Raw genomic sequence first — 72089 nt, 5'->3', positions numbered from 1 at the left:
TTCAGCATATGCATCTTGAATATCTTCAGCAAGCTTGTATAAAAAGATATTTGAAATGCCTCCAGCAGCCACAATAAATGGCCCCCACCAGCAGTCCCTAAAGTAACCAGAGCAATTTGCCAACTGCCAACAAACCCCACGATAAGCCCTCCTAGGAAAGTTGCCATGTTGTGTATATAATTTCCCACCTTCTCACTCAAGGTAAACTATATGAGGACTACATCATTCAAAACTTGACTGACAATATCCCCATTGTCATATCCTGGTTAAACAAGACACGCACATAACTGGAGCGTATCCGTGCTGTCTGTCTTTCTCCCATATAGATCTAGCATGATACCTCAATCCAGCATGATACCTCAATCCAGCCTGCAACTAGGGCACTCACTGCAACGTACAAAATGGAAAGAGAATGCTTGGTGAACTCATGATACAGCTGAGAACTAGTCAAGTCTTGCGAGCTGAACATATTGATAATCTGTCCGAAGAAGTGCAGATAGACTGGCAAAGCGGCTCCATGACCAACCAAACAAGCCCCTGGGCAACATCGGCGGGTGGTTGCAAGATCAGGGTGCCCAGTTTTGTCCACTCAGGCACCCTGTAAACAGCAAAAAAACAGGCATTTGTTTCCCTTAGTGGCTAATCTCTCCTAGTAAATGAAGGAATTTTGTTTCAAGTTCTTTTGTTGGAACATCATATTCAAAGTTGGAAATATAGTTGCATAATTTGATTAAGCATTAGATAGTCAAAAGTCCTCATTTTCTTAGGTACAAAGTCAATGTATACACCCTGTCCCAAATTTGAGCTGATTCCATAAAATGCTAATATCTTTTACATATAAACTCATATGAGATTCCCACTTTGTACCTTAGATCTTCACATAATATGGAGCTTAACTTGATTTTTCAAGAAAATTTTAAGATATTTGCCTATTTTCTTTAAATATTTCAAGGTCTTTAAAGTGTTATAATATACGCCACTTTTTGTACCCACAATAGCTACCACTTAAAATCCTCAATCTTGTAGATCAAAAGAGTGGGTAGATACTGAGACATTAGTAGAATGTGGCGGTTAGTGAAAATTGCAAATCCAATGGTTGGATTTTTAATAATCTCTTTTTTAAAATTCTTCCAGACTATCAGAAGGCCTGTAAATATTAATAATCTAATTAGTAAAATTACATTTTTGATGTGAATCATCTAAAACCTATAGGGACTAGTGTACTTGTAATGGTGCGTCTATGGAAAAATAAATTGGATCACTCTAAGTATGGAAAGATCATTTATTTATCATTTCATCATATTTTTAATTAATTTTGATTAATTAGACTAATTTATATTAATTTAAGTTATATTAGGTTAATTTAAGGTCAAGCATATTTTCTATTATTTTCTTGATCTCATTTTAATTACCTTGCCCCCTAAAATTTGCTCTCCAAGCATTGTCCCAGTCCAGCAGAAACTGGATAAAACTGGACACCCTGATCTTGCAACAACAACCCCATCATCTTTAAGGGCTGGAGCTCATCTATTTGCGTTCTGCTTTCCACACGGCACAAAACATCCTACCCTTTTCTTGTTCATCAATTACATCACCATTGCATCGCCCACATCATCGTCAGCAAATCTGCATCAACACGGCACAAAACATCCTACCCTTTTCCTGTTCATCAATTACATCACCATTGCATCGCCCACACCATCATCAGCAAATCTACATCAACATCAGCGAACCTCGTCATTGATCTTAGCAATCCGTTCACACTCTTCTTAGTCGCAGAATTGTGGGCTGTGCTGCATCACATAAAGCTTTTAGGGTTTCCAAATTCGTCTTCTTTTCTGCTCAGGCGATTCTCTTGTGTTTTCCTGTTTGTTCGAAAGCGCCAATTTGTCTATATCAAGATACGTTAGGGTTTTCTACACTAGTTTAGGGTTCCAGGCTGCCAATTTTGGCGTCTTTGATTTGGGCGCTGCCAAATCAAACCCACACACTGGTGAAAAACACCAGGGAAAAATAGTAGCATACGTGCACACGGTAGTACACAGCCTTGTGTGTGCTTGTATTTACACACACATACACACCGCTCTCTCTGCTTTGCAAAACAAATCTAATCTCTCTATCTCATGGCAGCAATTTCTCTCTCCCTTTCGCTCATCTGCCATCCAATAAGCTCCACACACACACACACGTCCATCCCTTCTCTTGCGTGTGGCCTTGTATGCACACACAAACGATATGAATGCGTGCCATGGAAAAGAAACATGTATGTTGTATGGAAAGAAAAAGAGAAGCGTGTTGAGACTTATCTTGCTTATCGTATGGAAAGAAGAAGAGAACCGTGATCGCCATGAATTACACATGCTCTGATACCATGTTGGAGATGGAGGCGATAGCATGAGAGAGATGAGAGAGAAGCACACGAGACACAAGATTGAATCCCCAAAGTGTGTGGAATACACACAATAGATGAGTATATATAGAGGAGATCCTAGGGCTATATATAGAGACATTCTATATATAGCCAACATAATGACCTTGACTACGTTAGAATAAAATTATCTAGGAGGAATCGCCCGTGCTTTTCGGGCGAGGGAAGTTTTTCCGGTTCGGTTTTAAAAGAACCGAGGGATTAGTCTCTTGTCCGGATATCCGCAGGCAAGGCCCTGAGTGAGGGATCCTGCCTTGCGCAACGAGAGTGCTACTTCCGCTGCTGCTAGCACCTGCGAATCCGTTGCGCGGAGGGAGCAGGGATCTTTCAGTCCTTTAAATGAAAAACAGAGGTTCCAATGCAAGTAAAATTCCCAATTTGAGATTGGTTCCACAAAACCCCCTTTTCCATAATTCGTTTCATAATGAGGATCCTTGATCTCTCATCAGGGTAATCTACCCATCATTTGACTAATTGTCCAACTACATTCTTAGTGATTTCGGTCAAAGGAAAACTAGTTTAGTTCAACGATAGTCTATTCTTTGTATTTAAGAACTGGAATCGGTCACGAAGTTTTTGCTTGATTCAGATCGAGAGATGGACAAGTAGATTTACTGTCTGTCCCGCTCATAGTCTAACCAAGTTCATTCGGTTTAGTTCTAACAAGGATTCCCTTCGGATAAACATCCATTTTTGGGTAAATACCAATTTAGTGATTTAACCAAATAAAATATCTAAAGATATTCTTTCTATCACTTAATTTCTCGACCTTATTTACCTAGGTAGAATTATGGTGGAAAATCATCTTTTGACACTAAAAATTAATTCAAATCCTTCTTTTTCTCATTTAATGAGAGCAATCCAAATATCATGGGAATTCCTCTTTTAACATAAATTAAATCTATCTAAAATTCCTCTTTAAATTAAATAAAAATATTTAATATTCTAATATAGCAAGACTTCTTCTTTTTCCATTTAAACGATTGAATTCCAAATATGATGGGAATTCCTCTTTCATCATTTAAATCTATTCATGGATAAAATAATTTTAACTAAAATTTCTCTTAAAAATTACATACAAATATCCATTAATCCCATTATACTAGAAATTTCACTTTTCTCATTTAAATGATTGAATTCTAAATATGGTGGAAATTTCTCTTTCATCATTTAAAATTATTTATGTATTAATTATTTTTTAACTAAATTTTTTCTTTAATTTTAAATAAAATATCCATTATTTTTAAATTCTAATTTTTCTCTTTCTCCATTGGAATACATAGATTTCCATTGTCATGTGAATGTCTCTTTTATTATCCTCTTTTTTTCTAATTAATTATTTATGCAGGAACATTAAAAATCAAAATTTTTCATGGATATGATGAGAATTATTCCTTTAACCTAGAATGACCAATCTTAGAATATGGTAGGAAGTCCTCTTTTCATTTTATGCATGAAAATGATTTATGTGTTAATTTTTCAAAAATTTTGCCATACCTCCGCTGCTATTAACTGATAATTGTCAATAATTTTGAAAAGCATAAGGTTTTGTAATACAATATGATAGAAAAACTATCATTTGGATCAATATCCAATTTATGGACTTAATCCCTAAGTTATCATAATATAAAAGCATTAAAAAGCCACTTCTTTAGCCTCTCATTTGACTAGCATAGAGTTTACTTTTAGAATTAAGAATTGCTCCATGAGAAGCATCATTTGAATATAGAATTGGTCACAGGAATGACCATTCTTTGGGGGAGAGAGAGATATGCTTTTTTTTTTAAATCATTTAAGCATAAATGTAAACTTTATGTGATTAATCATTTAAATTCATTAGTGAGCTTCATTTGCATTGAAGAACCATTCAATTGAATACTTCTCAAGCTTGAGAAGGGTTGAGAAGTGAAAAACATTTAGAAGTTTAAGAAAAAAGACCATAAGTCCCACTTTACCTCTTGTTTTGCTTGATTCTCTAGTCTTAGGAGAGGCCCCCAACCAATCAATTGGTTAGAATGTTGAGAAAAGCTCCAAAGAAAGTTGAAGAGAGAGAGAGAAGCTCCAATCTCTCCAATTTGTAGAGGATAATAGAAAATATGCTTATTTTAGAGTAATACTAGCATGATCTAGTTCACAGATGAGAATAAAAAAGAATGAGGGTCTATTTATAGATGAGGGAGGCCACTAACTGAGTTAAACTAGGTTCTAGAATTTTCCAGCTTCAGTTTGGCTGAATTTGGATAAGATTTGGATCAGTTTGGCTCTCTTTTTTATTTGGTTTGATCCAAGAGAGAGGAGAGATAAAAATATCTTAATATTTTTGAGTTCAAAACTCCTTCACATGTGTGAAATAGGCGTCTCCTTGAAGGCTCCCCCTTTCCTTACCAAGGTGTTAAAATGGTATCATTACTCCAAAATAGTTTATCTTTTTAGTAATATTTCATAATTTTTAACTAATAAATCTTGTACTCACTCAACTCTTCATCTTATGTGGGAATTTACTCATTTTTGGTATTTTCTTTTATTCATTGGATTTATCTCATCCCAACACTTGGATTAATCTTATTGGTTCATAGGAACCTTAATTGGACAATAATCCAAAATTTTTAAAAAATCTTGACCTTTAGGCTAAGGTCTTTTAAATCATTTTTAATTGATTCCTAATGTACCTTGGAAAATTTATTTTAACTTTGTGTTTCAGAGAAAATATATTTTTGATATTTGTAGAATTTATATATCCAAGAATATCTCAATATTGAATTATCACTCTCTAGAAATTTTTATCTCATTAGGTAAAAACAAGGAAAAATAAATTTTTCTTGTAATCAGAAACAAGGAATGATTATAGGGTATTGAGGTAAAGGCTTATTTATTATTCAGGCTGAGAAGGAATCTTACAATGTTGGAGATGTGCCATTGTCTCTATTGCAAGATTGTAAAGTGAAGTACCTCACAGATGTACTTCATGTTATGAACATTACAAAGAATCTGGTTTCTCTTGGCCAGATGATTTAGCAAGGTTTGTAGGTTTAGTTTAACCCTGATGGCTGTTATTATGTAGAAGACTTCAAAGATAAGTGCAGGTTGGTTGCAAAAGGCAAGAGAGTGGGCATAATGTTTACATTGAGAATGTGAATATACCTGAAGTGAGTGCTGCAATGTTTGCAAATGGTTTAGGAGTTGTTGCAAAATACATACATTTGGCATAAGAGTATTGGGCATGTAAATGTGCAAAGAATGAAGTCTATGCATTCTTTGCATGTAAATGTGCAAAGAATGAAGTCTATGCATACTAAACAAATTTTGACAGGGCTACCTAAGTTTAAAGTTGAAGGTATGTAGAAAGTTTGTGAAGCATGTCAATTTGGAAAGCAAACAAAACATGTATTTCCACATGACAGAAATGTGACTAGGGAATGTACTAGATACTGTGCATTCAGATGTATGGGATCATGCAAAGACTATGTCTATGGGTGGTTGTAGGTACTACGTAACATTCATTGATGACCACACGAGGAAAGTGTGGGTGTACTTCATTAAGGAGAAGAGTGAAGTGTTCACTCATTTTCAGAATTTCAGAGTTATGGGGGCTGAAAAATAAATACAAAAGCATGTGAAGTGCCTAAGGGCAGATGGAGGGGGGAGAATACTTCTCCAATAAGTTGTCTAAATTCTTGTTGCTAAAGAATGGCATTCAGAGAAAATTTACATGTAGATACACTTTGCAGCAAAACGGGGTTGCTAAGCAAAAAAACAGGCACATTATAGAGATAGCACGAGCATTGATGGCAGAGAAGAATATGCTGCATAGCTATTGGGCTAAGGCTATGTCTACAACAGTTTATATCATGAACAAGACTCCTAATGCAGCCATACATGAAGTAACACCAGAGGAGAGGTTTACTGTGGCAGGAAACCTGACTTGTCTCACTTGAAAGTTTTTGGATGTATTGCATATGTGCATGTGCCAGATGAGTTACGTACTAACCTAGATCCCAAAGTAAAAAAATGTGTGTTTATTGGGTATTCCCTTGAGTAAAAGGGATATAGATGTTATAATCCTACTACACATGAATTGAGGGTAAACAGGGATGTTGTATTTGATGAGATGAGTAGCTGGTATACTGCTGAAAAGGATGCTGTTGGGACTGATGTAAGTGGAAATGTGGTTGCATAGAATGCAAGTCAACGACAATCACAATCATTGAGTGGGGACCAGGAGAGTCCTTATCTATCAGTTCTGTTGATAGACTATGAAGTGGCAGGTTGGGTCTCATAATACCAGTCCTGAAAATGTAGTTGGTATATCACATAAAGACAAAGAGAAAGTGACTGAGCCCCTTGGTATGCCTGACATTTCTACAAGGCATTCTCTTGTTGATGGAGATTCTAGTGGCTCGGAGATGAGCCTTGATGAGGAGCTTGGGGTTCCAGCAATGAGGACACCTGGTGTGAAGAAGGCTATGGAATCCATGAATACAAAATTACAAAGATCTAGAAGAGTCAAAAACCGTGTGTAGAGGTTGACTTATGATGGTTATGTGACACATCACTATGCATATATGGCAAAAGTTGTGTAGGTTATAGAACCCACATGTTTTGATGAGGCTATTGGAAATGTATGTTGGGAGAAAGCTATGGATGAGGAGATGGATGCATTGTATGGAAATGAGACTTTGGATTTGGTGCCATTGCTTGAAGGCAAGAAAGCTCATTAGGACATTTTGGAGATCATTTGTAGGGCCTTCTAAAAAATTCATGAATTCCTATTTTCTCTCTCTAGAAAAAATGTATAATATAAAACAACTAAATTTAAAGATGTGTTTATTCTACTCTTGAATTTATGGATAGCTGCAAGCTTTTCATAAATTTGAATCCTAGTATAACCTTATTCTAATATAATTCTTGACAGCTTGTCATAAAGTAGTTATTTTTGTATCTTATACACCAAGATAGGGCTCTTTAATGAAGCATTTCGCGCTTAGAATTGAAATTCTAATAAACCCCTTGATAGTATAAGCAAGATATTATCACCCTATCTTCACCCTTACACGTAGTCCATGGAGAGAAACAATGTAAGCAACCATTCTACTAACGTGCTTAACGAAGTAGATAATAACATAAAATATCATCTCCACATTGATCTTGATAGTGATTATAAGCCCATTCAAAAGCACTAAAAACAATCTGCAACACTCCCATCAAATGATAAGGCAAACATGAGAGGGTCTCGTTTGCAGCACATAGATCTTTGGTGTGATGGATCAATCTATCCTATCAACCCTATAGTCGCTTCCCATCCTCCATTCTCTAATCCCACAACTCTATTATGTTCTATAGGAGATGGAGTCAATGGATTGGTAGGATACTGTCAATCCATTGCTACCTATGCAAATAGTGAAAGGCAATACTCTCAACACCAAGCAGCTCAACTTCTTTGTTCAACAAAAGAATGCAAGGGACTGAAATTGAGAATGGAGAAAAATGATATTGAACTTGCAAGACTATGGAAACAATTGAGGCAAAAGGAAACAAGCATTGGACTACGACAAAGGAAGAGAAAGCTCAAGAACTTTGAGAACTTGAAGCCTGGATTGGGTGGGCTAAAGAAAATAATCCAAGCAATAAGGTAAGAGATGTATTTGAATATCTGTTTATTTTGTGTTCTTGATGTTAGAACTTATCATTAGGTGGCTTAAGGAAAAGAATCAAAGCAATAAGGTATGATAGTGTTACAAATTATCATTGACTGTGTTCTTAATGTCAGATATTATCATTGTTGTAACTACAGGATTGTATTGCATCCTGACAAGGAAAATATCTTCTTTGTTCAACAGAAGAATGCAAGGCATTGAAATTGAGAATGGAGAAAAATAATATTGAACTTGCAAGACTATGGAAACAATTGAGGCAAAAGGAAACAAGCATTGAACTACGACAAAGAAAGAGAAAGCTCAAGAACTTTGAGAACTTGAAGCCTGGATTGGGTGGGCTAAAGAAAAGAATCCAAGCAATAAGGTAAGAGATGTATTTGAAGATATGTTTATTTTGTGTTCTTGATGTTAGAACTTCTCATTAGGTGGCTTAAGGAAAAGAATCCAAGCAATAAGGTATGGAAACAATTGAGGCAAAAGGAAACAAGCATTGGACTACGACAAAGGAAGAGAAAGCTCAAGAACTTTGAGAACTTGAAGCCTGGATTGGGTGGGCTAAAGAAAAGAATCCAAGCAATAAGGTAAGAGATGTATTTGAAGATATGTTTATTTTGTGTTCTTGATGTTAGAACTTTTCATTAGGTGGCTTAAGGAAAAGAATCCAAGCAATAAGGTATGACAGTGTTACAAATTATCATTGACTGTGTTCTTAATGTCAGATATTATCATTGTTGTAACTACATGGTTGTACTACATCCTGACAAGGAAAATATTAATCCGAATATGCATCCAGCAAAGCAACTTAAACCTCTTCTTACATCAAGAATGGCAAAGGAAATGTTGCAGAGGAAAAGAAGTTCAAGGTGGTTAAAAGAGATATAATAGAACAATTTGTCAGTAGTAGTAATGCAGTCTCCACAACAAACATACAGGATGCTATGGATAGTAATGGAGTCAGTCGAAGAGGTTACAATGCTATTCAAAAGTCACTATCTTCAGTTCTTGACACCAAGGGAATCAAAGGGAAACTACTTCCAACTCCTATAGATGTATGGAGATTTCAGGACAAGCTGAATGCAGAGGTATTGCAATACATAGGTAAACCCTACCACATTGAAGAGGAGTTCAATGGAGAAAGTGGCTGCATTCAATTCAATCACTTCAACAATATATTCCTAGATATGGAGCTTTTGCAAAAGAGAATGCTAGAGTTCTATGACATCACGAGGAGACAAGGGGTGTGCTTCAATTTGTCATCAAGCTTGATGAATGTGAGATTATCAAAATGAAAAAGGTAGAAAGAGTGACAATAACACTAATGAATAGAGCACTCAATAAATGAATGAAGGATGATAATCCGTAATATTTCAGCATGCAATTTGAAACAAATATATGGTGGCTAGAATCATTTGAGGTAAATCATATTGCATTTATCTCTTGTTTTTCTCTTGTTTAGGAAGAAAGTTGACATTATCTATTTATCTGTACAGGTCAAGAAAGAAGATCATGAAACATTGTTTTGGGTGTTTCATCATACACCCATTCCTAAATTGATTATTAGCAAATAGATAAAGGAAAATAGAATCATCAGCGTTGACAACAAGGGAGACTTCCAAATTCAGTGGCATCTTGACCTCAAGACACTCAAGTGCTTATTCAATTGCAGCAAGGGAGCTAACGCAAGGTCACCCTATCTTTATTGCATGGATTCTGCAAAAGAGCTACTCTAAGTGGTAGAGAACCAAACCAAAATTTGATTGATGAGAACTTTTGCCCTGTATTTCAGATTCCTCTCATCAATGTACATATTTGTACCCTTCATGCATTGTGCCGTATCATTGAGAAGTTGGTGTTTCTCTACATTGGATTTTGTTGGAAGATAAAGAAGGTGCCAGAGAGAAAAGAAGCCCTTTGCTCATTGGAAAAGGTGTTGTCTGAGTTTGGACTACATGGAGGGAACGTTCGTATTCTAAAAGACACTAAGACACCAATGAGAAGGATGTACCAATGAAACTATCAATTGGAGGTGTTAAAGCAAGAAGATTTCTATCAGAACCTGTCCACATCCAGAAACACAAAAGCACCAAGACAGGAAAAGTATATAAATCATACTACATCAAAAGAATCAAGTACGAATTAACAATGGAAAAATATCCATAATGTAGTGAAAGATCAAGAGAGTGAATCAAGGCATGCAAAGGCAGAGGTTCGGCGATCAATTGATGTTCTTTTTAGAATGTGTGACAAAGTTAACTAGACAGAACAAGATAAAAAGAGATTTGAAGACAACTTGTAAACTTTCAAAAGAGTCATGAAGATAGCTTGGATAGATTCCAACATAACACACTACATGGTAAGGTTCATGATTATGTTCTTTTAGTTGACATGCACAACTGATTGATACACATCTGATTCTCTCTTTGTTGATATGCAGCATATTCTCTACAACCATATGCCATTTTTTATCCAAAAATATGGAAACCCTAGTACTTGGAACACTCAAGGGATAGAAAAGTCACACTATATGGCACGAAATGCATATTTCAGGCATACACAACATGGTGGAGGAAGGAGAAAAGGAAACATCATGCATGAAGTATTCCAATGGTTCTACCGCAAAATACTCCAACAACTACACAGGAAAGAAACCTTAAAGTCGTCTAAGATACTCCAGACACTTAGAGATATATAAAAGAGAAAACATAAAAGATCTGAAGCTTTTAAAAACTCAAGTGCTATCCAAGCACAAAATAAATGAAGAGAAATAAGATTTATGTAAATCACCACTGGATTAATAGAATGTAATGGTACAAGAAATGTTTTAATACAATCTCAGGATTCTCTATCCCCCTAAGTAATTTATTTCTAACACGGTGTGCTGGTTGCTTGAATCTAAGCAGAAAACGTTTTCCATACTCATCTAACTCCTCAGGATTCTCTGTACCTAAGGATAAAGCATTAGCAGTGTATGTAAGAAAGTAAGCTCTCCTAGAAGCTCTTAAGCCAGGGTAGTATCCAAAAATATCTACTGCACTTACTTTCTCTACAAGAATTATCTTATCATATATTTTGGGTATTATTATACCTCCAAGAAAGCGAGAGAGTGTCTTGAACAAGAAATTTGCTAAGACACCCTGTTGGCTCATAGAATTATGGTAGCTCAAAATCTTTGCAGTTGATATTCTCTTCAGGTATAGGTAAGATAATGCAGCATCTCTACCACGTTAGTTTTGATTGTGCCTCTGTAAAAATTGATCTGGCTCCTCCATAAAGGTCTGAAAGAAATTTGAATACCACAAAAATATGCGAGAGAGAGAGAGAGAGAGAGAGAGAGAGAGAGAGAGAGAAAGATTCCAGTACCTGAGTGCTTTCATCTACTAAACGCATTGTTGATCCATAGATCTATTAAGCTCTCTTTTGCCGGCATCTTCTTGTTCACCCAGCCTCATGTGTAGAGTCCAGCTTATCAAATCGTGATCCTCTTAAAACTTTTTGAAAGACTGATCGTTCGAGACTAATCCATCATCCCTATACTGCCTTGCCTTATTGAAACACTTCCTTAGACATTCTTTGCCATCAAAATTCACCGCCTCTTCATCACACTAGGGTCCTCTAAAACAAATCCCTCCTCTCCATCATAAAAACTGGCTATGGCAGATAGAGCATAGCCTTCACATATCCTAAATGTATTCTGTACGTCACTCAAATGGAGATACACCTTCCCACCAATTTTAAACTCCGGGAGTACAAGTAGGATCAGCTAGCCGTCTTTAACATTGAACTCTTGTAGATCATCTGTGGCATCTTCTTCAAACCTTGACTCCTGTAAGATTCCTCCCTCCAACTTTTGAGGTGTGCAGGTGTAAGAACCTCCCCTTCTGATCTTATAATTATTCCCCTCTCAAAAATAAAAGAAAGATCTTGTTTTACCCTGCTTTGGCCTGGAGAGAGAAAATGCCTAGAGGGAGGTAATTCAAAATTGAGATATTTTTGGATATAAAAATCCTCCTAGTGTCTAAAATGGTTTCCCCCAAAACACAAATTCAAAAAGAACTTTCTAATGTGAAATTAGAAATAATTAAAAATAGGTAAAAAGGACCTTAGCCTAAGGGTCCAGATTTTCAGAAATTTTTGGATTATGGTCCAATTAAGGTTCCTATGGACCAATACGATTAATCCAAATGTAGGTAGGAGATAAATTGAAGAATAAAAGAAAACCCCCTAAAAATGAGTAAATGCTCACATAAGATGAAGAGTTGACTGAGTACAAGGTTTATTAGTCAAAAATTAAGAGATATTTAGAGGAAATGATGCATTTTGACACCTCAGTGTGGGGATCTCCCCTCATGAAGGAGGTGCCTATTTCACATGTGTGGAGGAGTTTTAAACTTAAAAAAATGAGATATTTTCATCTCTCCTCTCTCTTGTTTCAACTAGATCCAAAAAGTAAGCTAAACTGACCAAAAAATGGTCAAAAATTGACCAAATTGATCTAGAAAATTCTAGAATTAGTTTGCTTGGTTAGAGGCTCACATTTCCTATAAATAAAAGCTTCCCCCTTCGAAAAAGCTTAATGGTGTTTATGCACTATTACTCTACTCCTACCCAGAGCCATTTACATTGCATTTTCTTGATAATTCAATTGTTTTTGGCTTAATCCTCTCTAAAGCAATTGTGGTGACCACTCTTGCTCAAACAAAAGTAGAACCCTCAGTCCCTCAAGCCAAAGGAAAACTTACAACTCCATGTAAGCTAAATTTTTCTTACTTTTTAATTTTAAATCTATGGTTTTCTTGATTTTCTTGTTTTATAGATGATTGAAGTAAATTATGCCTTGATGAAAAGGCCACCCCCCTCTCTTCTTTACATTTCAGCCTTTCTTTATCCTAGAATGATTAACAAATATATTAATTAAACTTTTCTTATTGTTTACTCTCTTGGAAATTGAAAATTGTGTAGATTAGAGTCCTATACATCTAATTGGGGTATATTTAAGTGGAAATTAGAATGAAAAAAATGAGAAATGGTCAGCCATATAAAGGAGGTTATGGTAAAATTTTCCAGAATTTTGTGGAAAAGAAAGTTTATTTTTATGTTATTCTAAAAGAGTAATTCCCACCGTTTGTGCATTCTAAAAGAAATATTCTAATTTATTCCATGTACATATTCACCTATGAATATGCATGGATATTAGTGATATTAGTTATTAAATTTAATTTTTATGCATAGAAAGATGCATAAAGGAATATTTTTAATTCAAAAGTGTTACTCATTAAAATTGATTTTATGCATAAAAAGATGCATAAGGAATTATTTTTATTTCAAAAGTATTATTCTCATTAAAATTAATTTTATGAATAGAAAGATGCATAAAGTAATTATTTTTATTTCAAAAGTGTTATTCTCATTAAAATTGATTTTATGCATAGAAAGATGCAATAAGGAATTATTTTTATTTCAAAAGTGTTCTTCTCATTAAAGTTGATTTTTATGCATAATTAGATGCATAAAGAATTTTTATATTAATTCTCCTAAAATCTATGTTTAAATTCTATGAATAGATGTGAATGAATGGATGGATGGCATGTGATGTGAATAGATGTGATGAGATGTGATGTGAATCAGATAGATGTGAATGAATGGATGGATGGATGTAATGTGACTGAATGGATGGATGGATGTGTGTAATGTGAATAGAGGTGATGAGAATGTGAGGTGAATAGATGTGATGAGATGTGATGTGAATCAAATAGATGTGAATGAATGGATGGATGGATGTGGTGAATAAAGGTGATGAAAATGTAAGGTGAATAGATGTGATGTGAATCAGATAGATGTGAATGAATGGATGAGATGTGGTCATTTGAATCAGGATGTAAATGAATGATATGGAATGTGAGTGAATGTGTATGTGAAGAATGGATGTGAATGAGTATGTGAAAGATGGATATGGATGTGTATGTGAATATGTGAAAGAATATATGTGGATGTATGTGAAAGAATGGATGTGGATGTATGTGAAAGAATGGATATAGATGTGTATGTGAAAGAATTTGATGTGAATATATGTGGATGTGAAGTGATAGATATGAGTGTATGGATAGATGTGAGTAGTCGTACATGTGAATCGGGATAGATGTGAATGAATGACATGTGAGGTAAAATGAATGAGATGTGATGTGAGTGAATGTGATGTGGTATGAATGGATGAGATGTGAATGAATGTGATGTGGATATGGGTAGATACGAGTGGATGAGATCTAATGGGTAGATGCGAGTGGATATGGGTAGATGCGAGTGGATATGGGTAGATGCGAGTGGATGAGATCTGATGCAGATAAATGAGAAAAGATGTGATGAGATGGAAAATGATGTGATGAGAATGGGAATACACATGAAATAAATGAGGATTAATGTGGAACAATATGGAAAGACGAGAGTTTGTTATAGAAACTATATTTATGTCATGTTTTTAAATGACCTTTTTATGTCAAGAATGCTGGGGAAGCATTTTGATTGTCTTGTGAATGAGGCCATGGAGATCTAATCTAATAAAGTTACAACAGCTGACGGAGAGTCAATGGAGGATGTCTCGCATAGCAAGGTCGACCGAGGTCTTGACCAACCTCGATTCAATTAAAATGGTGAGCTTCCAGTACGGTGGAATAGGGACCAAGGAAGCGTCCTATGAGTGAAGCGCTAGGTCACCTGAGAAGGATCCTAGAGGGTGCTGACCATACAATGCTCGAGCTCTAGGTCGCTGACGATACCCACGCATGCATCGTGGAAGATAATGGAACAAGGAGTAAGAGTTGTTTTCTGAATTCAGGCATGGATCTGGTTGATTGACCTTGCTGGTCCTCAACAACGGATGAGTCCATGGCTCTTCTATATTGATCTATTGGTTGATCTTACTGATCTTTAACGGAGAGTCCATCTAGATTTTTATAAGTGAATATATTGCCGGGTACTATGAGCTAGGAACTATCGAAAAGGCCCTTGAGTGGACAAGTGAAGCGTTCTGGTTGCCAATGATGCCATAGGTACACCGATAAAGGAATGATTGGAAATTAGGATTCAACCGAAGATTTTGAGAATTATGATCAGTGACACTATGATTTCATTAAATGATTGTTTTAAAGATAGCTGAATCCGTGAAAAAGGCAATTTCATATTGGGTGTGTAAGTGGTGTGACTAGTTTTAAGTTTGCATGAATATCCAGCTAGGGGGCCTGGGAACTCTTTTCCCTGGTATCCATGATAAAACCTAATCAAATTCTTAATTGGAACCCATCACTATAGTGGTTGGGCGGTTGGCTAACCCACAGTACTGGATGGGGTTAGGCTAGACTGATGGATCCTAAAATGAGCCTCAATTCTATTATGGTACTATAGATGAAGTAAATCTCGGATAAAAATTGTTCTATCGGTTGTGCCTCTCAATGAGGAAAAAAGCGTTGGTCTCTATGATCCAAGTGCAAGTCTTTTCCTTGATCTGGCTATGATACTTACGGGTTTGGTCAGATCAATTCAGTTAGTTGAGGCTCTTGACTACGTTAGAGAAAGAAATATCCTCGAGGAATCACCCGTGCTTTACGAGAGCGAGGGAAGTTTTTTCGGGTTCGGTTTTGGAAGAACTGAGGGATTAGTCTCTTGTACGGATATCCATGGGTGAGGCCTCGAGTGAGGGATCCTGCCTCGTGCAAGAAGTGCTACTTCCGCTGCTAGCACCCCTGAATTCGTTGCGTGGTGGGGACAGGGATCTTTCAGCTCCTGAGAAGGACCAAGTCTAGGGTCTTCGCTTCTTCTACCTCCTGTTCAAGTTGGACCTCATTAACAACTTCTATGTCTTAGTTATTAGGCCAGCTGGTCTAATATGCAGGTACATCCTTATCAACAGTCTCCTCGTAGAACACCTCTTCCCCTAATGAAGGGAGAATAGTGTATAGACAATGAAGGAAGCATAGGAATCCGATCGATTCCTCCAGCAGCCTTCTACAGTGCCTGGGGTGTACGGAGCATGTCGCTTTGCGGTCATAAGGAAATTGCAGATACCTTTTTTGGAGAGCAATCCATTAAATGTACATAAGCTCTCCCACAAATAGGGACTCTCCCATTCCTGAGAGAAGCTTCAAAATCTGACCTCTCCTTTGATAGAAAATCTGCATATGCTGCTCCTAAATTAACGAAATGTCAAGTGGCTTATTAATAATATCAACCAATATATGATACTGCTCACTAGCCCTAGAAGTATAGAAGAAATCAAACAAATTTTCATCAAATGATAGTAGTGACTGATCTTACAAAATCCTTGTTACAACCTCCTGTTCCTTACGAGTTCCTATAGAGAAATCAACATCCCTTTTTACTGACTTCCTTACCCCACGACAAGAATCAAGGACAAGTGTGGCATTTCCTTATTAGCTTCTACCACAGAATCTTAGCTGTCTGCACTACTATCATAATCCCTGCTGGCCTTAATTTATTCCTTGGAATCGAGATCCTCTACTTTAAAAGCACAAATCTTTGGAACAACACTGGAAGACCTGCTTAATTCTGCAGACTCACTATAAAGTACAAGACCTACAAAACTCTTGACATGCCCGTAATCAAATACGGAAGACATTGCTGCAATTGGTTGAGCAGATTTATGTACTTCACTCTACACTATAAGAGGAGCGTCGCTTGAAGAAACAATGGAACCTGATGAAAAATCGATAAACCTCTTCTTCAAAATCTTTGATTCCCTTGGTTGCTTATCCAATACATCTTTTTATCCTCTAAAGCTATACTCTGCAACCATTTCAGAATACTTTCTTTTAAATTCCCTTAACCTTGCATTATAAGAAATAGATATATGATTAATTTATAAAAATAGATTGCAAAATAGCTATGTGTCGATCTATGTGTGTGTGTGTGTGCGCGTGTATGTGTGTGTGTGTGTGTGTGTGTGTGTGTGTGTGTGTGTGTGTGTGTGTGTGTGTGTGTGTGTGTGAGAGAGAGAGAGAGAGAGAGAGAGAATACAAGTAGCCATTTGACGCAAAGATACAAAAATAAGAGTTTAAAATCAAAATATCGCATCTTTTGACTATCAAAAGCAAACATGAATATAGTTTATGTAAGATTCCTCCCTCCATCTTTTGAGGTGTGCATGTGTAAGAACCTCCCCTTTTGATCTTATGATTATTTCCCTCTCTGAAATAAAAGAAAGCTCCTGTTTTACCCTGTTTTGGCCTAGAGAGAGAAAATGCTTTAGAGAGAGATTATTCAATTTTTAGATATTTTTGGATGGAAAAATATCTCTTCTTATTAAAATAAATTTCCTCGAAATAGAAGTTCAAAAAGATTTCTAGAAGGTGCATTAGAAATAAATTATAATCTATTCAAAAGGCCTTACACTGAGGGTCCGAATTTTTGAAAAGTTTTAGATTAAGGTTTTGAGGGGCCAAATAGATTAATCCAAATGTAGGAAGGAGATAAATAGAAGAAATAAAGAAAATCCCCCCAAAAATGAGTAAATACTCACATAAGATGAAGAGTTCAGGACAAGGATATTAGTTAAAAAAGAAGAGATATTTAGAGAAATGATGCATTTTTGACACCTCAGTGTGGGGAATTTTCCTTCATGATGGAGGCACATATTTCACATGTGTGGTTGAGTTTTAAACTCACGAATAATGAGATATTTTCATCTCTCCTCTCTCATGCTTCAACTAGATCCAAAAAGTGAGCTAAACTGACCTAAAAATGGTCAAAAATTGAGCAAACTGATTTGGAAAATTCTAGAATTAGTTTGCTTGGTTAGAGGCTCACTGTTTCCTAAAAATGAAGCCTCCCCCTTTAATAGTGTTTTATGCACTGTTACTCTACTCAACCCCAGAGTCAAGAACTATGAATTTCTTAATAATTCATTAAGTTTTGACCATTCCCTCTTCTAAAGAATTGGTGGCCACTCTTGTTGCAAACAAGAGTAGATCCCTCAAACCATCAAGCCGAAGGAAAGCTCCCAGAATTTCATGTAAGCTATAAATCTTACTTTTTCTTTATTCTTTTAATAGTTTTCTAATTTTTTTAATCTTAAAATGATAAATAGATGCTATGCCTTGTTGGAAAGTCTTTCCCCCTCTCTTCTTTCTTAAATTTTGCCCTTATTTATCCTAGTTAAGTAATCTAATTGTTGAAATTAAACTTTTCATATTGTTTCTCTTTAAAAGTGAAATTTTATTAGTTTAGAGTGCTTAAAACCATTTGGGGATAGATTTTAAGTAATTTTAAGTTAGAAAAATTTGAAAAATGGTCAACCATACAAAGGAGGTTATGGCAAAATTTTTTAAAATTTGGTGAAATAAGTTTTATCTTTTATTATCCAAAAAGAGTAATCCCTACCAATGGTGTATTCTAAAAGTGTAATTTTGATTTTATGCATAGGAAGATGCGTAAAGAAATATATTTTTATTTCAAGAGAGTTATTTTCATCAATTTTTATTTTATGCATATATAAAGATGCATAAAGAAATTTATTTTTACTTCAAAAGAGTTATTTTTCTCAATTTTGATTTTATGCATAGAAAGATGCATAAAGAAATTTATTTTTATACGTTCAAAAGAGTTATTCTCATCAATTTTGATGTTATGCATAGAAAGATGCATAAATAATTTATTTTTATTCCAAAAGAGTTATTTTCATCAATTTTGATTTTATGCATAGAAAGATGCATAAAGAAATATAGTTTTACTTCAAAAGAGTTATTTTCATCAATTTTGATTTTATGCATAAAGAAATATATTTTTACTTCAAAAGAGTTATTTTCATCAATTTTGATTTTATGCATAGAAAGATGCATAAAGAATTTTTTTTTATAGTACAAAAGAGTTATTCTCCTCAATTTTGAGTTTATGCATAGAAAGATACATAAAGAATTTATTTTTATTTCAAAAGAGTTATTCTCATCAATTTTGATTTTATGCATAGAAAGATGCATAAAGAAATTTATTTTTATTTCAAAAGAGTTATTCTCATCAATTTTGATTTTATGCATAGAAAGATGCATAGAGAAGTTATTTTTATTTCAAAAGAGTTAATCTCATCAATTTGGATTTTATGCATAGAGAGATGCATAGAGAATTTCTTTTTGTTTCAAAAGAGTTAATCTCATCAATTTTGATTTTATGCATAGAAAGATGCATAGAGAATTTTTTTTTATTTCAAAAGAGTTAATCTCATCAATTTTGATTTAGAAAGATGCGTAGAGAATTTATTTTTATTTCAAAAGAGTTATTCTCATCAATTTTGATTTTATGCATAGAAAGATGCATAAAGAATTTATTTTTACTTCAAAAGAGTTATTTTCATTAATTTTGATTTTATGCATAGAAAGATGCATAAAGGAATTTATTTTTATTTTATTTTGAAAGTGTTATTTTTCTTGAAATTGAATTTTTGCATAAATAGATGTATAAAGGGATTTTTATAAAAGTGTTATTCCCACTGAAGTTAATTTTTATAAATGTGAATGAATGGATGGATAGATGTGATGTGAATCTGGTAAATGTGAATCAGTGGATGGATAGATGTGAATGTGAATCAGGTAAATAGATAGATGTGAATTATTTAATGGATAGATGTGATGTGAATCAGATAAATATGAATGAATGGATGGATAGATGTGATGTGAATCAGATAAATGTGAATAAATGGATGGATGGATGTGGATGTATGTGAAAGGATGGATGTGGATGTATGTGAAGAATAGAAGTGGATGTGTGTGAAAGAATGGATGTGGATGTGTGTATGTGAAAGGATGGATGTGGATGTATGTGAAGAATAGAAGTGGATGTATGTGAAGAGTAGAAGCGGATGTATGTGAAAGAATGGATGTGGATGTATGTGAAAGGATAGATGTGGATGTGTATGTGATAAGTATGGATGTGGATGAATATGAAAGGATAGATGTGGATGTGTATGATGTAGATGTGGATGTGTATGTGATAAGTATGGATGTGGATGTATGTGAAAGGATAGATGTGAATGTGTATGTGATAAGTATAGATGTGGAGGGATGTGAAAGGATAGATGTGGATGTATATGTGATAAGTATGGATGTGGATGTAAGTGGGAGAATACATGTGGATGTAAATGTGATGGATATGAACGAGAATCGAGGCGATGAGATGTGATGTAAATTGGATACATATGTAAATGAGGAAATAAGTGATGAGATAGAAAAAGATGTGATTAGATGAGAATGGGAATGCTTATGAAATGAATGTGGATGGATGTGTGGATAATGTGGATTAATGTGGATGGATGTATGAATGATGTGGATTGATGAATGAATGATGTGGATTGATGTATGGATGATGTGGATTGATGTGGATGATGTGGATTGATGAGTGGATGATATAAATTGATGTGGATATATGTGGATGGATGTTTGGATGATGTGGATTGACATGTGAATTGATGTGGATGGATGTATGGAAGATGTGGATGGATGTTTGGATAATGTGGATTGATGTGGATGGATGTATGGATGACATGGATTGATGTGGATGATGTAAATGGATGTATGGATGACGTGGGTTGATGTGTGGATGATGCGACTGGATGTGATTTGATGTGGGAATATTGTGATGTGATAGGGATCGATGAAGAAAGAAAAATTGTGGTAAGATGAGAAAAGATGGGGTCTAATGTGAAATGATACGGAGAAATGAGAAAAGATGGAAATATTGTTGGAACTGTATTTGTATGTGAAATCTATTTTTAAATGACTGTTTTATGTCAAGAATGCTGGGAAAGAATTTTGATCGTCTTGTGAATGAGGTCGTGGAGACCTATCTGTTAAAGTTGCAACTGCTGTGATGGAGAGTCATCGGAGGACGTCTCGCATAGAAAGGTAAGCCAAGGTCTTGACCAGCCTCGGTTTGATTTAAATGGTGATCTTCGGGTATAGTGGATGAGGGACCAAGGAAGCGGCCTATGAGTGAAGCGCTAGGTGACCTGCGAAGGATCCTAGAGGGTGCTGACCATATGGTGCTCGGGCTCTGGGTCACCAAAGATACCCACAAGTACGTCGGCAAAGATATTGGAACAAGGAGTAAGAGTTGTTTTCCGAATTCGGGCATGGATCTAGTTGATTGACGTTGGTCCTCAACGGATGAGTCCATGGCTCTTTTATATGGATCTATTGGTTGATCTTGCTGATTTTAAAGAGAGATTCCATCTGGATATTTTTATGTGATTATATTGTCGTGGAGTACTATGAGCTAGGAACTATTGAAAAGGTCCCTGAGTGAAGAGGTGGTGAGTGTTCTGGTTGCCAATGATGCCATAGGTACATCGATGAAGAAATGAATTGGAAATTAGGATTCAACTAGATAATTAGAGGATTATGATCAGTAATACTATGGTTTCATTAAATGATTGTTTTAAAGATTGTTGAATCTGTGAAAAAGGCACGTTCATATTGGGTGTGTAAGTGGTGTGACTAGTTTTATGTTTGCATGAATATCCGGCTAGGGGGTCTAGGAACTCTTTTCCCTAGTTCCTGAGACAAAACCTAACCAAATTCCTAATTGGATCCCATCACTACAGTGGTTGGGCGGTTGGCTAACCCATGGGACTGGATGGGGTTAGGCTAGACTGATGGATCTGTAAATCGAGACTCAATTTTTGTTTAGTACGATAGATGAGGTAAATCCAGGATAAAATTTGTTCTATGGGAAAGACTCAATGGCTGTGACTCTCAATAAGGGAAAACGCGTTGGTCTCTATAATCCAAGTACAATCTTTTCCCTAATGTGACTATGGGACTTATGGGTTTGGTCAGATCAATTCAGCTAGTTCAGGCTTTTGACTACGTTAGAGAAAAGTTATCCTGGAGGAATCGCCTGTGCTTTCCACGCAAGGGAAGTTTTTTTGAGTTCGGTTTTGGAAGAACCGATGGATTAGTCTCTTGTCTGGATATCCGTGGGCGAGGCCCGGAGTGTGGGACCGTGCCCCACCATGTGAGAAATGTTACTTCCACTACTAGCACCCCAAATTCGTTGTGCAATGGGGTCAGAGATCTCACAGGCTGGTATATCAGAGCAAATTGGCTAATGAGGATTAACCAAGAAGCCAAAACTATCAAAAATTTATGAAGAAGCAGTAAAGGGTTGTAATTGTGTGATAAAATTCATACAAATTGATATTCAAACTGAAATTTGTAAATTGGTAATTGGGTCTTCAAATGGAAGTACCACAATTGTATGGAATCCCTTACTTTCTTGAGGCCTAGATATGATGGAATTTACCTTATAGTTCCAAGGACCCTGAATACCCGTATATACCGACGAGGGTATAACTGCAGCTCTTTTACTGGGAGTATATACAAGTAAATCTAAGACTTAAAATTATAAGCATTAATACTATCTAGATAATGAATTCGAATGTGGTTGATATGATTTTAAATTCTGATTGAGAACTGATGAGCTGATTTGGATTCTGATTGAAAAATAAAGATTCTTGAATTTTGGTTGAAATGTAATAAACTAAGCAAAACCACAATGAGGATGAATGGGACGAGTCCTTGTGATGATGTTCGTAGCTGGAATGATGTTAATGACTTCAGCAAAACCACAATGAGGATGAATGGGACGAGTCCTTGTGATGATGTTCGTAGCTGGAATGATGTTAATGACTTCAGCAAATCACTATGAGATTAGTGGATTGTGCTGGCAGATTGTTGCTATTAACACTTAACCCAGTGGATCAAGTTAAGGGATGTCTGTAATGTCCCTCCCAAGCCATGTATGTATGTGTCTCTTGTAATATAGATTTCAATAAGGAAAGAGAGTGTACTTAGAGAAGAGTGAGACAATAAGGCTAGAAACATTAGAAAAGTGTTAGAATAAAAATATTAGCTCCAAAAATCTTAAAAGAAATAAGAACATAAGAATAGTTTTATTAAGAGATAAGTATCCCCAAAAATAGAATTTCGAATTTAGGTGATAAGAGGTCATATTTAGAGTACTTTTACACATTTAGAGTCCATGCATACTAAAAATGTGAAAAAACAACGCGTTTCCAAAGATGGCGCGTTTGTGGCTATATACACACGTTTTTGCCTATTCAGCCCGCGTTGGCTTGTAGACCAGATGCCTTCCCGTTCTTCTGACTGGTTATATGACCATATTCTGAGTTTTTATCAGAGAGTTATGGCCGAAATAATTTGCTGTTTCTGTCAGGGTCTTTACATAGAGAAAACTGTGAGAAGACAGCAAGTAGCCTCAAGGTAATCCTAGAGTTTGAGATGCATATATCCCTTCATTCTTATCTAATATCTCAGAAAAGAAGCTTAGATTGCTATAGTCTTTCGGAGGAAGAGACCAAAACTCCATAGCATTTCTTTTAGAGAAAGAATAGTATGCCGTAGCCCTGTAAGAGAAGGCTATTTTGCCATAGATCTTAGAAAGAGAGAAGAGTCACAGTATAAGTAAGAGGAGATAAAGCTTGGAGATGATTGGATGATTTCAATCATAAGAGAAGGTATTAGAAGACTCTATTTTCTAAAGCTCTTGTTAATACGAGCAAAGACAACGATAGACGACAAATTTCTATAAAGTATATACATATTTTGTTTTTCATTTACATATCATTCTTAGGGGTTGAGGTATGGCCCCGGCTTCTCTATTAATTGTTAATAGTGATTTATTTTATTGATTTACTATTTAAAGTTTGTATTCTTTTAAACAATAGCATATGCCTTAATAAAGAATGTCTTATCCCAATCTCAAGTTGAAATGCTAAAATCTTTGTGAAAAGGATTGTTTTCTTAAAGAAGGTGATATGGATCCTAGTCCTATGGTTTAGTGAGTAAATGGATTGTTATCTTGGTTAAATTAAGGTACAGGTACAACTTCTCCCTGCCTTGACGCTGCCCTGTTCTTGTGCTTGTGTAGCCGGACGGCGGAGACGTTAGTAAGGCCCGGAGTTGGCCCATGGTATCCCTCATACCATTGGGAGAATGAGGTTTGCCGATTGAGGCAAGTGATTGTGATGATGCTGCCTAGTTCTGAGGGCCCAGGCTAGTGCGGTGAGTTAGCCCACCCTAGTGCGCAGACATCCCTCTGAGGGGCGGGAGGATCGAGCGATGGAGCCTGAGAGGGCGATAGGCCGGCTTGAGTCCTCGCCAGCAGCCGACGATGAGGTGTATGGTCTCATAGGGTTTTGCCCAGCATGTAGAGGCTGGAAGGCCGAATTCTAGATCATCGGCAGAATAAGAATAAGAGAGCCGGATTGGCTTGTATGGAAATGGATTCATGTATAAACTTTTTATATAATTGCATCTTGTCTTTGGTATGATTGTATTGTGTAAGAAGGCTGTTATAACGAACCTTGTGAAGAAGGGCCCTAATTAAGGAATATGCTTATTTATGTCAAACAGTGTGGTAGTATTAATTAGAAAACAAATTGATGCGTGAGTAGGGTGGAAAGTGGGAGGATGGAATGCCCTGACGGCACCATCCTACGGATGGGTGGACCCGATTAGTCGGGTAGCTTTCCAACAAATTAAGTGAAAGCTCTACGTTAGATAGTTAGGTTCTTGGGCAACTCTATTCAAGAAGACTAGGCCAGCGGCTGTGCCTTGCATAAGATGAGGAAAAAAGCGTTGTCCCTAGAAATCAAGTCTAGTAGTTGCCAACATTATGATCAATTATCCTATGGGTGATTTGATTGTTAGAAGACCACGCTCCCCCTGCGGGATAGAACTAGGTCTTACCTATGAATCGTATCCTTGAATCTCTGCATGGTCAAGGTGTCGATGAGTAGGAAATTTTCTCCAAGTTTAGACTTAGTGGACTATCTTAAGTGTTTCCCCTATTTGTGGAAGGGGGGAACCTTACAAGTGGTATTAGAGCCGATCTTAGTTCCTAGGATTTGTTTTTCAAAGGTTAACTGTCAAGGGATTAAAACAAGTGATAGTTTATCATATGAGGACGAATCAATCATCTCTACTGGCCATAGAAGTGATTTGAATATCCTCACATGTTGAGACAATCATCTTATGAAATTGTGCTTGTATCTTGGGGGTGCACACACAAGATATTTGTACAATAAACTTGAGAAATAAGATTGGGGAGAAAACCTTTTGTGAGGAAAAACATAGGGTGATCAAATTAAGAAACTAGTGAGAGACTGAATGACTAGAAGGATAGACCGAAACTTTGTTTAGAGAAATTTTTCAGGATATCTCATTAATTTGCATATTATAAATTATTAAGATTATAACTCCATTAAGATTTGAATAGTTGACGTGTGAATGCCATCCATTGGATGCTTTACACTAGGATGATCATCCAAGATCCAGAACCCATCTCAGACAAACTTCGGATGTGTAATTCCCAGAGGATCATGCTCTTAGATGTGTTAATCCCAAGATACTAGAAAACTAATCATCTCAGATATGTCAATCCTAATAATCTTTGGATGTGTCAATCCCAAGGCACCAGATGTGTAATTATCAAAAAAATGAAGATCTCAGATGTATTAATCCTGATTGCCTTCAAATGTGGTGCTATGATAAGTATTTGATAGTTTTGAACTTTTAATGGATATAATGAAAGAAGCAAGCTCACCCTTGCTCGCGTCAAAAAAATTGTAAGAGATGCCGAATTAGTTGGAAGCACTGTTGTCAATCTAACTACTGGAGCTAGAATCACTTATGAGATGCCATGAAAGTACACCTTCGTGAAAGGTTTTGTCCTCTAGGATTTCAAGAGGATAAAATAAATGAATTTTTGAAGCTAACCCAAGAAAGGAAGACCCTAAAAGAATACCACCAAAAATTTGTTAAACTTCTCCCATTTGCTCCAGAGATGGATGAGGTAACTCTTCTCCATCAATTCATTTGGAAGCTTAATCTACCTTTGAATAACCTCATCAAGAATATAAAACCATCCTCTATTTCAAAAGCCATAATTATAGCCAGAGACTGTGATAAAGTTTTTTTATACAAAGTGTCGAGAAGGACATGAGTCCTTCCATGTTAATCAAGAAGAGGTCTCGTAATGCAAGAGGAACGTCTAGCTCACCCCTAGCTACAAGGAATCATGAGCTAGAGAAAAAAATTAGGTCAAGAAAGAGAGATAGCTGGGTTAAAGATAACCGAATTCAACAAGTATTTCTATGAGTAAATAGAAGAGGATTGGTGCAAGATTCATGTGAAGTAATGTGCATGATGAATAGAGGTATTCTACAAGACGATACTAAAATTATGAAATTGCTATCATAGGTTAGATTGCGTAAAGAATTGATTTCCTTACATTTTTCCATGAAAATTTGTTAAGTACCATATTACATGGGGGTATAGAATAAGGATTTCGAAGGTTCATATCATATGAGAGGTATATGGATGCATGAATTTAGGATAATAAGACCTATTAACTTTAGAATGATAGACATTTTGGAGGCACAACAAAACAAGCCAAACACATGAAATAAAAGACTCTTTAAGAACAATGTTTAGATAAAAGAAGATTTTTACCTAGTGGTGGGGACACCAATTTGAAAGAGACAGGAGGATTTACTTAGATACTACCCCAGCTCGCGAGATGAGGACATCTCGAATCTTTTAAGTGGGGGAGATTGTAATGTCCCTCCCAAGCCATGTATGTATGTGTCTCTTGTAATATAGATTTCAATAAGGAAAGAGAGTGTACTTAGAGAAGAGTGAGACAATAAGGCTAGAAACATTAGGAAAGTGTTAAAATAAAAATATTAGCTCCAAAAATCTTAAAAGAAATAAGAACATAAGAATAGTTTTATTAAGAGATAAGTATCCCCAAAAATAGAATTTCAAATTTAGGTGATAAGAGGTCATATTTAGAGTACTTTTACGCATTTAGAGTCTATGCATACTAAAAATGTGAAAAAACAACGCGTTTCCAAAGATGGCGCGTTTGTGGCTATATACACACGTTTTTGCCTATTCAGCCCGCGTTGGCTTGTAGACCAGATGCCTTCCCGTCCTTTTGACTGGTTATATGACCATATTCTGAGTTTTTATTAGAGAGTTATGGCCGAAACAATTTGCTGTTTCTGTCAGGGTCTTTACATAGAGAAAACTGTGAGAAGACAGCAAGTAGCCTCAAGGTAATCCTAGAGTTTGAGATGCATATATCCCTTCATTCTTATCTAATATCTCAGAAAAGAAGCTTAGATTGCTATAGCCTTTCGGAGGAAGAGACCAAAACTCCATAGCATTTCTTTTAGAGAAAGAATAGTATGCCGTAGCCCTGTAAGAGAAGGCTATTTTGCCATAGATCTTAGTATGCCGTAGCCCTGTAAGAGAAGGCTATTTTGCCATAGATCTTAGAAAGAGAGAAGAGTCACAGTATAAGTAAGAGGAGATAAAGCTTGGAGATGATTGGATGATTTCAATCATAAGAGAAGGTATTAGAAGACTCTATTTTCTAAAGCTCTTGTTAATACGAGCAAAGACAACGATAGACGACAAATTTCTATAAGGTATATACATATTTTGTTTTTCATTTACATATCATTCTTAGGGGTTGAGGTATGGCCCCGGCTTCTCTATTAATTGTTAATAGTGATTTATTTTATTGATTTACTATTTAAAGTTTGTATTCTTTTAAACAATAGCATATGCCTTAATAAAGAATGTCTTATCCCAATCTCAAGTTGAAATGCTAAAATCTTTGTGAAAAGGATTGTTTTCTTAAAGAAGGTGATGTGGATCCTAGTCCTATGGTTTAGTGAGTAAATGGATTGTTATCTTGGTTAAATTAAGGTACAGGTACAACTTCTCCCTGCCTTGACGCTGCCCCGTTCTTGTGCTTGTGTAGCCGGACGGCGGAGACGTTAGTAAGGCCCGGAGTTGGCCCATGGTATCCCTCATACCATTGGGAGAATGAGGTTTGCCGATTGAGGCAAGTGATTGTGATGATGCTGCCTAGTTCTGAGGGCCCAGGCTAGTGCGGTGAATTAGCCCACACTAGTGCGCAGACATCCCTCTGAGGGGCGGGAGGATCGAGCGATGGAGCCTGAGAGGGCGACAGGCCGGCTTGAGTCCTCGCCAGCAGCCGACGATGAGGTGTATGGTCCCGTAGGGTTTTGCCCAGCATGTAGAGGCTGGAAGGCCGAATTCTAGATCATCGGACAGAATAAGAATAAGAGAGCCGGATTGGCTTGTATGGAAATGGATTCATGTATAAACTTTTTATATAATTGCATCTTGTCTTTGGTATGATTGTATTGTGTAAGAAGGCTGTTATAACGAACCTTGTGAAGAAGGGCCCTAATTAAGGAATATGCTTATTTATGTCAAACAGTGTGGTAGTATTAATTAGAAAACAAATTGATGCGTGAGTAGGGTGGAAAGTGGGAGGATGGAATGCCCTGACGGCACCATCCTACAGATGGGTGGACCCGATTAGTCGGGTAGCTTTCCAACAAATTAAGTGAAAGCCCTACGTTAGATAGTTAGGTTCTTGGGCAACTCTATTCAAGAAGACTAGGCCAGCGGCTGTGCCTTGCATAAGATGAGGAAAAAAGCGTTGTCCCTAGAAATCAAGTCTAGTAGTTGCCAACATTATGATCAATTATCCTATGGGTGATTTGATTGTTAGAAGACCACGCTCCCCCTGCGGGATAGAACTAGGTCTTACCTATGAATCGTATCCTTGAATCTCTGCATGGTCAAGGTGTCGATGAGTAGGAAATTTTCTCCAAGTTTAGACTTAGTAGACTATCTTAAGTGTTTCCCCTATTTGTGGAAACACTTAAGATAGTTGGTATCAGAGCCGATTTTAGTTCCTAGGATTTGTTTTTCAAAGGTTAACTGTCAAGGGATTAAAACAAGTGATTGTTTATCATATGAGGACGAATCAATCATCTCTACTGGCCATAGAAGTGATTTGAATATCCTCAAATGTCGAGACAATCATCTTATGAAATTGTGCTTGTATCTTGGGGGTGCACACGCAAGATATTTGTACAATAAATTTGAGAAATGAGATTGGGGAGAAAACCTTTTGTGAGGAAAACATAGGGTGATCAAATTAAGAAACTAGTGAGAGACTGAATGACTAAAAGGATAGACCGAAACTTGTTTAGAGAAATTTTCAGGATATATCTCATTAACTTGCATATTATAAATTATTAAGATTGTAACTCCATTAAGATTTGAATAGTTGACGTGTGAATGCCATCCATTCGATACTGTACACTAGGACGATCATCCAAGATCTTTAATCCATCTCAGAAAGACAAACATGGGTCTCGGATGTGAAATTCCCAAAGGATCATGCTCTTAGATGTGTTAATCCCAAGATACCAGATGTGTAATTATCAAAAAAATGAAGATCTCAGATGTATTAATCCTGATTGCCTTCAAATGTGGTGCTATGATAAGTATTTGATAGTTTTGAACTTTTAATGGATATAATGAAAGAAGCAAGCTCACCCTTGCTCGCGTCTAAAAATCGTAAGAAATGCCAAATTAGTTGGAAGCATTATTGTCAATCTAACCATTGGAGCTAAAAAGTTAGAAGCATTTTTGTCAATCTAACCACTGGAGCTAGAATCAGTTATGAGATGCCATGAAAGTACACCTTCGTGAAAGGTTTTGTCCTCTAGGATTTCGAGACGATAAAATGAACGAATTTTTAGAGCTAACCTAAGAAGGAAAGACCCTAAAAGAATGCCACCAAACTTTTGTTAAACTTCTCTGATTTGCTGCAGAGATGGATGAGATAACTCTTCTCCATCAATTCATCTGGAAGCTTAATCTACCTTTGAATAACCTCATCAAGAATGTGAAACCATCCTCTATTTCAGAAGCCATAGTTATAGCCAGAGACTATGATAAAGTTTTTATATAGAAAGTGTCGAGAAGGACATGAGTCCTTCCATGTTAATCAAGAAAAGGTCCCCTAATTCAAGAGGAACGTCAAGTCCACCCCTGGCTACAAGGAATCATGAACTAGAGCAAAAATTAGGTCAAGAAATAGGAATAGCAGGGTTAAAGATAACTGAATTTAACAAGTATTTCTATGAGTAAATAGAAGAGGATTGGTGCAAGATTCATGTGAAGTAATGTGCATGATGAATAGAGGTATTCTACAAGACGATACTAAGAGTATGAAATTGCTATCCTAGGTTAGATTGCATAAAGGATTGATTCCCTTACATTTTTCCATGAAAATTTGTTAAGTACCATATTATATGGGGGTATAGAATAAGGAATTCGAAGGTTCATACCATATGAGAGGTATATGGATACATGAAATTAGAATAGTAAAGATCTTTTGGAGGCACAACAAAACGAGCCAAGCACATGAAATAAACGAATCTTTAAGAACAATATTTAGATAAAAGAAGATTTTTACCTAGTGGGGACACCACTTTTAAAGAGACAGTAGGATTTACTTAGATACTACCCCAGCTCGCGAGATGAGGACATCTCGAATCTTTTAAGTGGGGGAGATTGTAACGTCCCTCCCAAGCCATGTATGTATGTGTCTCTTTTAATATAGATTTCAATAAGAAAGAGTGTAATTAGAAAGAGTGAGACAATAAGACTAGAAACATTAGAAAAGTGTTAGAATAAAAATATTAGCTCCAAAAATCCTAAAAGAAATAAGAACATAAGAATAGTTCTATTAAGAGATAAGTATTCCCAAAAATAAAATTTCGATTTTAGGTGATAAGAGGTCATATTTAGAGTACTTTTACACATTTAGAGTCCATGCATACTAAAAATGTAGAAAAACAATGCGTTTCTAAAGATGGTGCGTTTGCGGCTGTATACAAACGTTTTTGCCTATTCTGCCCACGCTGGCTTGTAGACCGGATACGTTCCCGTTCTTTTGACTGGTTACATGACTATATTATGAGTTTTTATCAAAGAGTTATGATCGAAACAGTTTGCTGTTTCTATCAGGGTCTTTACATAGAGAAAACTGTGAGAAAACAGCAAGTAGCCTCAAGGTAATCCTAGAGTTTGAGATGCATATATCCCTTCATTCTTATCTAATATCTCAGAAAAGAAGCTTAGATTGCTATAGTCTTTCGGAGGAAGAGACCAAAACTCCATAGCTTTTCTTTTAGAGAAAGAATAGTATGCCGTAGCCCTGTAAGAGAAGGCTATTTTGCCATAGATCTTAGAAAGAGAGAAGAATCACAGTATGAGTAAGAGGAGATAAAGCTTGGAGATTATTGGATGATTTCAATCAAAGGACAAGGTATTAGAAGACTCTATTCTCATATGTCAAGTTCTAAAGCTCTTGTTGACAAGCAAGGACAACGAGATAAACGACAAATTTCTATAAGGTATATACATATTTTATTTATTTTTTATTTACATATCATTCTTAGGGGTTGAGGTATGGCCCCGGCTTCTCTATTGATTGTTACAGTGATCTATTTGATTGATTTACCATTTAAAGTTTGTATTCTTTTAAGCAATAGCATATGCCTTAATAAAGAATGTCTTATCGCAATCTCAAGTTGAAATGCTAAAATCTTTGTGAAAAAGATTGTTTTCTTAAAAAAGGTGACATGGATCCTAGTCATATAGTTTAGTGAGTAAATGGATTGTTATCTTGGTTAAATTAAGGTACAGGTACAACTTCTCCCTGCCTTGACGCTGCCCCGTTCTTGTGCTTGTGTAGCCGGACGGCGGAGACGTTAGTAAGGCCCGGAGTTGGCCCATGGTATCCCTCATACCATTGGGAGAATGAGGTTTGCCGATTGAGGCAAGTGATTGTGATGATGCTGCCTAGTTCTGAGGGCCCAGGCTAGTGCGGTGAATTAGCCCACCCTAGTGCGTAGACATCCCTCTGAGGGGCGGGAGGATCGAGCGATGCAGCCTGAGAGGGCGACAGGCCGGCTTGAGTCCTCGCCAGCGGCCGACGATGACATGTATGGTCCCGTAGGGTTTTGCCCAGCATGTGGAGGCTGGAAGGCCGAATTCTAGATCATCGGCGGTATAAAGGAAAAGAATAAGAGAGCCGGTTGGCTTGGATAAAATTGATTCATGTATAAACTTTTCTTTTAAATCTTGTCTTGGCATTATTGTACTGTGAAAAAAGGCTGTTTTAATAAACCTTGTGAAAAGGGCTTTAATTAAGGAACATGTTTGTTTATGTCAAACAGTGTGGTAGGATTAATTAGAAAACAAATTGACGCGTGAGTAGGGTGAAAAGTGGGAGGATGGAATGCCCCGATGGCACCATCCTACGGGCGGGTGGACCTGATTAGTCGGGTAGCTTTCCAACAGATTAAGTGAAAGCCCTACGTTAGATAAATAGGTTCTCGGGCAACTCTATTCTAGAAGACTAGGCCAGCGGCTGTGCCTTGCATGGATGAGGAAAAAAGCGTTGCCTCTAGAAATCAAGTCTTGTAGTTGCCCAATTTATGTGATCAATTACCCTATGGGTGATTTGATTTTAGAAGACCACGCTCCCCCTGCGGGATAGAGCTAGGTCTTACCTATGAATCGTATCCTTGAATCTCTGTATGGTCAAGGTGTCGATGAGTAGGAAATTTTCTCTAAGATAAGACTTAGTGGACTATCTTAAGTGTTTCCCCTATTTGTGGAAGGCGGGGAACCTTACAAGTGGTATCAGAGCCGATTTTAGTTCCTAGGATTTGTTTTTCAAAGGTTAACTGTCATGGGATTAAAACAAGTGATTGTTTATCATATGAGGACGAATCAATCATCTCTACTGGCCATAGAAGTGATTTGAATATCCTCAAATGTCGAGACAATCATCTTATGAAATTGTGCTTGTATCTTGGGGGTGCACACGCAAGATATTTGTACAATAAATTTGAGAAATGAGATTGGGGAGAAAACCTTTTGTGAGGAAAACATAGGGTGATCAAATTAAGAAACTAGTGAGAGACTGAATGACTAAAAGGATAGACCGAAACTTGTTTAGAGAAATTTTCAGGATATATCTCATTAACTTGCATATTATAAATTATTAAGATTGTAACTCCATTAAGATTTGAATAGTTGACGTGTGAATGCCATCCATTCGATACTGTACACTAGGACGATCATCCAAGATCTTTAATCCATCTCAGAAAGACAAACATGGGTCTCGGATGTGAAATTCCCAAAGGATCATGCTCTTAGATGTGTTAATCCCAAGATACCAGATGTGTAATTATCAAAAAAATGAAGATCTCAGATGTATTAATCCTGATTGCCTTCAAATGTGGTGCTATGATAAGTATTTGATAGTTTTGAACTTTTAATGGATATAATGAAAGAAGCAAGCTCACCCTTGCTCGCGTCTAAAAATCGTAAGAAATGCCAAATTAGTTGGAAGCATTATTGTCAATCTAACCATTGGAGCTAAAAAGTTAGAAGCATTGTTGTCAATCTAACCACTGGAGCTAGAATCAGTTATGAGATGCCATGAAAGTACACCTTCGTGAAAGGTTTTGTCCTCTAGGATTTCGAGACGATAAAATGAACGAATTTTTAGAGCTAACCTAAGAAGGAAAGACCCTAAAAGAATGCCACCAAACTTTTGTTAAACTTCTCTGATTTGCTGCAGAGATGGATGAGATAACTCTTCTCCATCAATTCATCTGGAAGCTTAATCTACCTTTGAATAACCTCATCAAGAATGTGAAACCATCCTCTATTTCAGAAGCCATAGTTATAGCCAGAGACTATGATAAAGTTTTTATATAGAAAGTGTCGAGAAGGACATGAGTCCTTCCATGTTAATCAAGAAGAGGTCCCCTAATTCAAGAGGAACGTCAAGTCCACCCCTGGCTACAAGAAATCATGAACTAGAGCAAAAATTAGGTCAAGAAATAGGAATAGCAGGGTTAAAGATAACTGAATTTAACAAGTATTTCTATGAGTAAATAGAAGAGGATTGGTGCAAGATTCATGTGAAGTAATGTGCATGATGAATAGAGGTATTCTACAAGACGATACTAAGAGTATGAAATTGCTATCATAGGTTAGATTGCGTAAAGGATTGATTCCCTTACATTTTTCCATGAAAATTTATTAAGTACCATATTATATGGGGGTATAGAATAAGGAATTCGAAGGTTCATACCATATGAGAGGTATATGGATACATGAAATTAGAATAGTAAAGATCTTTTGGAGGCACAACAAAACGAGCCAAGCACATGAAATAAACGAATCTTTAAGAACAATATTTAGATAAAAGAAGATTTTTACCTAGTGGGGACACCACTTTTAAAGAGACAGTAGGATTTACTTAGATACTACCCCAGCTCGCGAGATGAGGACATCTCGAATCTTTTAAGTGGGGGAGATTGTAACGTCCCTCCCAAGCCATGTATGTATGTGTCTCTTTTAATATAGATTTCAATAAGAAAGAGTGTAATTAGAAAGAGTGAGACAATAAGACTAGAAACATTAGAAAAGTGTTAGAATAAAAATATTAGCTCCAAAAATCCTAAAAGAAATAAGAACATAAGAATAGTTCTATTAAGAGATAAGTATTCCCAAAAATAGAATTTCGATTTTAGGTGATAAGAGGTCATATTTAGAGTACTTTTACACATTTAGAGTCCATGCATACTAAAAATGTGGAAAAACAACGCGTTTCTAAAGATGGGGTGTAGAGACCCTGACAGAAACAGCAAACTGTTTCGACCATAACTCTCTGATAAAAATTCAGAATATAGTCATATAACCAGTCAAAAGAACTGGAGAGCACATGGTCTACAAGCCAGCGCGAGCAGAATAGGCAAAAACGTCCGTATATAGCCACAAACGTACCATCTCTAGAAACGCGTTGTTTTTCTATATTTTTAGTATGCATGGAGTCTAAATATGTAAAAGTACTCTAAATATGACCTCTTATCACCTAAAATCGAAATTATATTTTTGGGGATACTTATCTCTTAATAGAACTATTCTTATGTTCTTATTTCTTTTAGGATTTTTGGAGCTAATATTTTTATTCTAACACTTTCCTAATGTTTCTAGCCTTGTTGTCTCACTCTTTCTAATTACACTCTCTTTTCTTATTGAAATCTATATTAAAAGAGACACATACGTACATGGCTTGGGGAGGGACATTACAATCTCAAGTTGAAATGCTATTGCTTAAATTCGCTTAAAAGTGGGGAACCTTACAAGTGGTATCAGAGCCGATCTTAGTTCCTAGGATTTGTTTTTCAAAGGTTAACTATCAAAGGGATTAAAACAAGTGATTGTTTATCATATGAGGACGAATCAATCATCTCTGCTGGCCATAGAAGTGATTTGAATATCCTCACATGTTGAGACAATCATCCTATGAAATTGTGCTTGTATCTTGGGGGTGCACACGCAAGATATTTGTACAATAAATTTGAGAAATTAGATTGGGGAGAAAACCTTTTGTGAGGAAAAATATAGGGTGATCAAATAAAGAAAGTAGTGAGAGACTGAATGACTAGAAGGATAGACCGAAACTAGTGAGAGACTGAATGACTAGAAGGATAGACCGAAAACTTTGTTTAGAGAAATTTTTAGGATAACTCCATTAAGATTTGAATAGTTGACATGTGAATGCCATCCATTGGATGCTTTAGACTAGGACAATCATCCAAGATTTTGAACCCATCTCAGACAAACATGGGTCTCGGATGTGTAATTCCTAAAGGATCATGCTCTTAGATGTGTTAATCCCAAGATACTAGATGTGTAATTTTCAGAAAACTAATCATCTCAGTTATGTCAATCCTGATAATCGTTGGATGTGTCAATCCCAAGGCACCAGATGTGTAATTCTCAAGAAAATGAAGAATCTCAGATGTATTAATCCTGACTGCCTTCAAATGTGGTGCTATGATAAGTATTTGATAGTTTTGAACTTTTAATGGATATAATGAAAGAAGCAAGCTCACCCTTGCTCGCGTCTAAAAATCGTAAGAAATGCCAAATTAGTTGGAAGCATTGTTGTCAATCCCACCATTAGAGCTAAAAAGTTAGAAGCATTGTTGTCAATCTAACCACTGGAGCTAGAATCAATTATGAGATGCCATGAAAGTACACCTTCGAGAAAGGTTTTGTCCTCCAAGATTTTGAGAGGATAAAATGAACGAATTTTTAGAGCTAACCCAAGAAGGGAAGACCCTAAAAGAATACCACCAAACTTTTGTTAGACTTATCCAATTTGTTGTAGAGATAGATGAGGTAACTCTTCTCCATCGATTCATTTGGAAGCTTAATCTACCTTTGATTAACCTCATCAAGAATGTAAAACCATCCTCTATTACAGAAGCCATAGTTATAGCCAGAGACTATGATAAAGTTTTTATATAGAAAGTGTCGAGAAGGACATGATAAAGTTTTTATATAGAAAGTGTCGAGAAGGACATGAGTCCTTCCATGTTAATCAAGAAGAGGTCCCCTAATTCAAGAGGAACATCAAGTCCACTCTTGGCTACAAGGAATCATGAGCTAGAGCAAAAATTAGGTCAAGAAATAGGGATAGCAGGGTTAAAGATAACCGAATTCAACAAGTATATCTATGAGTAAATAGAAGAGGATTGGTGCAAGATTCATGTGAAGTAATGTATATGATGAATAGAGGTATTCTACAAGACGGTACTAAGATTATGAAATTACTATCATAGGTTAGATTGCGTAAAGGATTGATTCCCTTAAGTTTTTTCATGATAATTTGTTAAGTACCATATTACATGAAATAAATGACTCTTTAAGAATAATATTTAGATAAAAGAAGATTTTTACCTAGTGGTGGGGACACCAATTTGAAAGAGACAGGAGGATTTACTTAGATACTACCCCAGCTCGCGAGATGAGGACATCTCGAATCTTTTAAGTGGGGGAGATTGTAACGTCCCTCCCAAGCCATGTATGTATGTGTCTCTTTTAATATAGATTTCAATAAGAAAAGAGAGTGTAATTAGAAAGAGTGAGACAATAAGGCTAGAAACATTAGAAAAGTGTTAGAATAAAAATATTAACTTCAAAAATCCTAAAAGAAATAAGAACATAAGAATAGTTCTACTAAGAGATAAGTGTCCCCAAAAATAGAATTTCGAGTTTAGGTGATAAGAGGTCATATTTAGAGTACTTTTACACATTTAGAGTCCATGCATACTAAAAATGTGGAAAAACAACGCGTTTCCAAAGATGGTGCGTTTGTGGCTATATACAGACGTTTCTGCCTATTCTGCCCGAGTTGGCTTGTAGACCAGATGCCTTCCCGTTCTTTTGACTGGTTACATGACCATATTCTGAGTTTTTATCAGAGAGTTATGGCCAAAACAGTTTGCTGTTTCTGTCAGGGTCTCTACATAGAGAAAACTGTGAGAAGGCAGCAAGTAGCCTCAAGGTAATCCTAGAGTTTGAGATGCATTTATCCCTTCATTCTTATCTAATATCTCAGAAAAGAAGCTTAGATTGCTATAGTCTTTCGGAGGAAGAGACCAAAACTCCATAGCTTTTCTTTTAGAGAAAGAATAGCATGCCGTAGCCCTGTAAGAGAAGGTTATTTTGCCATAGATCTTAGAAAGAGAGAAGAGTCACAGTATGAGTAAGAGGAGATAAATCTTGGAGATGATTGGATGATTTCAATCATAAGAGAAGGTATTAGAAGACTCTATATTCTAAAGCTCTTGTTAATAACGAGCAAAGGCAACGATAAACGACAAATTTCTATAAGGTATATACATATTTTGTTTTTCAATTATATATCATTCTTAGGGGTTGAGGTATGGCCCCGGCTTCTCTATTGATTGTTACAGTGATCTATTTGATTGATTTACCATTTAAAGTTTGTATTCTTTTAAGCAATAGCATATGCCTTAATAAAGAATGACTTATCGCAATCTCAAGTTGAAATGCTAAAATCTTTGTGAAAAAGATTGTTTTCTTAAAGAAGGTGACATGGATCCTAGTCATATGGTTTAGTGAGTAAATGGATTGTTATCTTGGTTAAATTAAGGTACAGGTACAACTTCTCCCTGCCTTGACGCTGCCCCGTTCTTGTGCTTGTGTAGTCGGACGGCAGAGACGTTAGTAAGGCCCGGAGTTGGCCCATGGTATCCCTCATACCATTGGGAGAATGAGGTTTGCCGATTGAGGCAAGTGATTGTGATGATGCTGTCTAGTTCTGAGGGCCCAGGCTAGTGCGGTGAATTAGCCCACCCTAGTGCGCAGACATCCCTCTGAGGGGCGGGAGGATCGAGCGATGGAGCCTGAGAGGGCGACAGGCCGGCTTGAGTCCTCGCCAGCGGCCGACGATGAGGTGTATGGTCCCGTAGGGTTTTGCCCAGCATGTGGAGGCTGGAAGGCCGAATTCTAGATCATCGGCGATATAAAGGAAAAGAATAAGAGAGCCAGTTTGGCTTGTATGAAATTGATTCATGTTTAAACTTTGTTTTTATAAATCTTATCTTTGGCATTATTGTATTGTGGAAAAAGGCAAAGGCTGTTTTAATAAACCTTGTGAAAGGGCCTTAATTAAGGAACATGTTTGTTTATGTCAAACAGTGTGGTAGGATTAATTAGAAAACAAATTGACGCGTGAGTAGGGTGGAAAGTGGGAGGATGGAATGCCCCGACGGCACCATCCTACGGACGGGTGGACCCGATTAGTCGGGTAGCTTTCCAACAGATTAAGTGAAAGCCTAGTTAGGTTCCTGGGCAACTCTATTCTAAAAGACTAGGCCAGCGGCGGCTGTGCCTTGCATGGATGAGGAAAAAAGCGTTGCCTCTAGAAATCAAGTCTTGTAGTTGCCCAATTTATGTGATCAATTACCCTATGGGTGATTTGATTTTAGAAGACCACGCTCCCCCTGCGGGATAGAGCTAGGTCTTACCTATGAATCGTATCCTTGAATCTCTGTATGGTCAAGGTGTCGATGAGTAGGAAATTTTCTCTAAGATAAGACTTATGTTGGAATTAGGGTTGCAGGAAAGCACACAAAGCTTGGAGAAGAAGAAGCAAGAATGCACACAACACAAAGTGTATTAGATTGTGTCAATGTACAAAAGATAAGTTAGCCCTAGAAGGATGGGCGTATATACAAGCCGGGGGAAAAAACCTCCTAAAGAGGGAAAAAGTGCCCCGGCGGTCCTAAGTGTGTTCACACACATCACTGCCTATATATATATGGCAACAAGTCCCCCCTGGGAGTGATGGTGTGAACGAGAGCTGGCACTCATGTATAGGGGAGTGCCATGCCCGAAGTAGATCAGTCCACAAAGGGAAGCAAGCCCAAAGCTTTGCGGAAAGCTTTGAACTTCTCACGAGGAAGCGCCTTTGTGAAAAGATCGGCGAGGTTGTCCTGTGTTGGCACATAGGCCAAGCTGATCTCTCCTGCTGAGAGTCTCTCCCTGACATAGTGATAATGCACCTCAATGTGCTTTGTGCGAGCATGAAAAACTGGGTTTCTCACAACTGCCAATGCACTCTGACTGTCAGTGAATATAGAGGTGGCAGACTCCTGTCCAACACCCAAGTCAGCCATAAGCCGTCTGAGCCACACACACTCAACCGTAGCTGTGAAAGCTGCCCTGTACTCAGCTTCACAACTAGAAGTGGCCACAGTAGGTTGCTTCTTGCTCAACCAAGATATGCATGAGCTACCGAGCATGAAACAAAAACCACTTATGGACACTCTTGTGTCATAGCAACCAGCCCAATCTGAGTCCGAAAAAGCATGTAAATCTGGCGGCAACGATCCCCCCTTGGGATAAAACAACCCAAAATGTATGGTGCCACTCAAGTAGCGAAAGATGCGTTTAACTGCCTTCCAATGCTGAGACCCTGGGCTATGCATAAACCTGCTCACCTGTGAGACTGCAAACTGAATGTCCGGCCTCGTAATGCATACATAAATGAGGCAACCAACAGCTGTCTGATAGAGTGTGACATCAAAGTGATCTCCAGCATCATGAAGACTCAACTTCAAACCTGTCTCCATTGGAGTAGCAATAGGCTTGCAGTCTTCAAGGCCAAATCTCCGCAACAATGTCTCAATATACTTTGTCTGACACAAAGCAATACCTCCATCACACTGCTTAAATTGTATCCCCAAATAATGATGCAAATGCCCCAAATCTGACATCTCAAAAGAGGCATTCAAGTCAGCCTTAAAATCAGCAATATGACTCTCATTTGGTCCTGTGAGCAGCATGTCATCGACATAGAGAGCAATGATTAGATGTACACCATCCACACGTTTAACATACAAAGTGCTTTCTGTTGGACTATTCTGAAACCCATGTGCAGTCAAATATGCATGTATTTTTTCATACCAAGCTCGTGGAGCTTGCTTTAAACCATATAAAGCCTTTTTTAACCTGCACACTTTGTATTCCTGCCCTCTTTGAACAAAACCACGAGGCTGCGATACATACACCTCCTCATGCAAATCTCCATTTAAGAACGCAGTCTTTATGTCCAGCTGATGTACATTCCAACCATTATGAGCTGCCAATGCACAAATGCTACGAATGGTAGTCATACGACAAGTGGGAGCAAAGGTCTCATCAAAATCAATGCCCTTTTCTTGAGCATAACCCTTTGCAACAAGTCTAGCCTTATAGCGATCAACACTGCCATCTGGCTTTCGTTTCAACTTAAAAACCCACTTACATCCAATGGCCTTTTTACCAATAGGCAAATCACACAAAGACCATGTACCATTCTTCATTATAGCATCATATTCACTTTGCATTGCAGCCAACCAATTTTCTGAATTTTGTGCCTCATCAAATGAAAGAGGTTCTTCCTCTTCACACATACTAGACACAGCCAAAGCATAACAATCTGATGCATAAGAGGCATGCTGAGAACCTGAACGAGTACGACTAGGCATAGGTGTATCAATCTTACTATCACGCAAGGTTTGCACCAGCCATTTAGGCATACCTCTAGCTTGCTCATTTTCAGCCCTATCCTCATGAATTACATCCTGTAATTCTGCATCAGAAATAGGCTGATCTATGATGTCGTTTGAAATCTGCATAAGCTGAATATTTGCCTCATTAGGACTTACATTTGAATTCCCACCTGTAAACAGAGGCAACAATGTATCAAATACATCCCGTGAGCTCACACCTGTCTCTTTGGTACATGATAACAAAGGCTGCACAGCATCTTCTACAAAAACAACATCTCGACTAATCAAGATACGCTTTGACTGTGGATGATACAATCTGTAACCTTTGCTTTCAGCACTGTAACCAACAAAAATGCATTTGACAGCCTTATCATCCAATTTTCTGCGTTGTTGCACAGGCACTAAAGCATAGGCCAAGCAACCAAAGACACGCAAGTGACCAATAGAAGGCTTCCTGCCATGCCAAGCTTCATATGGAGTAATAGACTGCAAGGCCTTAGTGGGACACCTGTTGAGTACATATGCAGCACACATGATAGCCTCAAGCCAAAACGCATGTGGCAAAGCTTGGCTCTTGACCATACATCGTGCCATCTCCATAAGTGACCTGTTTTTCCTCTCAGCAACACCATTTTGCTGAGGGGTATATGGCACTGTACATTGGTGTTTTATCCCATGACTAGCCAGAAATGCATCAAACTCTTTAGACATGTACTCCCCCCCTCGATCAGTACGGAGGGTGCCCACAGTACAATTGGATACATTTTCAACCATAAGAAAAAACTGTTTGAAGCACAATAACACTTCGGACTTTGCCTTCAGTGGATATACCCATGCATGCCTTGAGTAATCATCAATGAAAGTCACGAAGTACAAGTGTTTACCAAATGACGGAGTTTGCATAGGCCCACATACATCACTATGTACAAGCTGCAATTTGCGAGTGGCCCGCACAGAACCATCCTTTGGAAACGCAGAACGCTGCATTTTGCCCAAAATACAGCCTTCACAAACATGTTTCAATGGTGCCTCAAGAGGGGGCAATGAAGCAACCATATCAAATTTCTGCAAACGCAGCAAACTAGCAAAGTTCAGATGACCAAAACGAGCATGCCATAGTTTTGCATCTGAAACTGCCTTTTCATCAGAAACTGCATTTGCTGAATCTTCCACACACTTGTCATAAGAATTGAGCCTATACAGCCCACGAAACAAGGTTCCAGATGCAATAATCGTATCACCAAAAGTCAAATCATGAACAGTACATCTGTCATCCACAAATTTGACTACAAATCCAAGTCTAGCAAGCGCAGAGACAGACAATAGATTCTTCTTTATCCCTGGCACATACAAAGCATCTGAAAGTGTGAAAGCGCTGCCATTTGCAGCAGTAAGCATAATTTTTCCAACGCCCTTCACTGGGTAAGAAGCATTATTGGCACATGTGACAGTATTCCCATTAGGGACAGCCTCAAGAGAAGTGAACATATCATGATGCGAGGTAATGTGCTTTGTAGCACCACTGTCAAAATACCAAACATGAGAGTCAACAGAAACTGCCAAACATGCATCATGTACAGATGGGTCATACTGGCAATACACGCTAAACGCCCATTCTGTATCCTGCACAACATTTGCAGAATCTGCATTTGTAGAAGCATCCGCTATTGTGGCTGCATTTGACTCTTTCTTCTTTGCCTCTTTAGCCTTTAGCTTAGGGCAATTCTTAATGACATGATCATTTGCCTTACAATAGTTGCACCTGGTCTTTTTCTTGCCTTTATCAAGAGCCTTCTCAGACTTATTGTTACTACCTGTGGAAGGAGAAGAAGTTGCAGACCTACTAATAGGAGAAGAAACAGTGGAAGGGGCTGCCTTACCACTTCTTCTCTGCTGCTGGGCAGCAATAAATGCTTGATCAACTGCACGCTGCCTGGCCCTGTTTTGCCTGGACTGCGCTTCTTGCAAGAGCTTGTTGACTAAAGTATCATACTTGACAGCATCAGGTCTGTCCTCATTAAGAAGTCTCCATGTGGAAGCAAAAGTCTGATATGTCTCAGGTAAAGCATCAAGAACAGTCTGCACAAGAGAATGATCAGGAATAATCTCACCTGCAAAAATCAACTGTTCTTTGAGATCTTTAATCTCAGCAAGAAAAACATTCATGTCATCATCTTCTTGCATAATCTTCAATTCTAGCTCTTTACGCAGGTAAGCGATTTTTGCCTCGTTATGACCTGCATACAAACCAGCTAGAATATCCCAGCCTGTTTTGCTGTTTTAGCTGAACGAATATGTGGGGTGATGTTACGTTTGACAGAAAGTGCAATCAAGGCATGAGCCTGCGCATCTTTACCATCCCAACGAGCTTGTTCAGCAGTGGGTAAAACAGCACCAACAGTAGAGCTGCTTGAACCTGCAACATCCTCAACAGATCCTACATCCACAGAACCTGGACGTACATCCATACCCTGCACAATGTTCCACACTCCTTTTGCAACCAAAACATGCTGCATCATGTATGCCCAAAGTGGGTAGTTCCTGTCTCCATCCAGTTTGTCTTCAGCAGACAACATGCGAAATACATCATTGCTGTTATCAGCCATGGCCACTGACTGAAACTGATACAAAAGCTGCCTGTAATGAAGCAAAGACTGAATAGAAAACAACTCGTGCTATGTAGCACGGTCCACAATAGAGTACGTATGCCTGTTTTGCAGAAAACTGCACTGTCGAAATTTCTGCAGAAAATGACGAAAACACTTGTGCAGAACTTGAAATGCAAAAACGGAGCCCGAAACGACCTCAGATGCAAATTCTGAGAACGCGAAGCGCTTCGGGCTTATTTGCAGAGTATAGGGACCTGCAAGCGCTCGTGAAAACTCACCTCAATCGGAGAACGTGAGTCGGAGGGTGCTGACGGTGTACCCCTGGGAGCCGATGCCTGCTCTGATACCAATTGTTGGAATTAGGGTTGCAGGAAAGCACACAAAGCTTGGAGAAGAAGAAGCAAGAATGCACACAACACAAAGTGTATTAGATTGTGTCAATGTACAAAAGATAAGTTAGCCCTAGAAGGATGGGCGTATATATAAGCCGGGGGAAAAAACCTCCTAAAGAGGGAAAAAGTGCCCCGGCGGTCCTAAGTGTGTTCACACACATCACTGCCTATATATATATGGCAATAACTTAGTGGACTATCTTAAGTGTTTTCCCTATTTGTGGAAGGGGGGGAACCTTACAAGTTAGTCGGGTAGCTTTCCAACAAATTAAGTGAAAGCCCTACGTTACATAGTTAGGTTCTTGGGCAACTCTATTCAAGAAGACTAGGCCAGCGGCTGTGCCTTGCATAAGATGAGGAAAAAAGCGTTGTCCCTAGAAATCAAGTCTAGTAGTTGCCAACATTATGATCAATTATCCTATGGGTGATTTGATTGTTAGAAGACCACGCTCCCCCTGCGGGATAGAACTAGGTCTTACCTATGAATCGTATCCTTGAATCTCTGCATGGTCAAGGTGTCGATGAGTAGGAAATTTTCTCCAAGTTTAGACTTAGTGGACTATCTTAAGTGTTTCCCCTATTTGTGGAAGGGGGGAACCTTACAAGTGGTATCAGAACGTAGGGCTTTCACTTAATATGTTGGAAAGCTACCCGACTAATCGGGTCCACCCGTCCGTAGGATGGTGCCGTCGGGGCATTCCATCCTCCCACTTTCCACCCTACTCACGCGTCAATTTGTTTTCTAATTAATCCTACCACACTGTTTGACATAAACAAACATGTTCCTTAATTAAGGCCCTTTCACAAGGTTTATTAAAGCAGCCTTTGCCTTTTTCCACAATACAATAATGCCAAAGATAAGATTTATAAAAACAAAGTTTAAACATGAATCAATTTCATACAAGCCAAACCGGCTCTCTTATTCTTTTCCTTTATACCGCCGATGATCTAGAATTCGGCCTTCCAGCCTCCACATGCTGGGCAAAACCCTACGGGACCATACACCTCATCGTCGGCCGCTGGCGAGGACTCAAGCCGGCCTGTCGCCCTCTCAGGCTCCATCGCTTGATCCTCCCGCCCCTCAGAGGGATGTCTGCGCACTAGGGTGGGCTAATTCACCGCACTAGCCTGGGCCCTCAGAACTAGGCAGCATCATCACAATCACTTGCCTCAATCGGCAAACCTCATTCTCCCAATGGTATGAGGGATACCATGGGCCAACTCCGGGCCTTACTAATGTCTCCGCCGTCCGGCTACACAAGCACAAGAACGGGGCAGCGTCAAGGCAGGGAGAAGTTGTACCTGTACCTTAATTTAACCAAGATAACAATCCATTTACTCACTAAACCATATGACTAGGATCCATGTCACCTTCTTTAAGAAAACAATCTTTTTCAAATCCATTTACTCACTAAAATCTTTTAATCCCTTTGATAGACGTCCCTCCCAAGCCATGTATGTATGTGTCTCTTTTAATATAGATTTCAATAAGAAAAGAGAGTGTAATTAGAAAGAGTGAGACAATAAGGCTAGAAACATTAGAAAAGTGTTAGAATAAAAATATTAGCTCCAAAAATCCTAAAAGAAATAAGAACATAAGAATAGTTCTATTAAGAGATAAGTATCCCCAAAAAGAGAATTTCGAGTTTAGGTGATAAGAGGTCATATTTAGAGTACTTTTACACATTTAGAGTCCATGCATACTAAAAATGTGAAAAAACAACGCGTTTCTAAAGATGGTGCGTTTGCGGCCAGATGTTTTTGACTATTCTGCCCGCGTTGGCTTGTAGACCAGATGCCTTCCCGTTCTTTTGACTGGTTACATGACCATATTCTGAGTTTTTATCAGAGAGTTATGGCCAAAACAGTTTGCTGTTTCTGTCAGGGTCTCTACATAGAGAAAACTGTGAGAAGGCAGCAAGTAGCCTCAAGGTAATCCTAGAGTTTGAGATGTATATATCCCTTCATTCTTATCTAATATCTCAGAAAAGAAGCTTAGATTTCTATAGTCTTTCGGAAGAAGAGACCAAAACTCCATAGCTTTTCTTTTAGAGAAAGAATAGTATGCCATAGCCCTGTAAGAGAAGGCTATTTTGCCATAGATCTTAGAAAGAGAGAAGAGTCACAGTATGAGTAAGAGGAGATAAAGCTTGGAGATGATTGGATGATTTCAATTATAAGAGAAGGTATTAGAAGACTCTATATTCTAAAGCTCTTGTTAATAACGAGCAAAGGCAACGATAAACGACAAAGTTCTATAAGGTATATACATATTTTATTTTTCATTTACATATCATTCTTAGGGGTTGAGGTATGGCCCCGGCTTCTCTATTGATTGTTACAATGATCTATTTGATTGATTTACCATTTAAAGTTTGTATTCTTTTAAGCAATAGCATATGCCTGAATAAAGAATGTCTTATCGCAATCTCAAGTTGAAATGCTAAAATCTTTGTGAAAAGGATTGTTTTCTTGAGAAGGTAACATGGATTCTAGTACTATGGTTTAGTTGAATAAATGGATTGCTATCTTGGTTAAATTAAGGTACAGGTATAACTTCTCCCTGCCTTGACGCTGCCCCGTTCTTGTGCTTGTGTAGCCGGACGGCGGAGACGTTAGTAAGGCCCGGAGTTGGCCCATGGTATCCCTCATACCATTGGGAGAATGAGGTTTGCCGATTGAGGCAAGTGATTGTGATAATGCTGCCTAGTTCTGAGGGCCCAGGCTAGTGCGGTGAATTAGTCCACCCTAGTGCGCAGACATCCCTCTGAGGGGCGGGAGGATCGAGCGATGGAGCCTGAGAGGGCGACAGGCCGGCTTGAGTCCTCGCCAGCGGCCGACGATGAGGTGTATGGTCCCGTAGGGTTTTGCCCAGCATGTAGAGGCTGAAAGGCCGAATTCTAGATCATCGGCGGTATAAAGGAAAAGAATAAGAGAGCCGGTTTGGCTTGTATGAAATTGATTCATGTTTAAACTTTGTTTTTATAAATCTTGTCTTTGGTAGGATTGTATTGTAGAAAAAGGCTGTTTTAACAAACCTTGTGAAAAGGGCCTTAATTAAGGAACATGTTTATTTATGTCAAACAGTGTGGTAGGATTAATTAGAAAACAAATTGACGCGTGAGTAGGGTGGAAAGTGGGAGGATGGAATGCCCCGATGGCACCATCCTACGGACGGGTGGACCCGATTAGTCGGGTAGCTTTCCAACAGATTAAGTGAAAGCCCTACGTTAGATAAATAGGTTCTCGGGCAACTCTATTCTAAAAGACTAAGCCAGTGGCTGTGCCTTGCATGGATGAGGAAAAAAGCGTTGCCTCTAGAAATCAAGTCTTGTAGTTGCCCAATTTATGTGATCAATTACCCTATGGGTGATTTGATTTTAGAAGACCACGCTCCCCCTGCGGGATAGAACTAGGTCTTACCTATGAATCGTATCCTTGAATCTCTGTATGGTCAAGGTGTCGATGAGTAAGAAATTTTCTCTAAGATAAGACTTAGTGGACTATCTTAAGAGTTTCCCCTATTTGTGGAAGGGGGGGAACCTTACAAGTGACATAACTGAGATGATTAGTTTTCTGAGAATTACACATCTAGTATCTTGGGATGTGTCAATCCCAAGGCACCAGATGTGTAATTCTCAAGAAAATGAAGAATCTCAGATGTATTAATCCTGACTGCCTTCAAATGTGGTGCTATGATAAGTATTTGATAGTTTTGAACTTTTAATGGATATAATGAAAGAAGCAAGCTCACCCTTGCTCGCGTCTAAAAATCGTAAGAAATGCCAAATTAGTTGGAAGCATTGTTGTCAATCCCACCATTAGAGCTAAAAAGTTAGAAGCATTGTTGTCAATCTAACCACTGGAGCTAGAATCAATTATGAGATGCCATGAAAGTACACCTTCGAGAAAGGTTTTGTCCTCCAAGATTTTGAGAGGATAAAATGAACGAATTTTTAGAGCTAACCCAAGAAGGGAAGACCCTAAAAGAATACCACCAAACTTTTGTTAGACTTCTCCAATTTGTTGTAGAGATAGATGAGGTAACTCTTCTCCATCGATTCATTTGGAAGCTTAATCTACCTTTGAATAACCTCATCAAGAATGTAAAACCATCCTCTATTTCAGAAGCCATAGTTATAGCCAGAGACTATGATAAAGTTTTTATATAGAAAGTGTCAAGAAGGACATGATAAAGTTTTTATATAGAAAGTGTCGAGAAGGACATGAGTCCTTCCATGTTAATCAAGAAGAGGTCCCCTAATTCAAGAGGAACGTCAAGTCCACTCTTGGCTACAAGGAATCATGAGCTAGAGCAAAAATTAGGTCAAGAAATAGGGATAGCAGGGTTAAAGATAACCGAATTCAACAAGTATATCTATGAGTAAATAGAAGAGGATTGGTGCAAGATTCATGTGAAGTAATGTATATGATGAATAGAGGTATTCTACAAGACGGTACTAAGATTATGAAATTACTATCATAGGTTAGATTGCGTAAAGGATTGATTCCCTTAAGTTTTTTCATGATAATTTGTTAAGTACCATATTACATGAAATAAATGACTCTTTAAGAACAATATTTAGATAAAAGAAGATTTTTACCTAGTGGTGGGGACACCAATTTGAAAGCGACAGGAGGACTTACTTAGATACTACCCCAGCTCGCGAGATGAGGACATCTCGAATCTTTTAAGTGGGGGAGATTGTAACGTCCCTCCCAAGCCATGTATGTATGTGTCTCTTTTAATATAGATTTCAATAAGAAAAGAGAGTGTAATTAGAAAGAGTGAGACAATAAGGCTAGAAACATTAGAAAAGTGTTAGAATAAAAATATTAGCTTCAAAAATCCTAAAAGAAATAAGAATATAAGAATAGTTCTACTAAGAGATAAGTGTCCCCAAAAATAGAATTTCGAGTTTAGGTGATAAGAGGTCATATTTAGAGTACTTTTACACATTTAGAGTCCATGCATACTAAAAATGTGAAAAAACAATGCGTTTCCAAAGATGGTGCGTTTGTGGCTATATACAGACGTTTCTGCCTATTTTGCCCGAGTTGGCTTGTAGACCAGATGCCTTCCCGTTCTTTTGACTGGTTACATGACCATATTCTGAGTTTTTATCAGAGAGTTATGGCCAAAACAGTTTGCTGTTTCTGTCAGGGTCTCTACATAGAGAAAACTGTGAGAAGGCAGCAAGTAGCCTCAAGGTAATCCTAGAGTTTGAGATGCATTTATCCCTTCATTCTTATCTAATATCTCAGAAAAGAAGCTTAGATTGCTATAGTCTTTCGGAGGAAGAGACCAAAACTCCATAGCTTTTCTTTTAGAGAAAGAATAGCATGCCGTAGCCCTGTAAGAGAAGGTTATTTTGCCATAGATCTTAGAAAGAGAGAAGAGTCACAGTATGAGTAAGAGGAGATAAATCTTGGAGATGATTGGATGATTTCAATCATAAGAGAAGGTATTAGAAGACTCTATATTCTAAAGCTCTTGTTAATAACGAGCAAAGGCAACGATAAACGACAAATTTCTATAAGGTATATACATATTTTGTTTTTCAATTATATATCATTCTTAGGGGTTGAGGTATGGCCCCGGCTTCTCTATTGATTGTTACAGTGATCTATTTGATTGATTTACCATTTAAAGTTTGTATTCTTTTAAGCAATAGCATATGCCTTAATAAAGAATGACTTATCGCAATCTCAAGTTGAAATGCTAAAATCTTTGTGAAAAAGATTGTTTTCTTAAAGAAGGTGACATGGATCCTAGTCATATGGTTTAGTGAGTAAATGGATTGTTATCTTGGTTAAATTAAGGTACAGGTACAACTTCTCCCTGCCTTGACGCTGCCCCGTTCTTGTGCTTGTGTAGTCGGACGGCAGAGACGTTAGTAAGGCCCGGAGTTGGCCCATGGTATCCCTCATACCATTGGGAGAATGAGGTTTGCCGATTGAGGCAAGTGATTGTGATGATGCTGCCTAGTTCTGAGGGCCCAGGCTAGTGCGGTGAATTAGCCCACCCTAGTGCGCAGACATCCCTCTGAGGGGTGGGAGGATCGAGCGATGGAGCCTGAGAGGGCGACAGGCCGGCTTGAGTCCTCGCCAGCGGCCGACGATGAGGTGTATGGTCCCGTAGGGTTTTGCCCAGTATGTGGAGGCTGGAAGGCCGAATTCTAGATCATCGGCGATATAAAGGAAAGGAATAAGAGAGCCAGTTTGGCTTGTATGAAATTGATTCATGTTTAAACTTTGTTTTTATAAATCTTATCTTTGGCATTATTGTATTGTGGAAAAAGGCAAAGGCTGTTTTAATAAACCTTGTGAAAGGGCCTTAATTAAGGAACATGTTTGTTTATGTCAAACAGTGTGGTAGGATTAATTAGAAAACAAATTGACGCGTGAGTAGGGTGGAAAGTGGGAGGATGGAATGCCCCGACGGCACCATCCTACGGACGGGTGGACCCGATTAGTCGGGTAGCTTTCCAACAGATTAAGTGAAAGCCTAGTTAGGTTCCTGGGCAACTCTATTCTAAAAGACTAGGCCAGCGGCGGCTGTGCCTTGCATGGATGAGAAAAAAAGCGTTGCCTCTAGAAATCAAGTCTTGTAGTTGCCCAATTTATGATCAATTACCCTATGGGTGATTCAATTTTTAGAAGACCACGCTCCCCCTGCGGGATAGAACTAGGTCTTACCTATGAATCGTATCCTTGAATCTCTGCATGGTCAAGGTGACGATGAGTAGGAAATTTTCTCCAAGATAAGACTTAGTGGACTATCTTAAGTGTTTCCCCTATTTTGGAAGGGGGGGCACTTGTAAGGTTCCCCCCCTTCCACAAATAGGGGAAACACTTAAGATAGTCCGCTAAGTCTTATCTTAGAGAAAATTTCCTACTCATCGACACCTTGACCATACAGAGATTCAAGGATACGATTCATAGGTAAGACTTAGTTCTATCCCGCAGGGGGAGTGTGGTCTTCTAAAATCAAATCACCCATAGGGTAATTGATCACATAAATTGGGCAACTACAAGACTTGATTTCTAGAGGCAACGCTTTTTTCCTCATCCATGCAAGGCACAGCCGTTGGCCTAGTCTTCTAGAATAGAATTGCTCGAGAACCTATTTATCTAACGTAGGGCTTTCACTTAATATGTTGGAAAGCTACCCGACTAATCGGGTCCACCCGTCCGTAGGATGGTGCCATCGGGGCATTCCATCCTCCCACTTTCCACCCTACTCACGCGTCAATTTGTTTTCTAATTAATCCTACCACACTGTTTGACATAAATAAACATTTTCCTTAATTAAGGCCCTTTTCACAAGGTTTGTTAAAACAGCCTTTTTCTACAATACAATCATACCAAAGACAAGATTTATAAAAACAAAGTTTAATCATGAATCAATTTCATACAAGCCAAACTGGCTCTCTTATTCTTTTCCTTTATACCGCCGATGATCTAGAATTCGGCCTTCCAGCCTCCACATGCTGGGCAAAACCCTACGGGACCATACACCTCATCGTCGGCCGCTGGCGAGGACTCAAGCCGGCCTGTCGCCCTCTCAGGCTCCATCGCTCGATCCTCCCGCCCCTCAGAGGGATGTCTGCGCACTAGGGTGGGCTAATTCACCGCACTAGCCTGGGCCCTCAGAACTAGGCAGCATCATCAGAATCACTTGCCTCAATCGGCAAACCTCATTCTCCCAATGGTATGAGGGATACCATGGGCCAACTCCGGGCCTTACTAACGTCTCCGCCGTCCGGCTACATTAGTTTGACTGAGGACAATGACTTTGATCTAGAAAGATGGGGATGTGAGGTGATCAGAAGAGGTCAAATCATTAGACGCCATGGAATTCCTTTTGGGGTGGAGGTGACAAACAAACAAATAACTGATTGGGCCCTAGATAGATTCACCCAGAAATTAAAGAAATGGGAAGGGATAAGGGTTCCATTTCATGATAGGCTAACCATATGCAATGTTGTTCTAAATACCTGCATCATGTTTTTGTGCCCTGTGATCAACTTTGGTAAAGACCAATGGAAGAAAATTATAGGACGTGTAAGGGACTTTTATGGAGAAATAGGAGTAACAGCAGGAGAGTGGCAGCTTGACTTGCCTAGGACAAGCTGAGTATGCCAATGACATCCTAGATAATATCTCATCTCACCTTGGGGGGTCCACCTAGAAATATGTAAGTGTACCACGTTTTTTTTTTGTTTGAGATCCTTGCCCACTGTTTATGCACCCTCTGATCAGCAATGGTTGTTTCCATCTTTCTGACCAACTTTTTGACATATTTATGTAGGTGATGGTCCCTCTGGTACATTTGTATGTCATGTTAAGGGTGTTCACCTTCTCCTCCTTTCTTCAATGATTGCTGTTATGGTTGAGCTCATGAGTGCAGCTCTCATTTTTCTGATAACCCTAGGCCATTGATCTTTTTGTTTGTTTGTGTGTGTGTGTGAGACCTCAAAGAGCGCATGTAAATACAATGCATGATTATTTGTGTCAAGGAAATACAATCATGACCATAAAAAAATGGTTTGGATGAGAGCTCCAAAGCTGCCTCCCTTGTAGAGACAGGCAGTAATCACGTGCGCTCAAACTTGCTCTTCTTAGAAAAGAAATCCATAGACTATGAAAACAAAGAAAATTAAGAAGTATCCCAACACAATGTTAGGGAAAGAGTGAATAAAACAAGCCCAAGATCTTGTGTGAGGAAGGTACATGCTGAGAACTAAAGCTAGTGTTAGAGCAAGTGGTCCAATACAAACCACTATAACCATGCCTAAGCTTATCTCGTGATCCCATCCCATAGCCAATCATAGAACCAATGAGGGAACTATAGTACCCCAAAAAAGTTCAGAGTCTGAATTGATTGCAAAAAACTCAATGTAGCTGACCCATTTGCTATTATTTTTATAGATTCTTTGATGGTGGATATGATGGTAGGACATGGGGTATACTTATTTTTGGATAGATTTAGAGGGTATAATTAAGTCCAAATGGTAACAAAGGATAAGAAAAAAGAAAAAACATACTTTGTAAGACAAAATGGGGAGCATTTGCCTCAAGTGTGATGACTCTGAAGTAAATGCTCCTGATTGAAGTAAATGTGATGCCATTTAAAGAAAATGTGATAACATTTAAAGACAAAATGGATAAGAAAAAAGAAAAAACATACTTTGTAATACAAAATGGGGAGCATTTGCCTCAAGTGTGATGACTCTGAAGTAAATGCTCTTGATTTGAAGTAAATGTGATGCCATTTAAAGAAAATGTGATAACATTTAAAGACAAAATGGATAAGAAAAAAGAAAAAACATACTTTGTAAGACAAAATGGGGAGCATTTGCCTCAAGTGTGATGACTTGAAGGATGGTTTAAACTAGTATACTATGCAAGTAGAAGGATGCCCAAAGTGGAAAGGAATTACTCCACCATGGAAAAATAATCATTGGGAATGATCTACTCCATATTAAAATGTTCAGGCTAGGGAATGTTTTTGAGTTCTTTGTGGATCATAAAAGGAAACAAAGTGACCACGAGCATGGTGTTAGCATGCAAAGTAGAAGAAATAAGACCATGGTACCATTAAAACAAAAATAGCATGCCTGCCACATTGGGGCAAAGGAAAAAGGATCATATCTGTCTTTTCACACCCCTATCCCCATTATTATATCTCGCATGATCTATGAATTTGATGCTGAGGAGCTAAATCAACCTTGGATTTTGAGAAATAATGTTGAGGTCAAGCATTTGATTATTTTACCACCAGGAACGATGTAGCACCATTACCCTCTCGTCTGAACAAAAGAGTAAATTCATGCCATAATATGTGGTGAAGATGTTTAGGCTGCATTCAAAGCGGTTGGATGAAGCTAACCTCATTTCCTAGTTTGGTCCTCTAGCGCGATCAAAACCAAGGAGCATAAAATAACAGGAAGCCTTGATGTGGAAACAAACAAAATAAATGAAGTTTGTGGTTAAAATGACAAATACAAAGGTCATATGATATGATTTTTAATTCTGTTTGAGAATTGATGAATTGATTTGGATTCTGATTGAAAAATGATGATCCCTGAAAATTGGTTGAAATTTAATAAGCTGAGCGAAACCCATCAATCTTGGTATTAGTACTGGGTTTGGGAAATTTTCTTATATGTTCCTTAGGGTTTTTGTATAGGATGGGTGCTTTTGTCTTGCTACTCCGCTTTGGCTCTAGTTTCTTGTTTTGTTTTCTTTTTCTCATCTATTAATCCAAATTCAAATCCTCTTTGCTTCCCTTGTCTAAAGCTAGTATCCAATGCCTGTTTAGGAGTCTTCTTTGGCTTAAGGGGTAGAGGCTATATGACTATTACCTTGGCCATTTCTATTCTTTTATGTTCTTTTATGTTTAGAAGTCTTCTTTGGTTGAAGGGGTATATGACCATTACTTTGGCCATTTCTATTCCTTCATGTTCTTTTATGCCTTTCATTTCTTGTTGTTGGCCTCCTACCTCTACTCCTCCTTGAAATAGTTCCTAGAGAAAACTGTGAGAAGGCAGCAAGTAGCCTCAAGGTAATCCTAGAGTTTGAGATGCATATATCCCTTCATTCTTATCTAATATCTCAGAAAAGAAGCTTAGATTTCTATAGTCTTTCGGAGGAAGAGACCAAAACTCCATAGCTTTTCTTTTAGAGAAAGAATAGTATGCCGTAGCCCTGTAGGAGAACGCTATTTTGCCATAGATCTTAGAAAGAGAGAAGAATCACAGTATGAGTAAGAGGAGATAAAGCTTGGAGATTATTGGATGATTTCAATCAAAGGACAAGGTATTAGCAGACTCTATTCTCATATGTCAAGTTCTAAAGCTCTTGTTAACAAGCAAAGGCAACGATAAACGATAAATTTCTATAAGGTATATACATATTTTGTTTTTCAATTATATATCATTCTTAGGGGTTGAGGTATGGCCCCGGCTTCTCTATTGATTGTTACAGTGATCTATTTGATTGATTTACCATTTAAAGTTTGTATTCTTTTAAACAACAGCATATGCCTTAATAAAGACTGTCTTATCGCAATCTCAAGTTGAAATGCTAAAATCTGTGTGAGAAAAGGATTGTTTTCTTAAGAAAGTAACATGGATTGTAGTCCTATGGTTTAGTGAGTAAATGGATTGTTATCTTGGTTAAATTAAGGTACAGGTACAACTTTCCCTGCCTTGACGCTACCCCGTTCTTGTGCTTGTATAGCCGGACGGCGGAGACGTTAGTAAGGCTCGGAGTTGGCCCGTGGTATCCCTCATACCATTGGGAGAATGAGGTTTGCCGATTGAGGCAAGTTATTGTGATGATGCTGCCTAGTTCTGAGGGCCCAGGCTAGTGCGGTAAATAAGCCCACCCTAGTGCGCAGACATCCCTCTGAGGGGCGGGAGGATCGAGCGATGGAGCCTGAGAGGGCGACAGGCCGGCTTGAGTCCTCGCCAGCAACCGACGATGAGGTGTATGGTCCCGTAGGGTTTTGCCCAGCATGTGGAGGCTGGAAGGCCGAATTCTAGATCATCGGCGGTATAAAAGAAAAGAATAAGAGAGCCAGTTTGGCTTGTATGAAATTGATTCATGTTTAAACTTTGTTTTTATAAATCTTATCTTTGGCATTATTGTATTGTGGAAAAAGGCAAAGGCTGTTTTAATAAACCTTGTGAAAGGGCCTTAATTAAGGAACATGTTTGTTTATGTCAAACAGTGTGGTAGGATTAATTAGAAAACAAATTGACGCGTGAGTAGGGTGGAAAGTGGGAGGATGGAATGCCCTGACGGCACCATCCTACGGACGGGTGGACCCGATTAGTCGGGTAGCTTTCCAACATATTAAGTGAAAGCCCTACGTTAGATAAATAGGTTCTCGGGCAACTCTATTCTAGAAGACTAGGCCAGCGGCTGTGCCTTGCATGGATGAGGAAAAACGCGTTGCCTCTAGAAATCAAGTCTTGTAGTTGCCCAATTTATGTGATCAATTACCCTATGGGTGATTTGATTTTAGAAGACCACGCTCCCCCTGCGAGATAGAACTAGGTCTTACCTATGAATCGTATCCTTGAATCTCTGTATGGTCAAGGTGTCGATGAGTAGGAAATTTTCTCTAAGATAAGACTTAGCGGACTATCTTAAGTGTTTCCCCTATTTGTGGAAGGGGGGGAACCTGTAAGGTTCCCCCCCTTCCACAAATAGGGGTTACAGGTTCCCCCCTTCCACAAATAGGGGAAACACTTAAGATAGTCCGCTAAGTCTTATCTTAGAGAAAATTTCCTACTCATCGACACCTTGACCATACAGAGATTGTGGAAGGTTCCCCCCCTTCCACAAATAGGGGAAACACTTAAGATAGTCCGCTAAGTCTTATCTTAGAGAAAATTTCCTACTCATCGACACCTTGACCATACAGAGATTCAAGGATACGATTCATAGGTAAGACCTAGTTCTATCCCGCAGGGGGAGCGTGGTCTTCTAAAATCAAATCACCCATAGGGTAATTGATCACATAAATTGGGCAACTACAAGACTTGATTTCTAGAGGCAACGCTTTTTTCCTCATCCATGCAAGGCACACCCGCTGGCTTAGTCTTTTAGAATAGAGTTGCCCGAGAACCTATTTATCTAATGTAGGGCTTTCACTTAATCTGTTGGAAAGCTACCCGACTAATCGGGTCCACCCGTCCGTAGGATGGTGCCATCGGGGCATTCCATCCTCCCACTTTCCACCCTACTCACGCGTCAATTTGTTTTCCAATTAATCCTACCACACTGTTTGACATAAATAAACATGTTCCTTAATTAAGGCCCTTTTCACAAGGTTTGTTAAAACAGCTTTTTTTTACAATACAATCCTACCAAAGACAAGATTTATAAAAACAAAGTTTAAACATGAATCAATTTCATACAAGCCAAACCGGCTCTCTTATTCTTTTCCTTTATACCGCCGATGATCTAGAATTCGGCCTTCCAGCCTTACATGCTGGGCAAAACCCTACGGGACCATACACCTCATCGTCGGCCGCGCTGGCGAGGACTCAAGCCGGCCTGTCGCCCTCTCAGGCTCCATCGCTCGATCCTCCCGCCCCTCAGAGGGATGTCTGCGCACTAGGGTGGGCTAATTCACCGCACTAGCCTGGGCCCTCAGAACTAGGCAGCATTATCACAATCACTTGCCTCAATCGGCAAACCTCATTCTCCCAATGGTATGAGGGATACCATGGGCCAACTCCGGGCCTTACTAACGTCTCCGCCGTCCGGCTACACAAGCACAAGAACGGGGCAGCGTCAAGGCAGGGAGAAGTTATACCTGTACCTTAATTTAACCAAGATAGCAATCCATTTATTCAACTAAACCATAGTACTAGAATCCATGTTACCTTCTCAAGAAAACAATCCTTTTCACAAAGATTTTAGCATTTCAACTTGAGATTGCGATAAGACATTCTTTATTCAGGCATATGCTATTGCTTAAAAGAATACAAACTTTAAATGGTAAATCAATCAAATTGATCATTGTAACAATCAATAGAGAAGACGGGGCCATACCTCAACCCCTAAGAATGATATGTAAATGAAAAATAAAATATGTATATACCTTATAGAACTTTGTCGTTTATCGTTGCCTTTGCTCGTTATTAACAAGAGCTTTAGAATATAGAGTCTTCTAATACCTTCTCTTATGATTGAAATCATCCAATCATCTCCAAGCTTTATCTCCTCTTACTCATACTGTGACTCTTCTCTCTTTCTAAGATCTATGGCAAAATAGCCTTCTCTTACAGGGCTATGGCATACTATTCTTTCTCTAAAAGAAAAGCTATGGAGTTTTGGTCTCTTCTTCCGAAAGACTATGGAAATCTAAGCTTCTTTTCTGAGATATTAGATAAGAATGAAGGGATATATGCATCTCAAACTCTAGGATTACCTTGAGGCTACTTGCTGCCTTCTCACAGTTTTCTATGTGGAGACCCTGACAGAAACAGCAAACTGTTTTGGCCATAACTCTCCGATAAAAACTCAGAATATGGTCATGTAACCAGTCAAAAGAACGGGAAGGCATCAGGTCTACAAGCCAGCGCGGGCAGAATAGGCAAAAACGTCTGTATATAGCCGCAAACGCACCATCTTTAGAAACGCGTTGTTTTTTCACATTTTTAGTATGCATGGACTCTAAATGTGTAAAAGTACTCTAAATATGACCTCTTATCACCTAAACTCGAAATTCTGTTTTTGGGGATACTTATCTCTTAATAGAACTATTCTTATGTTCTTATTTCTTTTAGGATTTTTGGAGCTAATATTTTTATTCTAACACTTTTCTAATGTTTCTAGCCTTATTGTCTCACTCTTTCTAATTACACTCTCTTTTCTTATTGAAATCTATATTAAAAGAGACACATACATACATGGCTTGGGAGGGACGTTACAATCTCCCCCACTTAAAAGATTCGAGATGTCCTCATCTCACGAGCTGGGGTAGTATCTAAGTAAATCTCCTGTCTCTTTAAAAGTGGTGTCTCTCCACTAGGTAAAAATCTTCTTTTATCTAAATATTGTTCTTAAAGATTCGTTTATTTCATGTGCTTGGCTCGTTTTGTTGTGCCTTCAAAAGATCTTTATTATTCTAATTTCATGTATCCATATACCTCTCATATGGTATGAACCTTCGAATTCCTTATTCTATACCCCCATGTAATATGGTACTTAACAAATTATCATGGAAAAACGTAAGGAAATCAATTCTTTACGCAATCTAACCTATGATAGCAATTTCATAATCTTAGTATCGTCTTGTAGAATACCTCTATTCATCATACACATTACTTCACATGAATCTTGCACCAATCCTCTTCTATTTACTCATAGAAATACTTGTTGAATTCGGTTATCTTTAACCGTGCTATCCCTATTTCTTGACCTAATTTTTGCTCTAGCTCAGGATTCCTTGTAGCCAAGGGTGTGCTTGACGTTCCTCTTGAATTAGGAGACCTCTTCTTGAATTAGGAGACCTCTTCTTGATTAACATGGAAGGACACATGTCCTTCTCGACACTTTCTATACAAAAAAACTTTATCACAGTCTCTGGCTATACTAATGGCTTCTGAAATAGAGGATGGTTTCACATTCTTGATAAGGTTATTCAAAGGTAGATTAAGCTTCCAAATGAATCGATGGAGAAGAGTTACCTCATCCATCTCTAGAGCAAATCGGAGAAGTTTAACAAAAGTTTGGTGGTATTCTTTTAGGGTCTTTCCTTCTTGGGTTAGCTCTAAAAATTCGTTCATTTTATCCTCTCGAAATCCTGGAGAACAAAACCTTTCACGAAGGTGTACTTTCATGGCATCTCATAATTGATTCTAGCTCCAGTGGTTAGATTGACAATAATGCTTCTAACTTTTTAGCTCCAATGGTGGGATTGACAACAATGCTTCCAACTAATTTAGCATTTCTAACGATTTTTAGACGCGAGCAAGGGTGAGCTTGCTTCTTTCATTATATCCATTAAAAGTTCAAAACTATCAAATACTTATCATAGCACCACATTTGAAGGCAGTCAGGATTAATACATCTGAGATCTTCATTTTCTTGCTGCGAATTACACATCTGGTGCCTTGGGATTGACACATCCAAAGATTATCAGGATTGACATACCTGAGATGATTGGTTTTCTGAAAATTACACATCTAGTATCTTGGGATTAACACATCTAAGAGCATGATTCTCTAGGAATTACACATCCGAGACCCATGTTTGTCTGAGATGGGTTCAAAATCTTGGATGATTATCCTAGTGTAAAGCATCCAATGGATGGCATTCACACGTTAACTATTCAAATCTTAATGGAATTATAATCTTAATAATTTATAATATGCAAGTTGAGATATATCCTAAAAATGTCTCTAAACAAAGTTTCGGTCTATCCTTCTATTCAGTCTCTCACCAGTTTCTTAATTTGATCACCCTATGTTTTCCTCACAAAAGGTTTTCTCCCCAATCTCATTTCTCAAATTTATTGTACAAATATCTTGCGTGTGCACCCCCAAGATACAAGCACAATTTCATAAGATGATTGTCTCAACATGTGAGGATATTCAAATCACTTCTATGGCCAGTAGAGATGATTGATTCGTCCTCATATGATAAACAATCACTTGTTTTAATCCCTTGACAGTTAACCTTTGAAAAACAAATCCTAGGAACTAAGATCGGCTCTGATACCACTTGTAAGGTTCCCCCCTTCTACAAATAGGGGAAACGCTTAAGATAGTCCGCTAAGTCTTATCTTAGAGAAAATTTCCTACTCATCGACACCTTGACCATACAGAGATTCAAGGATACGATTCATAGGTAAGACCTAGTTCTATCCCGCAGGGGCAGCGTGGTCTTCTAAAATCAAATCACCCATAGGGTAATTGATCACATAAATTGGGCAACTACAAGACTTGATTTCTAGAGGCAACGCTTTTTTCCTCATCCATGCAAGGCACAGCCGCTGGCCTAGTCTTCTAGAATAGAGTTACCCGAGAACCTATTTATCTAACGTAGGGCTTTCACTTAATATGTTGGAAAGCTACCCGACTAATCGGGTCCACCCGTCCGTAGGATGGTGCCATCGGGGCATTCCATCCTCCCACTTTCCACCCTACTCACGCGTCAATTTGTTTTCTAATTAATCCTACCACACTGTTTGACATAAATAAATATGTTCCTTAATTAAGGCCCTTTTCACAAGGTTTGTTAAAACAGCCTTTTTCTACAATACAATCCTACCAAAGATAAGATTTATAAAAACAAAGTTTAAACATGAATCAATTTCATACAAGCCAAATCGGCTCTCTTATTCTTTTCCTTTATACCACCGATGATCTAGAATTCGGCCTTCCAGCCTCTACATGCTGGGCAAAACCCTACGGGACCATACACCTCATCGTCGGCCGCTGGCGAGGACTCAAGCCGGCCTGTCGCCCTCTCAGGCTCCATCGCTCGATCCTCCCGCCCCTCAGAGGGATGTCTGCGCACTAGGGTGGGCTAATTCACCGCACTAGCCTGGGCCCTCAGAACTAGGCAGCATCATCACAATCACTTGCCTCAATCGGCAAACCTCATTCTCCCAATGGTATGAGGGATACCATGGGCCAACTCCGGGCCTTACTAACGTCTCCGCCGTCCGGCTACACAAGCACAAGAACGGGGCAGCGTCAAGGCAGGGAGAGTTGTACCTGTACCTTAATTTAACCAAGATAGCAATCCATTTACTCAACTAAACCATAGGACTAGAATCCATGTCACCTTCTTAAGAAAACAATCCTTTTCACAAAGATTTTAGCATTTCAACTTGAGATTGCGATAAGACATTCTTTATTAAGGCATATGCTATTGTTTAAAAGAATACAAACTTTAAATAGTAAATCAATTAAATAGATCACTGTAACAATCAATAGAGAAGCCGGGGCCATACCTCAACCCCTAAGAATGATATATAATTGAAAAACAAAATATGTATATACCTCATAGAAATTTGTCGTTTATCGTTGCCTTTGCTCGTTATTAACAAGAGCTTTAGAAAATAGAGTCTTCTAATACCTTCTCTTATGATTGAAATCATCCAATCATCTCCAAGCTTTATCTCCTCTTACTCATACTGTGGCTCTCCTCTCTTTCTAAGATCTATGGCAAAATAGCCTTCTCTTACAGGGCTACGGCATACTATTCTTTCTCTAAAAGAAAAGCTATGGAGTTTTGGTCTCTTCTTCCGAAAGACCATAGAAAATCTAAGATTCTTTTCTAAGATATTAGATAAGAATGAAGGGATATATGCATCTCAAACTCTAGGATTACCTTGAGGCTACTTGCTGTCTTCTCACAGTTTTCTCTATGAGACCCTGACAAAAACAGTAAATTGTTTTGGCCATAACTCTCTGATAAAAACTCAGAATATGGTCATATAACCAGTCAAAAGAACTGGAAGGCATCTGGTCTACAAGCCAACGCGGGCAGAATAGGCAAAAACGTCTGTATATAGCCGCAAACGCACCATCTTTAGAAACGCGTTGTTTTTCCATATTTTTAGTATGCATGGACTCTAAATGTGTAAAAGTACTCTAAATATGACCTCTTATCACCTAAAATCGAAATTCTATTTTTGGGGATACTTATCTCTTAATAGAACTATTCTTATGTAATATCTAAGAAAAGAGAGTGTAATTAGAAAGAGTGAGACAATAAGGCTAGAAACATTAGAAAAGTGTTAGAATAAAAATATTAGCTTCAAAAATCCTAAAAGAAATAAGAACATAAAGATTCTAAGTGGAAATGACTCAAATAATAAAATTATTGATATTTATACCATAAAAACTCATAATTACATGGACATTTCTTTATTAGTGAAGATGGGTACGTTACATCCTTCCCCCTTTAAAGAAATCGAGATGTCCTCATCTCGTCATGAATTGGGGATAATCCTTTAAGAGTGTAGCTTCATCTTCCCAAGTTGCATCCTCTTCAGGGTAATCTTTCCACTGAACTAGATGTTCTACAAGAGTTCTATTTCGGAGTTACCTTTCCCTAGAATCTATGATGCTATTGGGCTGTAATTCAAGGACTCCTTGAGTGGGGATTACAACTTGTTCATCATCAAGAATATGATCGAGACTGGGGACATATGGCTTTAACAAACTTACATGAAATACATTATGGACTTTGATATGGGCTGAAAGTTGGAGTTTATAGGCACTTTTACCTAGACACTTGATAACTGTATAAGGACCACAATACCTAGGGCTGAGCTTCTTATATTTCCCAAGTGATAGAGAACTTCGTTTGGGGCGCACTCGTAGAAGAACTTTGTCTCCTTCCTTGAAGATCCTTTCAGACCTCTTGTTGTCAGCATAATGCTTTTGTCGATCTTGGGCAGCTTTAATATCCCTTTGGATAGCTTTGGTTTGTTCCTCCATTTCTTCGAGCATTTTTCTGGATGCCTCAACTCTTATGGTCGGATCAGAGAAATTTAGAGGAGACAAGCATTCTTGCCCATAGAGTGCTTTGAATGGTGACATTCCTATGCTTTGATGATAAGACGCATTGTAGGCAAATTCTACCAGAGGAAGGTATTGAATCCACCTTCTGGGTTCCCGTCCACAGTATGCTCTGAGAATGTCTTCAATTACTTGATTGACTCTTTCAGTCTGCCCATCGGTCTCTGGATGATAAGCTGTGCTAAAGCAAAGTTGAGTCCCCAGAGCTTGAAATAAAGACTGCCAGAATTTTGAGGTGAAGTCAGAATCCCGATCACTTACTATCATTTTTGGGACACCATGAAGTTTGAAGACTTCCTTGACTTTGATCTGATAGTAACCAGACCTCAAATCTATTTTTGAGAAGACTTTGGCCCCATGAAGCCTGTCAAGAAGTTCATCGATGCGAGGGATAGGATACTTATTTTTGACAGTGACTTGATTTAGCCCTCGATAATCTATGCAGAGGCGGAGAGTCCCGTCCTTCTTCTTTTGGAAAAGAACAGGTGCTCCCCAAGGAGAGCTACTGGGGCGTACAAATCCTTGTTCAATGAGTTGGGAAAGTTGCTCCTTAAGTTCAATGGCTTCAGGAAGGGACATTTTATAGGGAGTTTTTGAGACGGGTTGAGCTCCAGGGATCACCTATATTCTAAAGCTCTTGTTAATACGAGCAAAGACAACGATAAACGACAAATTTCTATAAGGTATATATATATTTTGTTTTTCAATTATATATCATTCTTAGGGGTTGAGGTATGGCCCCAGCTTCTCTATTGATTGTTAAAGTGATCTATTTGATTGATTTACCATTTAAAGTTTGTATTCTTTTAAGCAATAGCATATGCTTTGTAAGATTCCTCCCCCACCCCCTTTTTGATGTCTAGTATCTTTCCCTGTAATCAATCCCTCTTCAGAAATATAAAGACCTTGTTTCTATCTGTTTTAGCCTAGAGAGAGAAAAATATTCTAGAGAGAGAATATTCAGATTTTGAATATTTTTGGATAGAAAAATATCTCTTCTAATTCAGATGAGTTCCCCTGAAACAGAAATTCAAAAAGAATTTTCCAGTGTGCAATTAGAATTAATTGAAAATAGCTATAAAGAACCTTAGCCTAAGGGTCTAGATTTTCAGAAATCTTTAGACTATGGTCCAATTAAGGTTCCTATGGACCAATAGCATCAATCCATGTGTAGGGAGGAGATAAATCCAACTTGTAAAAAGAAAATACCCAAAAATGAGTAAATGCTCACATGAGGTGAAGAGTTGAAAATGTACAAGGTTTATTAGTAAAAAATTATGAGCAATATTAAAAGTATGACATATGTAAGGAAGAGGAGTTCTTTAAAGGAGGTGCATATTTCACATAAGATGAAGAGTTGAAAATGTACAAGGTTTATTAGTAAAAAAATTATGAGCAATATTAAAAGTATGACATATGTAAGGAAGGGGAGTTCTTTAAAGGAGGTGCATATTTCACATAAGATGAAGAGTTGAAAATGTACAAGGTTTATTAGTAAAAAAATTATGAGCAATATTAAAAGTATGACATATGTAAGGAAGGGGAGTTCTTTAAAGGAGGTGCATATTTCACATGCTTGAATGAGTTTTAAACTCATAAAAATTGAGATATTTCATCTCTCCTCTCTCCTCATTTAAGTCTAGTTCCAAAAAGTTAGCTTAACTGACCTAAAAATGGTCAAATATTGACCAAACTGATTTAGAAAATTCTAGAATCAGTTTGTTTGGTTAGGAGCTCAATTTTTCCTATAAATAGAAGCCTCCCCCTTGTTGAAAAATATATAGTGTTTATGCATCATTACTCTACTCCACCTAAGCCAAGAACTGTGAATTCATTTAATAATTCACTAGTTTTTGGAGCTTCCCTCTTTCTTCAATTCCCATTAGTGGCTCCATCAACATACTTAACCAATTGATTGGTTGGGGGCCTCTACCGTGAACAAAGAATCAAGCAAGTTGTAAGGTAATTAGTGAATATTGATCTTTCTATAATTTCTCAATGTTTCTCTCTTCTCAACCCCTCTCAAGCTTGAGAAGTTTAATTGGTATGGTTTTTTTTTTAAAATGCTATTGAAGTTTGAATAGTAGTGAAGAGTTACATGATTTAATAAATGCTATTGAAGTTAATTTTCATTTATGTTTAAATTCTAATGATTCTTATGTAAATTCTCTCTCTCACTCAAGAAATGGTCATACTCATGACCCATTCTCAATCCAAATCAAGCTTTTCATAAAGCTTTTCCTTAACCCAAGATTAAGCTATGCTTGAGGCCAAATTAATGGCTTTTTCTTATGCTTTTAGTTTATGTATATTAATGATTCAATCCATTATGGATTGATAATCCAATTAGAGATTATTTTAATTATTTTCTTAATGATAAGCATTATCCCTTAGAAAAATTGAGATTTATCAGTCATAGCAGCGGAGCTATGGCAAAATTTTTATAAAAATTATGCATAAAATAATCTCATTCAAAGCATAAAAAGAGGACTTCCTACCATATTCTAGGAATTATCATCCTAGATGAATTGAAAGAATTTCATTACAATCATGAAGAAATTGAATTTTAATATTAGGCATAACGGATAAATTTTTATATCAAAAGTGTTATTTTTACCATTTTTATTTCATGCATAGAAGTATGCATAATGGATAAATTTTTATATCAAAAGTGTTATTTTTACCATTTTTATTTCATGCATAGAAGTATGCATAATGGAAAAATTTTTATATCAAAAGTGTTACTTTTATCATATTGGATTTCATGCATAGAGGTATGCATAAAAGTTGATTATTTTATTATAAAAGTGTGACTTTTATCATAATTGAATTTCATGCATATAGGTATGCATAAAAGATATTCTTTTTATACTAAAAGTGTGATTTTCCTCATAAATGGATTTTATGCTTAACTTAGATGCATAAGAGAAATTTTTTTATTCTAAAAGTGTAATTCCTACCAAATTGAATTTATGCATAAGAAGATGCATAAAAGATTGATTTTTTTAATTCAAAAGTGTCATTCTCATCTAAATTGAATTTATGTATAGAAAAATGCATAAAAGATTAAAATTTAATTCAAAAGTGTCATTTTCATTAAAAATGAATTTATGCATAGGAAGACGCATAAAAAAATTGATTTTTACTTTGAAAGTATTAATCTCCTTAAATAGAATTTATTCATAAATAAATGTGTAAAGAAATCTTATATCAAATGTAAGAATTCTCTTGTATTCTATAAATAGATAAGAGATGTGATAAGATGTGATAAGAGGTGTGATAAGATGCTTATGAAATAAGTTAGGAGGTGATAAGAGATGTGATAAGAGGTGTGATAAGAGGTGATAAGATGCTTATGAAATAAGTTAGGAGGTGATAAGATGAATTAAGATGTGTATGGGGGGATGAGGTAAGAAGTGTATGTGATAGGATAAGATGTATATGGGTCGTGATAGGGCGAGAATGGATGTGATGTAAAAGATTAGATGTGAAGGTATATGGGGTTATATAAATGGGAATGTGGAAATGGATGTATGTATGTGGATGTGTGGATGTGGAGATGGAGTGTGGATGTATGAACGTGAAAATGGATATATGCATGAAGATATATAGGCATAGATGTGAATGTGGATGTAGATGTGGATGTATAGATGTGAATGGATGTGGATGTATAGATGTGAATGGGAATGTGGATGTGGATGTATGTGAATGTGGATGTAGATGTGGATGTATAGATGTGAATGTGGAATGTGGATGTGGATGTATGTGAATGTGAATGTAGATGTGGATGTATGTGAATGTGAATGTAGATGTGGATGTATAGATGTGAATGGATGTGGATGTATAGATGTGAATGTGGATGTAGATGTGGATGTATAGATGTGAATGGATGTGGATGTATAGATGTGAATGGGAATGTGGATGTGGATGTATGTGAATGTGGATGTAGATGTGGATGTATAGATGTGAATGTGGAATGTGGATGTGGATGTATGTGAATGTGAATGTAGATGTGGATGTATGTGAATGTGAATGTAGATGTGGATGTATAGATGTGAATGGATGTGGATGTATAGATGTGAATGTGGATGTAGATGTGGATGTATAGATGTGAATGGATGTGGATGTATAGATGTGAATGGGAATGTGGATGTGGATGAATGTGAATGTGGATGTATAGATGTGAATGTGGAATGTGGATGTGGATGTATGTATGTATGTGGATGTAGATGTGGATGTATAGATGTGAATGGGAATGGGGATGTGGATGTATGTGAATGTGAATGTAGATGTGGATGTATAGATGTGAATGTGGAATGTGGATGTATAGATGTGGATGTATGGGAATGTGGATGTGGATGTATGTGAATGTGAATGTGGATGTGGATGTATGTATATATGTGGATGTAGATGTGGATGTATGGATGTGTATGTATGAATGTGGATATGGGATGTGGATGTATAAATGAGGATGTGAAAATGGAGGTAAGCATGTAGATGTGGATGTATGGATGTGAATGTGGATGTGGATGTGGATGTATGGATGTGGATATGGATGTGTATGTATGAATGTGGATATGGGATGTGGATGTATAAATGAAGATGTGAAAATGGAGATAAGCATGTAGATGTGGATGTATGGATGTGAATGTGGATATGGATGTGGATGTATGGATGTGGATATGGATGTGAATATATGATATGTGATGTGAAGGAATTTGAAGTGAAGAGATGGAAAATGAGGTGATTGGATGAGTACACATATAAATGGAATGTGGAATAAGTAATGTGGTTTAATGAGGAACAATGTGGAAAAATGAGAGTTAATATAGAAACTGTATTTGTAAACTGTTTGTAAATGCTGTTTGTAAATGGCTGTTTTATGTCAAGAATGCTGGGGAAGCATTTTGACCATCTTGTGATTAAGGTCGTGGAGACCTAACTGATAAAGTTGCAACTGCTGACGGAGAGTCAATGGAGGACGTCTCGCGTAGCAAGGTCGACCGAGGTCTTGACCAGCCTCGGTTCGATTAAAATGGTGAGCTTCCGGTACGGTGGATGAGGGACCAAGGAAGCGGCCTATGAGTGAAGCGCTAGGTCACCTGCGAAGGATCCTAGAGGGTGCTGACCATACGGTGCTCGGGCTCTGGGTCGCCTAGGATACCCACGCGTGCGTCGAGGAAGATATTGGAACAAGGAGTAAGAGTTGTTTTGTGAAACCGGGCATGGATCTGGTTGACTGACCTTGCTGGTCCTCAACGGATGAGTCCATGGCTCTTTTATATGGATCTGTTGGTTGATCTTGCTGATCTTCAACGAGAGTCCATCTTGATAAGTGATTATATTGCCGAGTATTATGGGCTAGGAACTATAGAAACGGCCCCTGAGTGGTCAGGTGGTGAGCGTTCTAGTTGCCAATGATGCCATAGATACTCTAATGAAGGAATGATGGAAAATTTGAGAATCAATCGGATAATTTGGAAGACTGTGATCAGTGGTTTTATGGTTTCATTAAAGGATTGTTTTAAAGTTAGCTGATGCTAAGAAAAAGGCAATTTCATATTGGGTGTGTAAGTGGTGTGCCTAATTTTATGTTTGCATGAACTTCCGGCTAGGGGGCCTTGGAACTCTTTTCCTTGGTACCCGGGACAAAATCTAACCAAATTCCAAATTGGATCCCATCACTACAGTGGTTGGGCGGTTGGCTAACCCATGGGATCGGATGGGGTTAGGCTGGACTGATGGATCCGTAAATCGAGACTCAATTTCTGTTATTATGATAGATAAAGCAAATCCCGGATAGTAATTGTTCTATGGATAGGAATCAACGGCTGTGCCTCCTTGGTGGGGAAAAAAGCGTTGATCCCAATGATCCAAGTGCAAGTTTCTTCCTTGATCTGACCAAGTATCTTTATAGATGCAGTCGGATCTGCTTGATCAGTAAGGGTTTTGACTACGTTAGAGTAAAAAATTATCCTGGTGGAATCGCCCGTGCTTTTCGGATAAGGAAAGTTTTTCCGGGTCTGGTTTTGGAAAAAACCGACGAATTAGTCTTTTGTCCGGATATCCGTGGACGAGGCCCCGAGTGTGGGACCCTGCCTCGCGCAAGAAGTGTTACTTCCGCTGCTAGTACCCCGAATCCGTTGCGCGTTGGGAACAGGGATCTCACAGTTGGTATCAGAGCATTTGGTTAATAAAGATCAACTGAGAAGACAAATATGTCAAAAAATTATCAAGAAACACCAAAAGGTTATAATTGTGTGATATAATTCATACAATTTGATATTCAAACTGAAATTCGTAAATTGGTAATTGGGTCTTCAGATGGAAGTACCGCAATTATATAGAATCCCTGACTTGCTTGAGGCCTAGACATGATGGTATTTACCTTATAATTCCAAGGGCCGTGACTACCGTATATACCGAGAGTATAACTGCAGCTCTTTACTGACAGTATATACGAGTAAATCTAAGACTTGAAATTATAAGCGTTAATGCTATCCAGAGGATGATTTTGAATGTGGTTGATATGATTTTTAATTCTGTTTGAGAATTGATGAATTGATTTGGATTCTGATTGAAAAATGATGATCCCTGAAATTTGGTTGAAATGTAATAAGCTTCAATGAGGATGAATGGGATGAGTCCCTGTGATGATATTCATAACTGGAATGATGATAGTGATTTCAGCAAATCACTATGAGATTAGTGGATTGTGCTGTCAAAGTGCTACTGTTAACACTTGACTCGGTATATCAAGTTAAGGGATGACAAATTGAGAACTTACTTGACTGAAATTCCCGTGGAGGAATGTTCAGAAGGAAATTTTTCGGTCTAATGGACCTTTATCATGTTAAAGATATGAATGATATGATCTGAATGAATTGTTATTTAATGATGAGTTCTAAGGGATATTTATCCCAGTATTCTGTTGGGTTGACCAGAATATAAGGAACCCCATAATAAAATTGGATCTTAAGAAAAAGAGTTGTCCTCTACCTTGGCGAGATGAGGACATCTCGCACTTTTCAAGTGGGGTAGAATGTAAGATTCCTCCCCAGCCTTCGAGGTATACAGGAGTAAGAATCTCCCTTTTTGATCTTATAATTATTCCCTCTCTAAAATAAAAGAAAGATTCTGTTTAAAAAAAAGGAAGACCCTTTCCCTAGAATACTTCTCAGGAGTCACGCCTGTTTTAAGGATTCAGAACAACGAGTTCAAAAGTGAGAATCGATGTTTTGGATATCAAGGTTTTGGTCTCGAGTATGACCCAAAAGAAGTTCTTTATCTCTTGGGAAGTATAAGAAGTTATCTCCCAGATATTGTGGACCAAAGAAAGTAGGTGATTTAACTTACGAACTTCTTTTATCTCCTCATCTCAAAGTTCTTAATGCCTTCTATAGAAAATTGTGCCAAACCCAAATCATGGAAAGATGGTAAAACTTCAGTGGCAAGCTACCGTTGGCTTCTAAGTTACGCTAGCTCCTTCCTTTATATAAGTCGTAACTTTTACTTGTCGCTCACAGTAATCTTACTTCCATCGATCTCCTTTCTTTCTTAATCTCCTTCATGGCTTGGCAACAAGAACTAGTTTTATCCATAATGATTCCTCACCTTCAAGACGCAAGTGAATCTGTGAAGAAGGATTTTATAGAGCAGTATGAGCGCTCACTTTTCCCTCACTTGGGAACTTCTGTAGCGCAAACCAAATGGCGGACCTATCAAAACATAACTAGGGTAACACCCTGGGGTCAGCAGCACTTTCGTAACAATGTCCGCTTGGCCATGGTTATTGAAGCCTTGGGTTTGGGTCCCCGATACTACTGCGTCATGAGATCAAGGCATCCTGGGTTTTCTGAGCGGGTCTTCTTACTGGCGTGTTTTCTTCCTCATGAGAAGATATGCCTTTACCCCGTTTTTGGCCTGCCTCTCAGAGGTCCTTTTGTTAGAACACCTCATACCACTGAGATAGGCGCAGCAATAACCCACAGAATCATTCCCATAGATGAGTTACCTTATACTTGTGCAGCTTGTGAGGACTGCTTTTGTGACCATATGATGGACGGGCTTATGGAAGTGTAAAGAGTTCCTCTATCTTTACTGTATAAGTTCCGAGAATGAATAAAGTTTAAATCTTGTTCTTATCTTGAATCTTGCTCTCTTTGAGACTTTTTCTTGGTGGTTAAATCCTGATTTAAATTTTTCTCTAAGTCTCATAATTCGTGCATCTTGCGAAATTATCCCAGTTTGCGAGATGAGGACATCTCGCGTTTTTTAAGTGGGGTAGAATGTAAGATTCCTCCCCCACCCCCTTTTTGATGTCTAGTATCTTTCCCTGTAATCAATCCCTCTTCAGAAATATAAAGACCTTGTTTCTATCTGTTTTAGCCTAGAGAGAGAAAAATATTCTAGAGAGAGAATATTCAGATTTTGAATATTTTTGGATAGAAAAATATCTCTTCTAATTCAGATGAGTTCCCCTGAAACAGAAATTCAAAAAGAATTTTCCAGTGTGCAATTAGAATTAATTGAAAATAGCTATAAAGAACCTTAGCCTAAGGGTCTAGATTTTCAGAAATCTTTAGACTATGGTCCAATTAAGGTTCCTATGGACCAATAGCATCAATCCATGTGTAGGGAGGAGATAAATCCAACTTGTAAAAAGAAAATACCCAAAAATGAGTAAATGCTCACATGAGGTGAAGAGTTGAAAATGTACAAGGTTTATTAGTAAAAAATTATGAGCAATATTAAAAGTATGACATATGTAAGGAAGAGGAGTTCTTTAAAGGAGGTGCATATTTCACATAAGATGAAGAGTTGAAAATGTACAAGGTTTATTAGTAAAAAAATTATGAGCAATATTAAAAGTATGACATATGTAAGGAAGGGGAGTTCTTTAAAGGAGGTGCATATTTCACATAAGATGAAGAGTTGAAAATGTACAAGGTTTATTAGTAAAAAAATTATGAGCAATATTAAAAGTATGACATATGTAAGGAAGGGGAGTTCTTTAAAGGAGGTGCATATTTCACATGCTTGAATGAGTTTTAAACTCATA

Source organism: Cibotium barometz, chromosome 28 (genome assembly GCF_041138505.1).
Source record: "Cibotium barometz isolate CiBa-2024 chromosome 28, ASM4113850v1, whole genome shotgun sequence".
Taxonomy (NCBI): Eukaryota; Viridiplantae; Streptophyta; class Polypodiopsida; order Cyatheales; family Cibotiaceae; genus Cibotium; species Cibotium barometz.
This window is presented reverse-complemented; position numbering follows the sequence as displayed.